The sequence below is a fragment of the Oryzias latipes genome, chromosome 15, assembly GCF_053564925.1.
Source record: "Oryzias latipes strain Hd-rR chromosome 15, Olatipes_Hd-rR_3.1".
Lineage (NCBI taxonomy): Eukaryota > Metazoa > Chordata > Actinopteri > Beloniformes > Adrianichthyidae > Oryzias > Oryzias latipes.
The window spans coordinates 26,359,650-26,418,581 of NC_136251.1; the positions used below are offsets into that span (position 1 = coordinate 26,359,650).

A 58,932-nucleotide genomic window follows, 5' to 3' on the forward strand; every position below is an offset into this window, starting at 1 on the left:
GGGGAGGAGGAGGGGACCGCCCACCCCACCAGCCAGGCACAGAGAGGGCCCCCCTACAGGGGCCCCCCCAATGCCCAGAGGCACAAGCGAACCCAGTGTCCGGCCCCCAGGCCACAAGACAGGAGCGCTTAGCCGTACCAGGCGGCAGCCATGGGGGCCACCGGGCGCCGGACACCGAGACAAAGGCCAGGGACGAAGCCAGGGCCCCCGGAACCCAAGAGCCGGCCACCACCCGACCGGCGCCCCGTCCCCGCAAGCCAGCCCAGGCCCGCGACCTTAGCAACCCAGGGATCGCCACGCACCCACAGCCACAGCCACCCCCCTAAAACCCTACGCACTACCACCCCCCCCGCCATAATATCTGACCCCCCCTCCCCAACCCTCTCAGTGCCCTCCCCTCTCTGTGATGGGGAGGGAAAGCCCCAGAGGGTCCCAGCGAGCCAGCCCCCAGGTCGGTCCTACCCATGCACTCACACACACATACTCACAATCATCTGGTTCCATCTGTGCAATTTCCAAAGAATTGAATCATCAGTGAAGATCCCCTTATAAGCAAACACTCCACCAGACACCAGAAATGGGTTTGTTCATTTTTTATCCATGTTCACCATTCGGTATCTGTTTGGACAAGCTATGATCAAGTAATCAAAGCATCAAAAATTCCATTTCTTTCTACCTCCAGACTTTACCAGATGGTAACTGTGGGATGTAACTACTTTTTTTCACACGTGCTGAGATAAAAGTTTAAATAAATAACAACAGAAACAGAATCAGACCCATGTAAGGACAAGAAGCAAATTAAAATGTGTTATTTAAACTAAAAAAAAAAACTCACCTCTTTGCAGTTGAATGTCACTTTTTATTTCACAAGTCTAGTCATAGAAAGAAAGAAAGAGCCCAACATTTATTTCTGCAGTCATCATTTTCCTTCATTAAGATCAGAGTTATTTTGTTTTACAGCTCAAAAAGCTCAGACATGGAAGAAAATAAACCAGATCCATAAATTAATTAACATGAAGGTACCCTTCTTAAGGGACATGTAACAAAGCTAATGTCAAAAACTCCCCAGATTTCTATATGGTTGGGATTTGCTAATGAAAATCCTGCTTTTTTTTTTTTTTGCAGAATCACAGCTGGTTGGTAAAGCTCTTTCAAACTTCTCAGATCAACCCACAGTGTTTTATATCAGAATAATATATAAATAATAACAAAGCATAATTTAACTCTCTGATTTTGACTTCTTATAGCTACATAACTGATAATGCAGTATTAAGTAAAACTGGAACTTTAAATAATTTGGTATATCAATTTATCCAACCATCACTAACAAAGTGCATAGTTTCATTTAAATCTAAAGTTACCTGTCCTTACTTTAAGACTTTGAAATTTCAGCCAACACACTGAAACCATCCACTAAAGAAGAATTACCAGCAGAGGCACTTTGGAAATATTCAAAACTAGTATTGAAAGAAAATGCAAAAAAGCTTAAACTGAAATTTTGTGATGAATCTCTTACGGTCCTAGCTCTTTATTGATTTGCTTTTTTAATTTTGGAGTCACAGGGTTCCAGTTAAGCAGAAGTGATGATGGAAAATCTCTACCAAACCACCTGTGCGAAGCAGTGAAAGGTGATTTACTGTGGCAACCCCTGATGGGATGTGCCAAAAGGTGAAAAGCAAAAACTACTATGGTAACGTAACCCACAAGGTGATGTTCTCGCATGTGAATGCCACATAAGAAGTTAATTGTTCCAATTAAATTGGAAATATTTTAAAAATGGGATATTATTTGAAGAGCTGCAAAACAAATCATGAACCTGTCAAAATTCTATAGAACAAAAATATTTACTTTGAAGCCAAATAAAATGACAGTTTTAGCATCTTTATCAAGACATATACTTCTTTAATTTGGAATAATAAAAATATTCCCTTTCTACTTTCCATTCGGTTTCCCAAAACATTCCAATAGTTAACCAGCTCTTAGCTTATTAAGCTATGCCAACTTTTCTCATCACATGTTGTTGTTCTGTAAGCCTGTTCATAAACAGCCATAACTCTCCAGTATTCTGGTTGGTTGCCATAATCATCTTTTCTGTTGCAGAAATATATCACAGCTTCCTGTTTCTTGCCAGGGAGACCTTGGAGTTGGTCTTGCGGTTCAAAGCGCTGCAGATAAAGTCACCGGCCTCCATCACTTTATCAAGATTCACACCCTGTAGAAACATCATTCAAATGTATGTTGATTTTGTCTTTGCAAGGTGCAGAAAAAGGAAATCCTGTTTCGAAAATATTTAAACGTGAAAGATTTGTTCCAGTTATGCTGAATTTAAAGTCATGTTTTGTGTGAAATAAAGATTAAGAGTAGCAGGTTGAGTGTAAACAGAGCAACATAAGACAGTGGTGATTTAATTCATTGATTTCAAGCAATTTTCAAGAATAAAATCAAAGGAAAAAGACAACAAAAATAGACAGAAATATCAAATCTATAAGGATATTGTTTTAATAATTAGTTAGAAAGTAAAAAAAAAAAAATATTATGTTGTCTTCCTGAAATTATAATAGTACTTATTCATTCAGTACACTTACATGACACATTGAACCCATTAAATAGGATTGTCAAGTATATTTGGGGGATAGAGTTTGATTAATTGGTTTAAAGAAAGTGTGAAGAAACAAACTTGTATAATCCCACCTCTAATATTTACTTTTTAATACCAACTGCAGAAAATTTCACACTGTATAGACATCGATGTAGATTTACATAGACAACCTGTGAACCAATGTGCATTGACGATGCTTCACCAGCAGGGGTAGGAATAGTTAATTGTCCAAGCTCAAGCTTTTTTGAATCCTCTTAGATTATACAAACAAACACCTTTAGAGCAGGATGTCTGCAGAGCCATCCCTCTACTAAAATAAACCCCAATAGTCTGTACCAATTTAGATTTTATGGGATCCTATATGTCCAGACTTAAAAATACAGCAGATGGATACATACGTACTGTTTCTATGCCCATGCCATGGAGCATGTAGACAACATCCTCTGTGGAAACATTCCCAGATGAACCTTCTGCATAGGGGCAACCGCCAAGGCCTGCTACTGCAGAATCCACCACCGAGACCCCCATCTGCAACGGCCAACAACAGGAACAAACTTCACCTCGGGGAGAGTACAGGAACAATGAACCTTGTTCCTTTTGGATTGTTCTGTCTGGAGCACCTTGCCAGACCTGTGGTTGGGATTTACAGCTGTTCCAGAAATCTGTGGGCTTTGCAGCTGAAGATGAGTGGGAATGTCCCACAGTGTGGCTTAGTCATCCCCTCTGTCAGCTTAAACCTCCACTGTACAATTATGTCCTTGTTCCTACGAGAAGAGCATTTAAATGCTGAAAGGAACATTTCACGTGTTTCTGATTTTTCTCCTTATTACTTTTATTTTTACAGTCTCTGGCTACAGGAATTTGCTTTCTGGCCACACGGATGAGCTGTTTTTTTTCCCGTTGACAAACTTATTGTTGCAACTTTGGCTCACAAGGGTGTTCAAGAAGGATCCTTGTCCTGCAGAAATGTTTTTTTGCAAATGATTTTTATATTTCTTATGTTAAAAGGTTGTTCAAATAAATGCAAAAGTTACACAATTGTTATTTTATTTCATTTTGAGTCCATGATTTAATTTTCTGTCAAAAGCTGCATTTTTTTCCTGTTTTACATAAAACTTCAATGATGTTTAATAATCACTAGAGGCCAGTTATTTTTTAGGAGGCAAAGCATGCTCAATTGCCTGTCAAATTAAGTGGACTTAAGAATTTTGGATTTTTGCTTCCATATTTTGAAATGCTGACCAAAAAAAAAAAAAAAACTCAAACATTTGTTTTGTTTTTGAATGTAATTTATATAAAGTTTTACAACAAGTACAGCATGTTTTCTTCTAAAAACAATCTGAAACCAGACCTTCAGTTTCCACACATTATGAATGTCTAGGTGAAATTCATAATGCTCAGACATTCATAAACATTATGAATGTCTGAGGATGTTTTCCACATGTCCTCAGGATTATCATGAGAATTTTAAAGTTGTTCTCCAGGTTCCATGGTTGAGCCAGATGTCAGAGGATCCTACAGTGAATCAAAATTAACACACTGATCCACTCAATGGCCTGGGGTTATGAGCTACTTCCACCCTGTGGAGCAGGACCAGGCAGGCTAAATTAAAAAAACCCTCTATAGCTCTTTTGGAACAATAATACTAATTGGTTTCTTTTTCTCCAGACAAGAACCTACTTCTTTCAGGGACTGTCTGAGAGAGCTGTAATTGCTGTTTGTGTTGGCAAAGGAACAGGAGGAGGTGTATGCTACTCTAGTGTGCCGCGCACAAGATTTCCTGACCTTGGTGAAAGCCAGAGCGGGAAATTGTACGGAGCATTTTATTTTTTTTATATATATAAACACAAAGTTGTAATCTAGTGTGTCAGTCCTCCTGCTTGCAGCTGCTATCTCCACGTTTTCAGCATGCACTCACTGTTCAGCAGCATCCCCTGTAGCTCTGGTTACTAATCATGCAGGAGTTGGTGGTCAGGAGCTTGAGCTAGCCCATGCCCAGTTAGGTTCACATTGTCCAGAAACCAGATGTGTTAAAAAACCATATTGAATGAGCTGCGGCTGTATAAAAACACAGCATTCCAGGGTAAAGACACGGTCAATTTTGAAGCCGGCACGATTTTAGGATCAGCTTGTTGACATTCTACACTCTGACTGGATCAGGTTCGAGATGGACATGTTCCGATTATGGATTTCCATGTGCGTCACAAAGGAGTATTCAGATGAGTGTATTAAGCAGTAAAGTTTCACCTACTACAGGACAGAGAGACTGAAAGGAACAGATTCAGACACTGCTGACACATATATCACTTCATTCCAGGAAGACGTAAATAATGTTGCAGTGAGAGAGCAAACCCCACACAAGGGAGGGGCTTTAAAGAGAACTGTCTAACCAAATAAACAGAATGAAAATAATTTTGGGAATGTAAAAAACAAAATTATACATAACTTTAGAAATATTAGGTTGTATATATCTCAAAAATGTTCGGTCTACAGATGATGATAAATCTGTATCCACAGTTTGTTCCTAAAAATTTGTTTTTGTCTTTGAAAGTTTAGTAAAATTTCAGATTAATTAAAAAACACTATTTTTTATATTTTACTTTTAGAAGATTTTTTTTTTTGTTTTTGATATTTTTGGATTTAAACACGATCCAATCACAGGAGTACTATAGTGGTGCTATCTAACTGCTAATGTGCTCTTTTGATGGTTGTTCATCATTAAGAATAGTATCTTTTAGTTTAAAGTTACTGAAGCTGATTGTTTGAAAGAAAAAAAAGATTTATTTTGTGAATAAAAACATTAAATTGATATTTTAGTTCTTAAGACTACTACAACACTTTCTCTAAACTTGAAGAAGCTTATTAGACCTCTAAATACTAAAAATGTAACTTTAATAGTGTCAACTTTTACTGTAATTCACCTAATTTCAAAACTTTAACAAGCTTTTTCTTTATTATAACGCAAGGTTATGCCTATTAGAAGGCACTGACAATGTGAAAAACATAATAATGAAATATGTAGCTGTATAGTTAGGGTCAAAAGACACAAACCTGCAGAAAAATGCAGGTATGAGTAAAAAAAATCCCCATTGCCAAACCACTGAAATCTAAGTACATACATTGCCATTGTGTGACCTGCCACAGTAGGTTCCCGACAAAGTCCCCCCTCCCTCGCACCTATTGAAGAAAAAATAAGGAATGTCTTTATTGAGAACAAAAGAGTTGATTCAGGCCTGACAGCACCGGGGGAATTCATTTCTCTCACAGTTGGTGGTGTGGAGTTCTGGCACACCATAATGAAAAAGTTTGATAAAATCTCTCATTTCCGTCTTGTTTATGGGTGAGCAAATAGTAAGCTAAATATCCCTTGCTGCTATTATTTGCAGTGGTTGTGGGAATCATTCAGAATATGATCCAAATCAGCAGATCACCATGTTTCTCTCATTTATATCACCGTGCAACATCAAAGAGAGCGTTAAATATTTTCTTACCATCTTTAAGTCATCTTTTTTCAGCACAGAATCATAAATCAGACAACTACTTGAGAAATTGTGTAATATTTTCTTTCATATAATCAACTTTAGGGATTTTTTTAAAAGTGAGAATCTGTGAGAAACATCATACCACCAAAGTTTAGAGGCACGTTCAGAGGCTGCAGCTCCATTCATCTCATGCTCAGCGTTGAGCAAACAAGGGGATCGTTTTCCACGGGCCTTTAAGCACAGCATTGTCAGAAAATTCAACAGCCAAGCGACAGACGAGTCAGGAGCCCCCCCAGGGCCTTCTATCCACCTCACTCTCAGTTGCATTGTCCAACAGACACTGAATAGGTGATCCTTTGTGCTGACCTACTCTCTGCTGACCCCCACCCCCACCCCCCAATGAGCTTCCTCCTGTTCAGCAACAATGTGCCGCGGAGAACTCATATCTGCGTTCCCTCTACTTTATGCCTGCATGCATGTCAGGTTTACAGTCATTGCTGGCAAAGTGGCAAAAAACATCCCAATTATGGAGTTTCGACAGAACTTTGCAAATCAATTTTAATTTTATGAGCTGTCTAGAAGCTCAGCAAGTTGTGGTCAAGACATGACAGGATGTGAGCCGAGATCAGAGGCCCGCTGGAAATATCTGATGTTAATTAGGATGCAAGTTTTTTGAGTCAACTGGCTTTGTGAGTATCCTTAGATCATGTTACTTAATGCCCCTCTGGCTCACCATTTATCCATAATTGGCCTGTGGTTCTTCAATAGGACATTCATATTTATTATAAAAAGATGGATGCATTCGTGAAAGCAAAGAAACCACAAACTTCTTACCAAGCTTTTGCAAAATCAGAGAAGGATCAAGGTGATGATTCATTGTTGTCTTGTATCGTCCCCAAAGCTAACCCAAAAGTGATTTTTTTTCTAACTAACTTATGTAACTGTCTCCAGACCTAAACATGTGACATCACTCTAAGAGAAATTAAGTCTGTTTTCTATCCTTCCAGAACTCTCAAGACTTCCTTTTTTCCCCTTGAATACTCAGAAATTAGAATTTTCAAATGTCTACTATGTTTCTTCACCAGCCTTATGGCGAGCTCCTGTATTTGTAAAGATGCACGTTTCACAAATGAGTGGTTTTGTTATTTTTCTGATTTTGGTTTTCCAAGAGTGGAAAGGTTCCCCAGCACTGGAGAAGTCTTTGAACTTTTCCTTAACATGTCAGGAATTTCAGACAGAATTCTCAAAGGTGATGAAACCAAGTATTATTAAGACCATGACAAGGTCTTCCTTTTTTTTAAATTTAATTATGTTACCGACATTTCAGTCCTACAGAAAAAAAAACTCACAGTGTTAAGGAGATGTTTGTCTTACAAATCTAGTGTAAGCAACCATTGTGGTACAATTACTACCTTAGCGTATCGTCTGTAAAAAGAAAATTAACTCATATCAGGCCTCCAGTTGTCCTAACTAATTTTTAGCAATTCATTTAATAAACATAACTTAACTAAAGCCACCTGCATCAACTAAGGCAGACTGAGCAGTCATTAACTCCCCCCATCTTTTGATCTATTTTTAAAGCGTTTTTTAAAATATGATTAAAAAATAAAAACCTGTGTCGTTTTCGAGGACATTGTTTCTGCAGAGTGGCAATAGTTCATTAGAAATTTCCCTCTGAGTTGAGGGCGGAACTGTTGCTGCGGGGTAAGCCCATCTCCATTTCCCATCATCCCTCTGTTTACACTCTCTTCCGCTAGCTTACAGCCCCTTAACCCAACATAACGTTACCCGTGCAACAAAAATGGCAAGCAATATTGGAGCTATGCAGCCGTTTCTATATATGTATGTTCTCCATCATGAGAAGAATGTCACAAGAACATGTTGAAACACCATTTTCATTGGAGTGGGTCTTTAAAACCATTAAAAAAAGATTGAAAACACTGCATTTTAGTTTTGCACATTTTATTTCTGGCAATTTTCTTTTATTTTGGAAAGAAAGATGCAGACCTAAAAGGTTTTTTGCCTAATTTAAAAAAAAAAATCCAATATCTGCTAGTGTATTCAATTGATGAAAACTGAAGTCCAGTCTTAATTTAGAAGTAAGAGTGCAGAAAAGAGGAGTATGTTAACTTTTACATGTTTGATTGCTGACTGCCTGAGTAAGCTTTCTGGACTGCTTTTGTGCTTTGGTAAAAATCCAAAAGCACTAATGTGTATAAATGTCTTCTTTTGGTTTAAAACAGAAACGGCGGCTTATAAAATCAAATGATAGAACATTTTTAGTCTCCAGTTTTTTTTCTATCACATTTCTTTAATGTCAGCTAATAGGAGGTTAAAACTCATCCCTCACCCCACATGACAAAGTGAAAGACAAGTGCATAAACATACTTTTGTGTGGCCCACAGGGGGCTCCTTCTTCTTTATGCTTTCCACACAGATATCATCCACAGATTGTTTTTAAATTCTTGTTTCCATTAGCTGGTTAGCAGCAGCGGCAGCAGCAATCTGTCTTATCTGACATATAGTGAGCAGTTTATACGACACAAATATACTTTCTGTCTAAAAGAAGAAGAAAAAAATAACAGTCACCACCTGGATTTAACTAAACAAATGGATTCGAGCCTCCAAGTGGAAAAGTGCCCGAGTGATGAATATGTTTCAGATGGAAACAACTCATTTAGCACCCAGTGGCTCCTCATTCATTAAACAACCCCGTTGGTAGACAGTTTGTGGGAAAGATGCTGCTCTGTTTTGGGACCGTCACATTCGTATAAAAATGAGTACAGTTAAGGGAGAGTAAATTTGAGATTTTAAGAACGGTAGAAAACACATTCATTTTTTAAGAGCTTAGCGTCTAAAAAAAGTAACAGTGTTAACAGAGTTTACTTTCATAATTGGTTACGTTTAGCTAGATATTTGCACAAACGTATAGTAAACAGGTATAGTAAACAGAATGCTGGTTAAAGATGTTTTTACTTTTAGGAGAGTCTCAAGACAAATCTACCAAAAGAAGATTTGATTTGATAGGAGCCATAAACATAAAACTATTGACTCCAGATTAATATTGTTACTAATTAATTTTGTTAACTGTGATGAGAGCATCTGTGCAAGAAGAGCACTAATGTGGGTGACCTACATTAGTGCCTCTGTTGTTTAAGTACAAACTGACCAGTGACATGTTAGGAAAAAAAGATGTCTGCTGACTGCTGGAATAAACTAGAAAAGCAGATTTTTCCTTCCTGGTGTTACAACAATATTGCAGAATTTTAGGATACATTGAACTAAAACTGAGTTTGTCCGTACAGATGGCTGACAAAGAATTCAGCCGCCACCACTCTTCTATAACTGATTACAGCTCAGGTATGAGGGTCAAACTGTTCCATCATCAATGCAAAATTAGCCATAAATCACTGAAAAAGATCATTGATTGACTGAAATGTAATGATGTTTCAGTGAGTCAAATGATGTTGTTTTTGTTTCTGCAATCAAATAATCACAGATTTTTGAATATGCTTCTAAAAAAATTGTTATTGCCATCAAAGTGCCCACTTTTTAGCTATTTTCGTCTCATATACTAAAAAATTTCAAATTTCTTTAGTAGAACAGGTTTTTCTGGGATATCTTGTCAAAAATTCTTTAAAAAATCTTACCTGTAGAGCTGTGAGGATGTTAGCAAGTGCCTGTCCATATGTGTCATGGCAGTGAACTGCAAGAGCACTGATGGGAACTTCCTGCGTTACTCTCTGCAGCATCTGCAACATGGAACCTGGTGTTCCAACACCGATAGTGTCCGCTAGTGAAATCTCATAACATCCAATTCCATATAACATACTTGCCACCTACAGAAACAAAAATAGACAAACATTAGAGTGTAAAACGAACATGCACTATGAGACAGATGTGGGTAACGGAGCCAAAAACTCTATTTTAGTGAACGTTTTACTTAATATTACTCGATCAGAAAAATAAGAAAACGTTAAGAACAAAAAGGTAAGTAGCGAAAACTTACTTTAAAACTGATGATGAAAATGTTAAAATATTAATTCAATATTAAAAAATGATGCTGTTGCCAAAAAAAAAACAACAACAACAAAATAACTACAAAAAAATAAAAAGAGAGAATATTTAATGCATTGCACCTCTGTAACAGTGTGTAAAATTTCTCTTGGAAGTACAGTTTCTTAAGAAGTTACTCAAATGAATTTAAAGCCCGCCATCCACATTTGAATCTCATAACATTTTGTTTGTTCAATAAATACAATATGCATCTGGTTATTTTGCATTTCTAAAAAGGAATGTAGTGACTTTAGGAACAAAAGAATTCTGTACAAAAATGTCAACATATATTCTCAAAAAAAGATTATTATTTTGTCTTATACATTGTTATCATGAATTTGAAATAAAAAAGTTTTTTTTAGTTTGACATTTTACCTCAGCAACCTTTGCAGGCTCAATGCGACCTTCATAAGGGCATCCAAGAGCACAAGAAACATACCTGAAACCAGAACAAGTTTATTAGAGTTAGAATTTTTTTTTATCTTTCAGCACAAAATGTACATTCATTCCATGAACAAAAAAGCAAAAAAAGCTTTTTCTTTAATAAGACATTCCAATAAATCTTATTGAACAAATGTACACAGGACAGCCAAAGAAATAAACCATTCGATGGGCTCACTAATTCTTTTAAATAAATGTTCGTGAAACTTAGAACCACCAACACTCAAATTACCAATTAGCTGCTGCTCCTGTCATTCAAAGAAAGACAATACTATATTGACAAACAGCCAGAATGACTTATTGAGCTATACAAGCGAAAAGCTGCTGTATTTTCCTCATGGGATCTCAACCCTGAAACAATACTTGGTAATTATTTAACAACAAAAGGCCTTCATCGTGCTTTTGAATAGCATTGTGCTTCAGCGGTTATTCTTTCTTTTCTTAAATTAGACAGGTGAGGCTGAACAGAAAATCAGAAAGTGATTAGACTGATTGCTTAATGTACATTCAAAAGAACACGTAGGAAACACTAACCCACGGACTGGAATTTGTTGCTCTTTGGCAGCCTTAATGACTTCCTTAAACTTCAGCATGCTGTCATCAATGGAACAGTTAATGTTCTTTCTGCTGAAGGTTTCTGACGCAGACCCAAACACAGCCACTTCAGTGGCACCAGCTGCAACCTTCAAGTAAAAAAAAAGGAGGAATGAAAAAGCTTATGTAAATGTGCAGGAGGGGTATTTAAATAATTCCTAAGGCTGATGCAACAGGGAAAGAATTTAGAGATGATACCTGACAAGCCTGAGTAAATGTGTTATTTTTTAAATATAATTAGGTATTGTACACATCATCAGTAAAAGAGCACAGAAAACTCACAGCATCCTGGAAGCCTTGCATATTAGGTGTCAAAACAGGGTACTGAACATGTGGGGCTCTCTGGATTCCTCTGAGGACATCACTGTGATCTGACATCTATAAACAGGTAGAAAAACAGATGATGCATTAAAATAAGCTAAATACATCACAGGAGTGTGTTTTGGGACATCATTGACAAATGTTCCTACTTTCTATAAGAAGCAGGAAATCCATCTCATAAGCAAAACATTTTTGTATAATTTTGTCTTTTTTTCAAGTGAATTTGGTCTTTTCCATATGAGAGTACTATAAACAAGAGAATGAAATGTACTTTGCAAACCCTTTGATGGGTCCAGCTTCCATAAATCACTCTGCACTCCTCCATGCACCATTTGTTACCTGCGGCACCCACTTTGAAGAGACGAAGCTGGTGGCCTCGATCACAGAAAGGCCTGTTCCTGAGAGCATGTCTATCAATTGGATTTTTACTTTTGTCGGAACAACTTCCTGAGGCAAAAATAAAACAAAAAAAGTAGATTTGTGTAAGAATGGGAAAGCAGGTAGGCTACAACAAAGTCGGGGTTTTTTTCTCTTAACATTTTTGGATAAAATTTCATCTTAAAAAATGCAAATACAATTGCAGCGTACCTTTTCGTTTTGAAGTCCATCTCTAGGCCCAACTTCTACAATTTTTACAAATTCTGGATACTTGGTCTATTAGGAACAGAAAAGACACTTTATTGGGAGATGCTTTGGAACTCAAGAGTGCAGTCAGCATGCAAAATCCCTGAGGGCATGCGACCTCAGACATCCATGACTTAGTATCTGACAACCTGAGAGCCAAAGCCTATCATGTCATGTAACTGCAAACTTGGAGATGTGTCATGCAGAAAACATCATCAGGGTAACTCCACTTAAACCACAGAGAATGTTCGGGTTATCAGCTTTTTCATTTTTAAGGAAAACACTCAATGGATGTGAGCGAGAAACACATTGCCACTTTACAGACTCTGTTGTTATTTTTGTTGATTAAAACCTTAGAGTGGGGTCTCTGTGGGCTGCAACCTCTCCTGACAAACTGCAAACAGAACTGGATTTCCTGGAGAATGTGTTGCTGGAATTTTAACACAACTGTTTTTGAGACAAAGACAAGAACCTGACACTCACAACACATACTAAACCACATTTAATTGTGTTCAAAATTGTGTACTAAACCTGAAAGTTCTGTAAAAAAATTGTGTCTATTGTGCATTTTGCAAACTTTATGTCTGCACCTCATTGATAGCTATCACACACTCCTGTGAGAAAACAACTTTTCTCTGAATAAATTCTCTGTATTATTGGTTTGTATTTTATTCAGACAAATGAAGATTAAAGATGTTTATCCAAACCTAACTGCAATTTTTATTTAAAACAAAGCACAATTTTTTAATACATTTTATATAAGCAGTTGAAATTTACCAAGGTAAGTGAAATTTTTGACAACAAAAAAGAAAACACCAACACATTTGGGTGCATTGGTTAATGCGTGGCTTTTCCAACTACAATGTAGATAAACTAAAGTTAGGTGATTCAAGTTTTAAGTGAATAGTGGTAAAATTACAAACAGTGATGTTTATTTCTTTCTCTCTTGACAATTTAAGTTGTTACTTTTATTTGCTGATTTTTATACTTGAATAAACGTTTTTTAAAATTACCTTCACAAGCTCAGGGAAACACATTTCTGTTTGTGAATTCCACATCTAATCAGATCTTTTTACTATGAAGTATTAGAGTTCATTATAATCTCACGATACGGTTTGATTTTGCTTTTGTTTTTTGAATTGAACACAGAAGACAATGTAACAATGGATAACTTCTATCAAGTTATCCAAGACTGTTAGCAGTCAAATTATATTAAAAAAAAGGATAATTACTTAAACTACAGATCAGTTGCAGCTATAGTAATAACATCTTTAACAGTGATTGTTTAATCAAATCTCTATGTTTCTTTAAAAAGCACCTATGTGACTGCACCTTGGTCTGAATTTGAACTAAAATGGCAATCAGGACATGAGGGGTTGTCTGTATGCAGCCTTCCCATCAGAAGCCAGTCATGTGGCCTAGCATGTGTTCAGGATTAAAAACAAAAGAAAACAACACCCACCTTCTCTTCCTGTAGCCAGCCTCTTAGCCAGGGGTAGTCCTTGATGAGTTGCTCATAGCTCAGGCAGTGCTTTACTGCGGTGGGGAAGTTACCCATCCAAATCGCTGCAGTTTAGCCGGCTGCACAATCCTGTGACAACGACCAGCTTAGATGTGCTAGAATGCTAATGCAGGCCTTTAGTTGAACCTCCTCGCTGCATTAGGAGGTAGTATGTGGACGGCTGCCGATGATGGACGATGACTCAGCAGCTGCCATGGCAACCACATCTCTAGCAGATGGGTGTTTGGAAGAACGGGAGGGGTTGGAAGCATTTCTCTTTTAGGATTAAAAGAGGCTAGAACTGAAAAGAAATTGACTTAATCATGACTGAAATAAAGAAATGTGTCAATGTGATAGGCGTTTCAATACATTAGGAAACATTTGGCTGATAAACATTTAGTTAAATAATCAGTATACAGCCAAAAAAGAATAGAAATGAAGCCCAGAAAATTACAAAAAATAAAAAAAGCAAAGATTTTAGGGAAATAGTCTGCTTGGATTGAGCTCCTGTGACTTAAAGGGTTCGAGGGCTTCCAATGCCAGACATGCCACTGTTGCCAATGTCAACTCCACAGTGTAATAAAATCCCTTGTTAAGGCAGGGCAACATTCACCAAAGAAAAAGTCATTCTGAACCCAGATGTTAACAATAGAGAGGCTTAATGAAGTGCTTGCATTCAACCATCTCACCACAGTAAACTGCTCTGTGATGAGAGACCCCTGCCTCTCTCTCAGGGGAGGGGATTCAAATGATCAGCCTGGAAAAAAGACTTTTTTGTTGAGGGAATTCAAGCTTGATGTTTATCGGATGCCGCTCTTTAAATGTTTAAATCCCTTTTTTTGGGGTGGAGTGTTGATAATTATTTGTGTTTTTTAATGTGCACATAAGCTATCAATTCTTTTTAAATTCAGAAATGCTTTAAAGACAATCATTAAAAAAAAAAGCAAAAAAAGCATCATTTACATGCTCCTTTTAGAAAGAATATTGGAAGATGAGCTGAGGTTAGAGCTGATCACTTATAAGCAACAGTTTTGTTTTCATGCAGAGAAAGAGAGCAACAGATGCAATATTTTGTTTGATAATGATTCTAGAGAACAGAAAAGGTCAGAAATAGCTGCATTGTATCTTTTTAGATCCAGACAAAAGTCTATGACAGGATACAGAGACAGGACCTCTGGTTTGGATGAGGAAGTATGAAATGACAGAGCAGTACATTGGAGTTGTGCAGGACATGTATGAGAGCTGTTAGAGAGTGATGATGACATGGTCTGGATAAGAGACAAAATCTCTTTAAGTCCAAATGAACTTTTTTAAAAACCTTCTTGCCATGGAACCATCCTGGATGACTGAGAGTCTCCATAGACAAGTAACAGAGAAGTTCAAGGTGGAGGTGCACCAAGGATCTGCTTTGAGCTCCTTCTTGTTTGCTGTGCTGATGGACAGACTGACAGATGAGGTTAGACAGGTTTCTCTACAGAGCGCGATGTTTGCAGATGACACTGTTATCTGTAGTGAAAGCATGGAGCAGGTGGAGGACCAGGCTGCAGAATCCTGGTGCTCGAGACCAACCACCCTTTTTTGTTCCCAGCTCTCCCTGCGCCTGTATCAGGTGTGCTCGGTCAATCAGAATGAGGAGCCACCTGAGTCAGCTAATCAGCAGAAAGAAATGTAGGGAGAGCTGGAAAAAATGTTGGAAGGTAGATCTTGAGGACCAGGATTTGGCAGCCCTAATCTGGAAAAATGAAGGTTTGCTCTGGAAAGAAGTGGAATGTAGATCCGTTGCAACAAGACAAAGAGTGTGTTTGTACATTTGAGGAACTTAAGTGGAAAATAATAAGAAGGTTGAAATGGGTGCAGGAAGGTTTGATGAACGGAAAAGGTGTGGAAGACTGGTTAGAGCAGACATGTTGTTGGTATAGAGATGGCAGGCAGAGCGGGAGTTAGTAGAGATGAAAATGTTGAGGTTCTCTTTGGGAGTGACCAGGATGGATTGGACTGAATTCATCAGAGGAACAGCTCATGGTAGAGGTTTTGAAAATTAATGCATGGAAGCAGATCTGAAATGGTTTGGGCACATTTAGAGGAGGGACAGTGATGTAAGCTACCAGGAGAGAATGTAATCAGAAAGATGATGAGAAGGGTTGCTCTGTGGCATCAGAGTCAAATTTCTAATGAACTACTGCTGCTCTGCATAAAGTACGTCTTATGACATAACCAAAATTAAAAGACCACTGGAAACGCTTTGAAAATAGATAAAAAATGGTCAGAGTGGGATTTTAACTGCTTACCAATTCAATAAAAATTAATAGAAGACGGAAAAGTGTAATGCACAAACGAATACCTAAAGAACCTGAAAGGAAAAAGAGTGTCCTCCCTCTATATGAGGATTCAAAAGACTTATAGGATGAATGTTTCAATATAAGTGTTGCATATGGACAGGGCAGGCTATTTTCTCAATTAGACTGAGAAAGAAACAGATGTGAAAAAAAAGGACTTTATGGAGTACAGATTTCGGCATGGCATGAAAGAGATTTTAAGCGTCCAGATATATGGCAAAAATGAAGGGTAAGAAAGAAAACAGGAACCAGATTAAATCAATTTTCATTCTTCATCCGTCTTCAATTTCTCTGATGGAACTAAGTGAACTGTAACAACACAAGAGGCCTGTGGGGTGCTGCAGAGAATTGCTCGGTATTATCACCATGAGAGAAACAACTGGTGTCCAAAAGGAGGATGAAAGAACGGTTTGAAGGATTTCAGTCCCACAGCAAACGGAGCATTTAATCATATATAACTGACACACCTGCAGATATCACGCTTCTTAGACAAGAAGAGAAATTATGCACCTGGTAACATTTATTATTTAACACATAAAGGCTTCATTTTTATACAACTAAATCATTGGTCACAAGACAGAGTTTCTAAATCTTTTTTGTTTATCAAGTGTACCCCACTCTGTAAAAACAGAAGTTTATCACATAGTGTGTTCAGGAAAACTGGAGCAGCTCTCCACATCACCCCTTGGAGACAGCATGTGTGTTAAAGATTATCCTTCCTGTTATTACACCACTGAGGACTCGATGACTTTCTGTCACTAAAGCCACTGATCGATGATTTTCTCTTGTCTAAACACATGAATAGACCCGACCACTACTGAGCATCCTTTTTTACTACATACCAAAGGAGAACATAAATTCTGAAGTGAATCTGCGGGACTCATCTGGTCACATCCATAAACAAAGCTGGACAGAGAGTGTGATTTAAAGCAAGACAAGCCTCATGTTGCCAGTGTCATTTTAACTCCACTTGGTAACTGATTTAGTTAAGCAGATGTTTCCTGTGCAGGAAATTACACTGGTATCACAGAACCCTATGGTTCAACTTTAACCCCATGACGCCTATTGATGCAGATATGTATCAAACCCCTTTGGCTCCAAAATTATCTTAATGTTGCATCAATTTGAAAGCAAAAGCTTTGGTCAAATATTAAGAAATTCACTTGTAGAGCTGTTAATTTTCTTTACAACCCACCCGTTCTTGGCAGATAAATTCTTTCAAAACTAGAATTTACATTGCAGCATTTTTCAGCCTGATATAGCAAATGTAAGTATATGTCAATAAATGTTAAAATAGCTAAATCAAGGCATGAAAGACAGTAAAGTTGATGAAAAAATAAGAGCAAAAAAATAAATACAATTAGAAAGATAATTACTACAAATGTTTTAATTGAGTTTGCATTCAATTAGTTTGTCAAAAGTGAAGTTTTTCAACAAGCGAAAGGTATTTGTGTTTTCTACACGGTATCAGTTTGACATTTGTTGTTTTTTATACCAAATGTACAATATGAAGACGCTCTTTGAGGAGCAGACAGTAAGTCCTCAACAGTCTTAGCTTCATTTGTCTTTCAGTTTTATCTTTACATTTGAGATGTTTGGGCTTTTTATCTGCACTGCTTTCTTTTTGTGCTTCTCTTTGTTCATAATTGTACCCAGATAGACTCTTCAGTGTACCTCCCCTGCTTTTACATCAAGTGCTGGTTTAAAAAGCTCGGGGATTCAACAGACCGGCATGACTAAAGGATAGACATAGCTTTGGAAACTGTTTGAATGTCTGATTTGATTTGCATTTTACCCTCCGAGCTCTTTTTTAAATGTTATGCCCTCTTTGATGTAAATTGTGGAGTGCACGGTCAACAACTGGGACACAACTAACCTGCGTCAAATGAAGATCAGGCTTTGCTAGAAAATTACGCAAGAAGCTTTTATGACTTGACAAAACCACAGTAGGGCTATAAACAAGCCTAATGCATTATGGGTTGTCACGAAAAATATGTTGTATCTGGCAAAAATAAAGAAGTGAGAAAGTAATAACTCTGTGTAAATCTGTTTTATGGAGTAAAACAAAGCAAAATAGAAATCTGACAGTTATGTTCTCTGTTTATTAGGTTGGACGAGAAAGACACTTTTTCAGACTTTTTACTAAAAAGGCATTGTCTTTAAAGATAGACACTGCATGACTCTACAGGTGCCAGGTCAAATGTTAATCGGAAGTGACGGTTTGGCTTCTAAACAGTAACCTTGAGAACCCCAAAGGGTGTCTTCTCCAGCTTGGGAAGCTAACGTGCACATGTGAATAACAAGCAAACATCAGTGTTTCTGCTGCCCTCTGTGAGGACACATTCCTGCTGCTGCCTTGTCATACCAAACAACATGTAAAAATGTGACCCATATGGTCTCCCTTTCAAGAAGGACTGATTGAGCTGTATGGAAGTCATAGCCCACCCACAGAATCAGAATAAAGAGAACCATATGCGAGGAGATGAATTAGGTAAACTGCACAACATTTTTATTAGATTTGAGTTTCACTTGCCTCGTCAATGGACTGCAAGGTGACACTTGAAAAATAAACTTCTAGCCAAGGAAAGATAATAATCCCTTGTTAACACAGGAAAAGTTTGATAAAACAGAGAATTTCTAAACTAAATGGACAGTAACAGATATTTTTGTGAACTGATCGGAATAGAATTCATTTGAACTTTGATTCCCTGCATAGACTAGATGAGTGAACAGTTCTGAAACAAAAAAATTAGGAGTAAATGAGAGTGAACCTATGATTGAATGAATACAATTTCCATATTTTCTAAGAGAATAAATCAGCAGAAACAGGAAATTACACGAAACATAGAAGAGTAGTTAAACGTCATATAAAATGCAGTTTTTATATGGTTTTATAATACTTTTTTATTGCCCAAAGCCATCACTAAATGTAAAAATAAGGTCTGACACATGACAAAAATATCTCAATTTTTCTAATAAATCACTAAATCCCCCCAGAAAGTCATTCTTTTTTTACTTAATCTGTGCTTTTCATATCATTCAGGGCCCATTTACATGGCTCCCAGTGCTAAAACCATATCTGCTGGTGGTCTGACAAGAATAGTGTTCTTCTTTATCTGTGTTTTGTATTTGTTTTGAACTATTTGTCAATGCTCTTCCTGCTGTTGACAGTTGGGATTACATTAAAAAGTCAAGAACCATTAAGCATTTTGAGACCATTGACAGACAGATGGGCTCAGTCTGCTTTGAGTTTCGGGATGAGCCCTCCTTAATGAAGACAACGTCTCATTTGCTGAATGAAAACACGTCTAATCTTATCCGTCATGTAAGTAGAAAAACAGATTTGCAATAGAATAGCACAAAAAAATTAATTAGTTTGAAACTCATCTAGACTGTAGGTAACTATATTTATGTAGTGCTTGAGTTTGCTGTATTAATAAAAGGGAAAAGAAGATGCATGCCTTGCTTCGCTTAAATCTCTTCACAAGAAGTAAACACTGGACGTTTCCAGCTTTTTTTAAAAGGTTTTCCCTTTTTGTGCTGATCAGACCCTTCTGATGCACTCCAGGTTGCTTTAAACCACAGACGTCTCCCTGGAGAAGGGACCGTACGTTCATTTATCTTGGATATGGCAATCGTGACCCTTTCATTTTGCACAGTCAGGAGGTAGCTGTCACAACAGTTGCACGCTTCTGGTGAACCTAAATAGAGGCTCATTCAGAGCAGCTCCTACAGTTCTGACAAAGAAGAAATGTAGCTGAATTGGAAAGTATCCGTAATATTAAACAGTAGATGGGTTTGTTAAGTGCTACGAGTAATCATGCCAAGCAGCAGACCGCAGGAATGCAAATCGCCCCTACAGCCAGGAGTTAGGTTAGCAGGTGGCCTCCTCTATTCCCTCAGTGTCAACACTCCTATAAGACAGAGTCCACATAACATCTGGGCAGGCCAGCCACTGCTTTTAATTAAGTGAAATACAGTCACTCTATGTTCCGCCATGTCACAGAAAAAAAACGTTAAAAAAGGCAGAAAACGTGCAACAGTACGTATCTTATGTTTGGTGAAGGTCAACACAGTTGTGTAAATAGTTATTAATCCTTAACCTAATCCCTACATTTCAAATCTCCCAGCAATCACAGTACCTCTCTGAAATTTGCACAATCTTCAGCACTTTTCTGGAAATGTATCCCTAACGAAACAGAATTGGGACTAATTTCAGGTTTTCTTTTGGACATTTTTGTTACAGTATGTACTTTGTCCAATGGGGGAAATTTAACTTTAAGAATGTACATTCCATAAACTCTCATGAATGGAAGCAACTCTTTGTGTCAAACATGGAGACAATGTCTGTTTTCCCTGTACAATAACATCACTGCTGCCCCGGAGCATATCAACAGTTTATGTTGCACTCGCTAAACATTTATAAAAGTTAGAGCATCGTCCGGCCTCAAAAATGCAAAACATCCGCACGCCACTAAAACACAAAAGGACAAGAGTAATTTATGGAGTCTGAAGAAGTTTCTGTTTAAACAGCTTGAAAAATGCAAATTTAAGTAAAAGCAAGCCAGCAGATAAGAGCTTTAAAATAGTACATTTATTAAAGTAAACAAAACACTACAAAACAAAACAAAAAATTAATAGAACAAAAAGGCCATTTTGACAAGGTACACTCAGAAGAAACAGCATTTGTACACAATGTGAATACAGAATTTCGATATTTAACAATATATATGAAGTAGAACTGGCAAACTTACCAAAGAAAAACTAATTTTTCTTATGAATAAAACCAAAAAACATAATCAATAATAGACAGCAGCTTGAAAAGAGCTTGTTTGGTTTACGAAACGCAACTTGAATTGATCTTTTCTGTGAATCTAAAACATTCCCAACAACCTCTTTAAATAAAAACCTTACACTACTTTCAAAAATTAAATTTGCAAATCCCCAACAAGTGAAGCACTCAGTATGACTCCAGTGAACTGTTTACTAAATTGCCATGCAGATAAAGGTATATGCCAACGGACACAGATGTTGGTCAGAGTCCTAATTCTTAAATATTACATTTTTCAGTGCTATTTAAAAAAAAGGAAAATAAATTACGTAACAAAACTTTATATACATAATACTGTACATCACATCCTACAGATGTGTTTTCCATCTGATCCAATATCAGTCTGCTTTAATTAATCTTTTACAGCTAATTGCATCCACACGATCTGACTACCATGTTTCTGTACTTTTTCAAGATAACATTAGAGCTATCATCAAAGTAAAGGACAGAAATAGCATTGAGTTTTGTTGGGGCGCAGCATGGCTTTGGCACATTTTCAGGAAACATTAAATGGACCTATGAGTGAGAGCAAACATAAAGTTGATTTAAACCAGAAGAAAGAGCAATAAAATTCAAATAGATTTAAATTAGCAAAGAAATCTTGAGGTCATTTTAGGATTTTGCTGTGATGCTTTTAAGAAAACTCACCAGCGTTTGCACGATTGCATGATTTGTTGCGTTCATGTGCGCGTTGAGAGGAAAGGAGCATTCGCCATCACAGTAAAAAGCAGCATAGCCCTCTGGAGCAATAATCCAATCCTTGAAAAACAGAAACAACAGTCTTTTTTTTTTTCTTGCACATAAATATGTGCTGTAGTTTTAAAAAACAACGGTGAAAGGTGCCTTACCTGCCAGCCCAGGTCTCGAAAGCTAACATAAAGCTCGTGCTTCTTACAGGCTTGCTTCTGTTCGCTGGTGTTATAATCTAAAAGAGAATGATATTTAAACCAAAATAATATGACTCATACAAATTCTGTAGCACGCTCACAAGCACAGAGTCTTTGACAATCAATTTTTGGTGAATGAGACTGATTGATAAGTGTTTGAAATAACTGCATTGTTAAGAACTTTGTGACATGTATTAATTTGAAAGCCTCAATATGCTTTTTAGAATATTACCATACCAAATTAAAAAAGAAAAAGAAAGCTTTTTTCTGTTGACTTTTAAAAAAAGTACATTAATTTAAGCCATATTAAAATGTTGATAAAGTTAAAAGTAATATGAATATTGTGAATACATTTTAATTTTTAGGATGACACCAAAGAAAAGAAAAAAAAAACCCAACCAGATTTTTGTTTTTCTTGGTGCTTCAACCACCATACTAAATATGTTTGGACACAAAGATATGCATTATAAGTGGACACACCTCCAGTTTTTGTCGGCTTTGCCGATTCTTGCCGATTGTTAGATTTATTGCGATTCTGGTTCTTTTTTTTCCCACCCGCGGCTCTGACAGAGCGCAGCAACACTCCGCTGGCCTTGAAAAAGGCGACCAGGAACGGTTGTTTGGACTGAGGGCCGTTTCTGCCGATGATTCCAGCAGTTTTTATGTTGATACTTCGTCCTTTAAGAAAACAGACATGTACTTATCCTTAAAATCATCTTTTAAAGGTAAATGAAGCACTAACATTAGTTTGTCTTGTTATGGATCTGTTTACAACTTTTTCCTAATTTTTCTAAAAATCTTACTTTAAATTGTTTATGCATCAAAATAAAAATATAAGAGAGAGAGAAAAACTAAACATCACTTGCCATCTAGAGTCTCCACGCAGAGCTGCAGGCCCAGATTCTGCTGAGGGTTCATCACCCAGTGGTTGCTAGTTGCTGTGATGTCAAACACCAGCCAGCCTCCGTCAGACGCCTGGATGTTTTTTGAGTCAAGCAAGAATGTGTCTGCATCTCTAGTGATTCAAAAAATAAATAAATAAAATATTTAGTTACAAATAGCTAACTGAACAGATGCGAACTGTAAATTATTACTTTGTTTAAACTTTTTTGATCCCAAAAGTTTAAACACAAAGTAGTTTAACCAACTTAATTTAGCCTTGTTTCATAAAAAAACAATAAAAGGGCTTCAAGCAAAAATACTAAAAAGAACTATTTTTTGTTTTGGATGTGGACAAAAAAAAACCAAGTACAAAATAAAAGGTTTTGTAGCTTTTGTCATACAATCTGTAACTTAAACAATCCTCAAGAGTTCATGGTCAAAAGAGTGCCAAGGTTGTGTCTTTTTTATGGACAAAACATTTCATGAGTTATGAATTATGTATATCTGTTTTGTGTGTATTTTTAGAGTAATCTTGACACAAGGTATCAATCCGAAATTACCGCTCTACAATTTGCATTGCCTTCCTTTCAAGTGGCAGAGTGGATAAGGCAGCAGCTGTTAGGTTTTTGTGGTTACACGGTACCAGTTGGAGACAATTGAGGTTTCCAGCGTGGCCCCAGCAGCTCAGAGGTTGTTCATGTGTCTATTCTAAACGTAATAAACCTCCAGATTCCTTTTTATGGGGGATATACTGTACAATTTGATACTTTAAAAGCAACAGTTAGAGCCTTATTTTGTTTGAAATAAAGTCTATTAATCCTTTAACCATATTCAAAAAGAGAATTATTTATTTCAACTATAATATGGTGACAAGAAGCACTCCACTGAAAGAGTAAGTTTGAATTTGAAGAGCAATCGGGTTAAAAGTTTAAAACTTTAAAAGTTATGGTACCCTGCTATGTATTAAAACTAAATCCATCATAAGTAGCAACAAGTAATAACTACTGAACAAATCAACAAAAAATGCAAAATTGTAACTTTTTTTCATTAAAATACGTTTTTGAAAATAAATACCTTGTGCTTATGTGGTAATTTCATTAAGAAAATCTATTTTCCCATCATTAATTAATATTGGGTGTAAGAAGATAAAACTAAGATGTTGCAAACAAAAGGCTTTACCATGCGTCCCCATAACAAATACTTTCCTAAAACTTTGAAAGGTTTTCTAAATAACTGATGAAAATCTAGTCTCAACTAAAACCCAAACAACATATTTTAATTCCAAATCCATGATGAGGTCATATATATGCCAAGAGAACTTCATGGGATGAAGAAAGATAAATTGTCATTTACAGCTTTAAACGGCTTGTTTCTGTTTGTGAACATTAATTCCGATGGACTGTTCTTGCTGAAAACATGTGTGAAAACATGAACTGCTCGCTCTCCCTCTTTACGATGGCAGAGTCCATTGACTCAGACCTCTTCAAAGCCCAAGGGGGTCATATCTTCCCTTCAATCAACCACACACATTTTGGCAGGCAAATGTGGGCCCACTTATAAGTACACCCTTGTGTATTCAGCTATGTCGTGCCTTTAAACTTCCTGAATATTGTTAGGACAGGCAGGTGGTGGGCATAAGAGTTATCACGGAAACACCCAAAGGAACTCTTTTCCCCCCTAATATGGGCCCTGATGGCTTCAGCTGGGACACAACCAGCTTGGCAAGCAACACAAAACGAGTGATAACTGATGGACTCTCCAAGCCACACAAGTGGCCAAGTTGCTAATGGAGTCCTCTTTATCCGAGGACTATATTTGTAAAGCAGGCATGGTGCTAGTGAAGGACAGCAGAGTTTCAGATAGAAGGATGTTTATTGGAAGTGGAAAGTTTTTACAATGAGAAGACAATGACTGATGGGCTATTTGTCTTGTGAAAGACATAGAAAAACAGGAATTTTGATAACATGTTTGTGTTCTTTTTTATCTGATTTGCAATTTCCTCTTGAGATCTTTAGGGTTTCAGATAAGTAAGAAAATATGTAAGTCCTTTCCAGGGTTCTAAAGAATCACATGAACACTCTCAAAGTGCTTTAAACCCCTGAACTGATTTGTTCAATGTGGTGATTTCTGATCCAGATATAAACTTTACTGCAAAATAAACTTTTTTTTATCACCCACACATGGGAACTGGCACTTTTTCATTAGTTACTAAAGGTGCTTTTTAAAGATATGCATTACTTTTTTTGTGTCTGTGTAAATTCTGATTCTTTTAGGTATATAACATCAAACTAGTATGTAAAATAGCAGTCAACTGGACCTGGCTTATCTTTTATTATAAAAGACCCTATGGTGGCTGAGACCTGCCATCGCAGCAAAAAAAGAAAAGAAGCTCTGCAAACACAAAAGAAAGTTTGCAAATAAACGAAACAACCTCAAATAAAAATAAATGATCTTGCAAATAAAAAAAACCCTGCTGTAAACAAAAAATCCAAAACGGAAGTGGATGGGTTTTTGGCTATGCATCGTTGTGAGAAGGAGAAAAAAGAACTAGAGTATGTATGAATTGGTTAACAAATAAGAAAATAAGTGAAGATGTTAGTGTTTAATGTCACTATGTGTACTTTTTAGTGTAGCCCCAGGTTTAAAGGTTTAAAGGTTTATTTAAAGGTTTATTGTGAGCTTGGCTAAGATACCCAGAGTGCAGAAAGACATTAATGAGAGGAGAATCGAGGTCTGTAGCTTTACTCCAATATGCAGCAAAACACAGTTACATGTACAGCTCATTAGTGTGGTTGTTGATATTTTTATCATTAAAAATCATACTAACGATAATCTAAGGCGTGGATGACAATAGTTGCTTGGCAAACTATTTGCAGCATTTTTTCTGCAAGATTATTTCCTTTTGTTTGAAAAAACTTTTTTTTTGCACAGTTACTTTTTTTACTGCAATGGTGGGTTTTGGCCACTGTAAAGATCTTGCTTTTTTTTGTCTCTATTTAATGAAATCTTTGAGAAAAGCACACATAAATTGGAAAAATCCAATATAGTAGATGTGTTTCACCAGCTTTAATGCATTTGTGATCTCACCAAAGCAGCCTCTTTCACCCGCATTGTAAGACTGTATTTTTAAGGTAATAAATCATACAAAAGATGTTTTAATTGCATTTGACCTTGCTGGGTTGTGGCTATGCAGTGGTTGCGATAAATCTAGAAAAAGTGGGCCTTTATTCTGTTGTGCTACAGTTGCATTTGCTTCCAGCGATTCAACATGACCTTGCTCAGGGTGACTGCTCATACCTGTCTTCACTGTGACTGTTTATGGTACGTTTTATTTGTATTTTGGGGTCCCCACAGAGATGTAATTACATCTGCAGTGTCAAAATGAGGTCCAATCGGAACATGTTACTCTTTACACTCTTAAGTAGAAAACCATTGACAGATCGATGGATTTGATGGGTTTCATACTTACTTGTTTTGATACTCCTTGATGACTTGATATATTGTGACCTTCAGGGTAATGTTCTCATAGCGTGCGTGACTGCGGTCCTTATATATCCGAAATTCTGCTGCAGTTACCGCTTCTCCATCAGGGATCTGAGTCAGGTCAAAGCGGAACTCCTTAAAGTGTCTTCTTTGTTGAGAAAAATCTTTATCTTTCTCCACTGTGAAAGAAAACATTTGATATTTCTTATTTTATGACCGCCTAATCCCAATAGAAAATTTGAGCTCGCACCCTGAATTTTCTTTTTGTGCGGAAAAAGTCTGTATAAATGTCCACAGAAAGAATAATTTATCACATCTTCTTTTACATTCGGGTTCCAATCCAAACATTTTGACTCCCAACAAAAGCACTTTCCAGTTCATTTAATCAGTCAGCTGAATACAGGTAGCCATTCCCAGACAGGCCCTCTACTGTGTGCCTTACTGCATTCTCCTGCCATGATGAATGGGCTGTCAGTTAAAAAAACAGGCTGATTTCAATTAAAGACACTTTCGTCTGCTCCTTAAGTGAGAGAAAGGACCAGACAGGATTCTTCAGCGTCATGTGAGCATCTACTCTGACCTCCATGCTGACCTCGTACCGACCTCTGCCAGGATCCCTGGAGTGTTCACTGATCCTAAACATTCAAAACCAAATTTTTGTTTTAATGAAATTAGTCATTTGAGATCTTTTTTGTTGTTGTTGTTTTCTCTTGAAGGGTTTACTTCCTAAAACAAGCCTTTAATGACCACATAAAGGACTGTGAGGATTCAGCGGATGTTCTGATATCAGTAGCGATATGACACACTGTGTTTCTCTGGTACTTCACCGAAGGAGAGCGCCTGTGGTTACTTAGCACAAACAGGTCAGGGGTCAGGCCTGACTTTTACCCAGTCACTGTGTCCCATTATATTAGCCACAGGCTGTAATCTGAAGCAGGAGTGCCACTGAGAGTAGAGACCTTTCAAGTAAAGATTCAATCATAATAATGACTTCACTCCCTGCCAATATATTCCTTAGATTCTGTTTACTCCATGAGGACACCAACAGCGTCTTCAAATGATTGATTTTTTTGAGTTTTTGACTGAAATTATGATCGGTTACGTATGAAACTGAACGAAAGGCCATATAGACTTTTCTAGAACAGTTGAGGTCAGCCACTCTGAGTGCACTGTAATAAAGAAAGAACCCCATTGAGCAGCTCACTGACAGTCACCAGAATGAGAGCAGACCTTTCACGGCTGACAGTGTACATGCCCTCGGTGTAAGTGGAAACAGATGGGCTCAGACCAAGGTGAGTGATTATCTTTTCAAGGAAAGCAACACAAATTCAGCTTCACATGTTTTCCTTCTGCAGCACCAAACCCTGTCTTACAGAATTATCATATGTAACAGGTTCCTCACAGTATAAATGTTATGTTACTGAATCTAAGCCTGTTATGTGCTGATTTTTAACAGATTAACAGGATTTTTTTTTAAAATGACAAGTGCTGTAGGAAACAAAGATGGAGCTGTCTCCGAGTTGAAAAGCCACAAATCCCAGCATCCATCAATATCACTTCCCTTTTAACAACAACAGGAAATAATTGAGGGCAATTTTCTCAAGGTCAGTCATCTGATAAGCTGCTGTGAACTACCGGGTTAAGGGTTGCAGCTACTGAGCAAACGAAACCGCTACACAGATGTTTTAGCTGAGACAAACTGATAATGTTGGTCTGGATTATTTTAAATGTTAAGATATTTCACCCTGAATGCAAAAACTATTTTTCAACATCATGGCAGAGGAACTTAGGTATTTTTTTAAAGTCTGCTGTGTCAGTTGAGCTTGTTTTAAAGTGTTAATTTATTATGACAGCGTGACTGGGGAATTAAAGAATTGAATCAATAAGGTTCAGGGTATAAATATCTCTCTATAAAAATGTCACATTATATCTAAAAGACTGCTCTTTCCAAAGAGTTAATTCGGTCAGAAAATGTTTCCAATTGCTTGATGGAACAGAAATAAAGTGGAGGGAAGGCAAATTATTTAATTCATATCAAAATAATTCACACACAAGATGGCATGCAGTTTATGTCATTTTGATTGAGCGTACCCCCTTAATGACTTACCCAAATTGACAAAACTCATGACCATGTCGGCGTCATTCAGAAAGTTGGTGTCATGCGCCGTGCGCAAGGATGGACTGTGTCCCAGGAGGGGAGCCGCGCGGTGGGGATGTGTCACACGGGAGTAGGCGGCATGCTGGGCATTGTAGTAACTTTTCTTGGAGTGCCCCTGAGCCTTGGCACTGAAACTCTTTCCTACGCCCTGGGGCAATCCCCCTTCCTCCTCCTCGACGGCCATGGCGTTGTACAGGTCGAGCATGAAGAGCGGCGCAGAGGATGCCTGCTTCCCGGGAGAGAAGGGCCTCGGACGGTGCGGCAATCCCAGGATTGAGAGGATCTCTCTCTGGATCTCCCGGCGCTCGTGATTGCGCAACCTCCTGTAAATAAAGCTGGAGTGCACATGGTTGTCACTTAAACCGCAGTGCGCGCAGGAGAGGAAACTCAAACAACTCCACGCCAGTCCGATGAGGTTCAGAGATGTTAGCGCTGTCATCTTGACCTGGAGCTATCTGGGAGATGTGGAGGTAAACTACATTGCACTATGTGAAAAAAACAGATTTACAAGTCCTCCAATAGCAAATCATAGAGTTTCCATTGGTCTTCACAACATGAAGATGCTTTGTTTTCAGCAGTCTGACAGATGTGTTTAAAAATCGACGCTCCTCTTCTGTGCGTAATGTTCCCTCGGAGGCAGGATATTTCCTGGGTCCATCCAGAGTGCGCGGCTCACGCAAGTATTTATGAAGCTGTGACCCACGTCCCTCACCTTACTCTTCTGTAAAAAAAAAAAAAAAAAAAAAAGCAGGAAGATACGCCCAGGATGTCGAGGGATAACTTGGAGTTTTTAAGTGGAAAGAAACGCAAAGAAGTGCGTCAAAAACGACGAAAGAAAAACAGACGAGTCACATCCAAAGTGTTTCTTCTTCTTTTTTTCACAAAATGTGTATTTGGGTAAAATGCATTTGGGTCCAACCCACAACTAACTTTAGTTTCTGCATCCCTCCTCTGGCGGCCGCAGTGAAACTTCAGGCCAGTCCCATGATAAATGCGGCGGCTCACTAGTGTAAAAGGAGACACTTGAAATCTGAGAGGCCGGCTTAACGAGTCAAAGAATAACGAGAGGCTTTGAATCACCTCAACTTATTATGGAACTCAGTGTGTTATTAGGAGAAAGCTCCAGCGGCATCACACTGAGTGTCCAGTTCTTCCCCCCTTTACCATTCTCACAGTATTTAGACTTAAATGTGATGACCCTCAGCAAAACTGTACTATCCTTGAAGTTTATTTTATTGAAGTATACTTGAGTATAAGTATCACAAGTATACTACAGACCATGTACATGTAAGTATACTACTGAATACTTCTTCAGACTAAATTTGAACATTTTAAGTTTACAATGTAGTATATAATAAGTGAACTTCAAGTATACTGCCTCACTTTTAGAAAAGACTAGGTATAATAGTACAATTAAATGGAATACCTTTTGCTAAGGGGAGATTAGAAAATTAAACAGATAAAGTCTTAATACGTTATTTAAAGTAAACTTTGATAACTGAGATGAAGGTAAGTACATTAAATAAATCAACATTTGAAAGAAATAAAAAAATAAACTGTGCCATGTATAGAAGTTTTTGCTTGTAAGAGGTTCTTTAGTTAAAACAAAGAGAATAAAATAAAGAAGAATTTGAACCCAGATTAGGTTAAACAATTTACACAACCCTGAAAAAACTCCCCTCAGACTCTATACCATCAATATTTACTTTGCTGTGGACAGCCAAATATAAAAAGCACAATTAGGTATAGGCTATATAAAATATTTTGAGGAGTTTTAAGTTAATATTTAATACTGCTGTCCTCTTTCCCATACTGTTGTTTTCCTGTGATTGTGATGAGTGAAACTATCACACACAAACACATTTGTGCTGTTTTCCTATCATTCTGGTTTCCATTGCAGCCACAGACTTTCAAAACTTAACTAACCTATACCTTGACTTAACCTGCAACCACACCTTTTTACATTGAAGTAGAAAACTTACTGACAGCAGAATTGCAACTATAAGGCTACTTGGCCTTTCAGATGGAACTTAGAGTCTTTTTTAGATGTTACTCGATGGCGCCCTCTGGTGTACAACTGCAAAGATGACTTCTTTCAAATCTTTCCAGTAGACAACTAAACTGTGTTGGTGTGGTCGGGTTTTTTTTCTGTCATTGACATAAAAATCAAACTCATCTATTTATTTTAACCCTTGTGCTATCTTAGATGACCCCTCCTTACATTATCGTGTTCTCCCTACCATGACAAAGGTGGATCCATGGACACCAGTGAGGTTCACAAATCATTGAAGAAAAAAGGTTCAGCGCACTGTCTAGTGGGTCTAAATGACCCAACTCCCAATGTTAAAGTGCCTAGGATAGCACAAGGGTTACTAACTAAAACACTAACATGTTACGAGGCAGCAATTGTGCTGCCTAAAACACTTGAGTTTATATTGTCAAGTTTCAGGTACATTAATGAAAAATAAAAAACAATCACAAATCAATGAGATATTTTAATTCTATTTAAAAAAACATACAAATGTCACAAAATGTAAAAAAAGTGTGTGTAAGTTTTCCTAATTGAGAAATACACATGCCATGACTTATAAATAACAATAAGATACCAGCTAAAGTAATAGAAAGAACATGTAGCGCACACAAATACATTAGATCTCACCATAATCATATATGGTACATTTTCAATTTAACCTCTGAATAATTAAAAATACTACATGTGAATGCTTAATTGTACTAAGGGGGCTATTTTTGTATTTCAGAAAGGTATTTTGCTTAACAAATGGGGTTCCTGCACCTCATAATTTCCGAAAGTAAAATCAAATTCACAGTATTTCCTTACAACCATTACTCTTGACATAAATTATGGCAGAGCTTCGTAGCAAATAAAAGGTTACTATTTTAACAAGATGGCAAGCACCACAATTGCGCATTGTCTTAACAACAACAACATGCAATAAATCAACATAAAGGATCAGTCAAGGAAAGTGTACCAGCCACACTGAGATCAAGGTGATCAGATGAGAGGTATTCAATGGGGTCACTTGTTTTTTTTTCTTATATTCAAATCTCAAATGTGTAAAGAGAAATTGGAGTTATGACACAAAAATCATGACCAGAGAAGCTGTGATGTCGACTGAGATCACACGCGTCAGAAGAGGTACGCTTCGTTTTCGTAACACAGAAAATTAACTGTAAACAGGAGATCTTCCTGAGAATGGCTGTTCCACGTCAGCGTCAGATTTGCATCTGCTGTGATTCTGCGCTGGGTCAATAGTTTGGGCCTTTGCTGTAAGGACCCCTCCTCATCATTCCCCCATAGCAGAGGGATGGGTCACAGACACCCGGTTGACCGGGAACTCCAGGACTGCCGCTTTTGCCCTCTGCTCCACTTTGACCGGGAAGTCCAGGGTTACCTGGAGGGCCCGGTTTGCCGTGTCCCTGGGGACCAGTTGGACCTATGAGGATCAAATCAATATAATTTAACGTAAGTAACTAACAACAATAGCCACCTAAGATTTACTAAAGAGTAACTCTGAATAAACAGGAAATGAAAGAAAATGAGTGGAACTCCCAGATAGGCAAACAGAAGAATAATTTAATTATCTTGAATTATCTAGGATATTTTTACTTTAGTTAGAGCTTTTTGTTTTAATTGAAAACAGTAAGTCTTGATAAAAATAAAGTCCCAAATAAAGTCTGGAAAACATAACTTTTAAAGAAAATTGGTCTCAGTCAAAACAAAAAACAGATTTTTGAGGAGGGAGTTTTGCAAAGTAGCAAGGATAGCTTTGTTTTATAGTTATTATTACCTGGTGGTCCCGGTGGTCCTTGGTCTCCAACTGTGACTCGACCAGGACTTCCCTTCTCACCTTTTAAACCTACCTCCCCTGAAAAACACAAGTCAGAAATTTAGTGTTTTCCAGTAGTTCAAATGACAAACGACTTTGGCCTTACCTTTAGGTCCATCAATCCCAGAATGCCCTGGCTGACCAACACGACCCGGCTGACCTCTAGGACCACTGAGTCCTGGGAAACCCCTGTGTCCCTGGGGCCCAGCTGGTCCTGGTGGACCAGGAGATCCCGGCTGGCTGTGACATCTGGCGCAGCTACTCTGCTGGCTGCTCATCCGCAGCAACAAAGGCAGCTCAGCTGAGTGGATTGATGATGGAAAGTATTAAGAGGGTGTAGTAGTGCAGACACAGCTCAACCGCCAGGGTACTGCTACTCACTCTGGAGAATATCCATGCAGATTTGTCGAATGTGATTGTCTGACAGTCCACTCGCCTGTAACACAACGACATGAATGAATAGTACTCACCAAAAGTCGTACACGAAACCCTTTTCTTTGCACAAAATGCATCAAACTTACAAATCTGCCTTCAGGGCCAGGTGGACCAGGAGGTCCGCCATCCCCCTGTAGACCACGGGGGCCAGGTGGACCTGACTGTCCTGGTTGTCCAGGTCGCCCCATTTGACCTTCTGGTCCTCTTTGTCCAGAATCACCTGCTGTCCCTTTCTAGGAAGAATATTCTTTATGTTAAATATGTAAAATGCTATAATGACCAGTTCTTTTTATTTATTATAACAAACCTCTCCTTTTAGTCCCATTGGACCAGGTGATCCCTGTTAACCAAAACAAGGAACAGTCAGTCTAATTTACATTTAGTTCTCAAAAGCAAGGAATCTTGAATTAGTGTTACCTCTGACACTAAATCAATTGAAATATTAGGTTGGTCACTAGGTGGCAGTATTTTAAAAGATATTTAACTTTGACACTGATCATATTTTGGATTTCTTCTTTTACGAAGCCCCACCCAGGACAAACAGTAGATCTGAGCAGATGACTCACAAAATAAATTATGAACCCTCTGAACAAAAGCAACCTGATTATTACTTTTTTTAAGATTATATCTTCTTCTCTTCAAAACCCAAAACGTTTTTTAAATTAATGTTACTTTAACATTTTTTATCACAAAGTTAGTAATGGTAAGTCACTACTAAGTTTGTGGGAACAGTAAGTTTTCTGAGGTTTTTATATTGATAATAATGTGTTTATGCATTGTTTTCTCTTATATTTGTTTTCATTTTTTCCGTTTTTAATAATTTTAACAACTATACAACTACTATAAATGCACTTTTATCTGGCAACCTAATTTTAATTCCCTTTTTATTGACAGAATAATGCACTTTTTATGTATTATTTAATATTTTTAGTCATAGGTTTTACTAAAGCTGTTTTAACGTATAAAGGCTGCACAAACCAGGAAGAATTTTTTGAATTTCACTGTACTTGACAATTACAACAGAGATCGACAATATTTGCAGTACAGCCACAAGTTACTACATATACATGAATAAAAAATATATTACAAATGAGAGAAATTGATAAGTCTAAATATATTTTTAACAATTGAGTTCATGTCTCCTGAGGAGACAATAAAACAAATTTTCTTTGTTAAAAAGAAAAAGCACAAGGAGCAATGAAGTACATAGAGTAACCTCCCTTAAATCCTCTTTTTTTTGTGAGGTTTTGCCAGTAGGAAACACATTAAGGGTATTTTTTTAAGAGTGTTCCAGTGTTTGAGCACACAGCTGTACAAATCACAACATTAATCCCCATCTAAATCAGGTATTATGACTCACAAGACTCATGAAGAACCACAGAGCTACACAGTGAAGTCAAAACTGAGACTATAGTCTCATGATGTCAGAGATCCCCCAACGCAGGAGACAGATTCATGGACTGGAGGAGCATAATCTAATGACTACAAGAAAAACTGGAAAACCTCAACTTGCTGTGAACGAAAGGATACGAATGAGCGGATCTAGTTGTAAGCAACAGGTTTGATGTTGATTAAAGACTCACTCTTATGAAATTATGATTTTTGTGTTTTTAACATGTTCTTGTGGCATTTTTCTAATGGTGGAGGACGTGTATTAAGAAGAATTTAGCGCAAAATAGCATTTCTGAGTATTTCTTTATTCAAATAGTTCTTATTCAGGTGTAGACAAAAACTGCAGTTAGAAAAAAGTTGTATTTGTGACGTAGAAAATATGCTGGGTGAACCATAGCTCCCTGCTCCCAGCTCTCAGCAACAGATGGGGTCTTTAACTAACTAGCTCAGCTGATTGCCATGTCATGATAGTTTTCCTTTATTTACTTTTTTTAACCTGGGTTTCCAGAGGCTAAATTCTATATTTTGTTCTTTATCTCACTTTAAAATAATTGTTTGTTAGACCTTATGTAGAATTTCCTACTTTATATTTCTTTCTTTTATTTAAATGGACAATTTAAATAAAAGGCAAGGCAAGTTTATTTGTATAGCACAATTCGTACACAAAGTAATTCAAGGTGCTTCACAAAACAGAAAAATGCATTAAAATCACAATACATCATAGAAATAATCAACATAAAATTTACTTTAAAAGAAAAGGAAAAAAAAAAAAAAAAAAAAAAAAAAAAAAACAATAAGCTTTTCAAAAAGATTTCTGCATGCTGACAGTATTTGACTATCCATCTGGCTTATTTTAAATTATCAAATTCTATTCATGTTAGATCATTTTGTTTTAATTTTGGGCTTTGCTACCATAAATTAGGAAGCAAAAAATAAGAAGTGAGCAGACATGAGTGTAATAAAATTACATCTGTCTTATTAATAAAAGGGCTCATGTAGACGATATTTCATTTCACTTATTTAAGTGTTTTGTTGATTTATAGCATGCTATTAAAATGTACTCAAATGAAACTGCAACTTTACGTTGTTATTCAATGAATCAATGTCTGTTCCTTTTTATTAAAACAAAAGTTGTTGTTTGTACATGTTTTGTTGGTTTAAATCAGGGGCCTGCGACCTGAGGCTCTGGAGTCTCATGAGTTTCATCATTATAGTGGATCCTCGGCTTTGAATAAAAATTATAATAATTTCAGTAATAATAGATTTATGAGTTAAGTTTTGTCATTTACTTTTAGATTTTACATGAGTTAAAATTAACTGAATTTTCTTTTCACTGGTGATATTACACTGCTTGTTCTGCTGTCAAAGAAATATAGAAAAATAAAACTGTCATAATTTAATTATTGTGAATATTTATAAGCTACATTTTATAAGTGAAAGGTCACAACAGTATATATAGTGTTTTATTTTTCTTTGTCAATAACTAAATGGCTCTCTTAGCATTACAGGTTCCAGACCCCTGATTTAAAAAGAATTAGTTTAACTGATGCATTTGAGTAAAACATTTTTTAAATTGTTTTTCCAGGTGAAATCATCATAAAAAATAAAAATGATCTGACCTGGAGCCCTGGTCGGCCCTGTTGCCCTTGTTCTCCTTTTCCTCCCTGGTGAGGTAATCATTGGGTTAACATACTGAATGAAACAGTCTTAATTTGGTTTTAAGGTGACATGCATTGTTTTTATTTAAACATTAAGCAATTCACCAATAGTTTAGATTTAGTTTCACGATTATTGGCAACAAACAACATTTTCAGCAAAGTTTTGCTTTTTGCATAAAACCATCAGCTCAGTTGTTGACATTTAAAAAACACATTTGCTTTTCTAAAATTATTGTTTTTATCCTTTTTGAAAATAAAATGTGCAAATTAAATTGGACAATAAATAATGTGGAGAATATTGTGGTAAAGATTGGGGAAATCTACAGATCATGACTGGAAACTTCTACTGAAAATAAGACATACTTGTCATGTGGGACAAATTCCAAAAAGCAGGAAGTGTCTTAGAACAAACTGACAGAAGGTTGAGGAGCATCTTAAAGCCAATGTGGTTAGTTTGGACCCTCATTTATCTTAAGGCAATAAAAAGGCCCCTCAACTGCAAACATTGTGTTTGAGGTTAGTTTTGCAAACTAAAACAGAAAATGCAAAGTTGTTCAAAAGAATCTTCACTGTGTTGCATGAGCTGAAATGCTTGAAACGACACTGATACTGCTACAATAGTCTTACCATTTCTCCTCTTTCACCTGGATTCCCCCTTTGACCCTGACGAAAATAAAAACACACATTGTCAGTTTATGGACAATTTGGATGAAAAGCCCAAGAGTTCCTCTTCATTAGATTAGATAAACAGATTAAACAGACTACAGAAAAGCCCATTAAATTACATTATGACGATAATAAAAAAAAAGAAATACCTTGCTTCCCTTGAGGCCTGGCATGCCTGGGTGACCCGGCTGGCCTGGTCTTCCTGGATCCCCGGCAATTCCCTTCAAATCAGCACCAGTGTCAAAAGGCAAAAATTATCCTCATTCCATTCATTTAATATCAGATAATTAAGTTACATGCTGTAGTTTTCCTTTTTTCATTTACCGGAAGGCCAGGTGTGCCTTTTATTCCTGGACTTGCACTTTCACCTTTATTTCCCTTAAAAAAAGACACAAATGTGTTTCTTTTACTCAAGTATTCAGGGAAACTTCACAACTTTTTGTGTGTCAAATATCTGTTTGACTACTGAAAGATTATAGAAATAGAATGTAAAAGAGGCCATCTGGGTTTAAAATAAAAAAAGTAGCTGATTTTTGTTAAACTGCACCAAACCAACTTTGAGATTCAGTGTCTTCATGACACGAAAAGCTTCAGATGAATGCATAAAAATTTGAATGGCAATGCTGATATGTTCAGCAAAACATGTGGGAATCCCCCCTACTCCATTTTCAGCACTAAGGGTGGATCGGGAGGGGGATTGAACAACCCAATGGTTCCCGGGTGCAGCTGTGCCTGTAGATCACTGCTCCCTAATGGGAATGCTCAAAAAAGAAAGCACATTTTGGATTTGTGACGGCTAACAGGACTTTTACCCAACATCTCAGAACAATCTGTAGCCATCTGCGGTGTCTCCAAATCATTTCTGATACAGATGTAGAAGTTTGTGAAGAAGGACCCTGATGAAGACTTAAAACAGTCATAAACGAATACCTTTGGTCCAGTTGGTCCTCTCAAACCAGGTGTGCCGGGTAAACCCGTTTCACCCTGTGTGATGGCAAAGATTATTTCCATTCATCTTTGGGCACTTTGACAAACTAGAAATATTAATAGCAGATATTCAATCCTACAGGCGGTCCAGAAGATCCTTTGAAGCCCTTTGGTCCAGGTTCACCAATGTCCCCCTCGAATGAGAATCACATCAGTCAAACAGTCACACTGTATGGCTCCAAAGTATTCTGCAATTGTTCTGCATGAATAAAAGCAAACATCTCACCTTTTGTCCATCCAGACCTGCAACTCCTGACAATCCAGGCAATCCCTGGATTTTAAAAATAATGAAATTCAAGTCACGTTAAATTGTTTTCAAAATCATTGAGTTACAATTGGTCACAGAAATTTGTGGAGTCACAGAAACTCTTTGCCAAAAAATTGCCAGATACATTTAGGACATATATTGCTGTCCTGCTCAAAAAAATTGACTTAAGCTGTGAGTATTTGTAGGTTAATTTCGGCTGTTTGCTGAAAATTCAAAATTCAAAAAACAAATACTGGTTACAATTTAAATTCTTCAAACAAAGGAATAAAAATTTTCTGGTAAACACATAAAAAGGTTTAAAAAATCACTAACATGTATGACAAGGGAAACATTGAATTTATTTGTGTTTAAGTTATGGTTTTCCTTTGTTTCATTTATTTAGTTTTGTTTTAAACAAACACAGATTTTATCTGGCACGATGTTAAAAGATGTCCTAAAGCTGCTGGCCTTCACTCAAGAGCAGCTTCTTCTTTCAACTTAAAAAGGAGCAGAGCTGCTTCAGTCTCTTTGCAAATCTCTTGTTCTTGTGGGGGGGAAATAGCTCACAGGCCTCTGGAGGAACTGACTCATCTTTAGTAAACCCATCACAAACTTTTGGACACCACCTTAAATAATGATCAGTGGGAAGGCTGCCCGGTTGAAGCAGTTTCCTACTAAGAATTATCTGTGGGAGTACAAGAGCATTTCCCTGCACGGCTTTCTCCGCTTTAGATCATAAATGTAGCCTAGGACTGTTGCATAAAAAGGTTTTCCCCCGGATGGACTACAGGGGAAATACCCCAACTTGCAAGCTCTGCAATTAGTGCACAACAACTGTGATGCAGTTGAAACTCTACAAATGCATCTCTTTGTAATAGATTCAACAAACTACGGCTTTCTTATTTTACCAAAGCAGGGAACATATTTCGGACAGGAAAATGTATAAGCACCTTTTTTTAATTAGAAGTGCGTTTCAATTTCAACATACCTATACAATTTTGCTATTGAATTTGTTCATTTAAAAAGTTACATTGAATGTAATGTGCAATAACAACTCACAGGTCGTCCTCCCCGTCCATCAGAACCAGGAATGCCGCTAACTCCTGTTTCACCCTAAAAACAATTTAAAGTCAAACATATTTCAAGTTATAAAATGAACTTTCCGAAAAGCACGTTGAATTCTTTACAATGTCGCTTCCGTAAAGCATTTAAAACATTTCTAATGTTTACTGTGCTTGTCAGATGGGACTGTGAAAGTCAACAGAGACACTAATGTTTTCAGTTTCCATGGTTGTCAGGCATCAACAGCAAAACTTTTCAGAACAGTTAATTCCTCAAAGAATGAGTGCACTTATGCAGCTACTCCATGCCTTCAATGTTCATTAATTCATGTTAGTTGTAGTTTGCACCACGAAAATACTGTTGAAAACAAGCTGACCTTCTGACCATCTCTCCCTGGAATTCCATCCTTTCCGTCTCTCCCAGGTACCCCCTGAAATCACAGAATCCTAATATTCACATCCCAATTAAGCCAAATTTGATTTGGATTTATTCAAAACTGATTGGAACCTACAGGCTTTCCAGGAAAACCTGGTGAACCAGGAGATCCTGCACTTCCCTTTTCTCCCTGGAAAAAACACAGTTTAAACACATTCCGCAGCTGAATTGACGCCAGTGTTTGGGATAATCTTCAGGATTACCATTTGACCATCCTTTCCAGGTAATCCTGTAATTCCTGCTGATCCTTTTGAGCCCTATGAAAAGTGAAAAAAAGAAGTGTAGGGTAACTATTGATGTCATTTAAACAAGATGACATTTTGAAATTTTCAAGCCTGTCAAGCTTCAAACGAGCTCATTTAAAACACTGGTGAGTAATCAAATCCAGTTTAACATTTTTGCATCATCGTATTTATATTTCTGCACAGTCAACAACATACAGTTAGTGTTCTAATTAGCTTCTTATGTTAGAGGGGGCTCTGATGACTGTGTCTTCCCTTTAAAGTCCCACTCCCACTCGTCTTTTGATCTGTTTTAAAAGTGCTCCCAGTGATCTTTTAATTAAAAATTTGTTGTTTTTAGTCAAAATAAAATAAATCTGTCTTTTTTATAAAACATAGTTTCTGCAGAGCGGCAGGAGTTTATTAGAGCCAGAAACCAGCTCAGACGAGGAAAGCAAAAGTGTACATGGATCTAGCTGTGTTTAAGAGATGGCTTCAGGATGGAGTGGAGCAGGGAGCTTGTGGGTCATCGTTGTAGCGTCTCCGCAACAGCTACAAGCTTTTTCAAACTTAATTTTTTTGGCTTCTTCTGGTTTACAATTATTTGAACCAATAAATACTCAGAATGTAATTTAAGCTTAATTTCTTTTATACATGTCCTCCATCATCAGAAAAAAGCTACAAGTACATGTTAAAAACACTAAAATCATCAGAGTGGGTGTTTAGGGGGGGAGCGCAGGTGTGTCTTGTGGTAAGTGCATCATGAAGTATTTGTAAAGTAAAAGTAAGTTGCAAACACTTGTGACGTTAGAGTGATGCAGTTATACTTGCACCGTTCTTTAGTTGTCAGTAAGGCGTATATACTGGCTCCTCACTGACCGTGCACAAAGGCTGCATGCATGGGGTGTGCGGCTTATACGTAAGTGCCTGGTGGACGCCCGCAAGATGAACACTACGCTCTGGTAGTTTAAGTTCCTAAATTTTAACAGTTTCCTTGGAGTGCACACTCATCACTTGAACAGCACTACTAACTACAAGGGCCTTGAAAAAAAAGAATAATTCATACAACAACTATACTTCACCCTCACTTTATGCAGCATGCCCATAGAAAACATGTGCATAAACATTTGGGCTCTATGGGCTCACTGAGCGGTCTATGACTTGTGTGATATAGCAGTTTTAAAGAATCTCACATTGGGTTTAAAGGTAACTAAGCTTTCCAAACTCTGACTCATGTTCTCTGAGAAACCAGTTTGTCTTTGTTCCAGTGTTTGGTTTCTAAGATATTTTTTCATATGAGAAACACTAAATAACATGGATTTCATGCTGATACCTATTTTAATGTTTTATAATGTCTGACCTATAAATGCTAAGTAGTCATTTTTTTCTGCAATGATTTAAAATGAGCTGCAACAGACTGGCGACCTGTCCAGGGCGTCCCCTACCTTCGCCCATAAGTGGCCGGGATAGAATCCGGCAGCCCCATGACCCCGAAAGGGATAAACGATAAAAGAAGATGAATGAATGAATGAATTTAAAATGAAGATGCAACTCTAAAATCAGAAAATGTTAATTAATATTATTTTTATTTTCATTTACTGTCCTGTGGCCCTCATGGTCTCCCAGTAAAAATCTTCCATCCCTCAGTATAGAACCTGTGTTTTGTTTCTCTCTCCCAAAGGATTTGACTTTATATTCTTAACACATGGCCTTCCAGGTGATTGATGTAACCATGTTTGAATCTGAAGCTGATGCTTTTAGCAGGAACTTCCTGAAAATCCCAATCTTATCCCATAAAACCTCAATAGCTAAATGTGTTTTTGTACTTCAATACCATCACCCTGTTTTTGAAAAGTCTCCTTTAGAAATGCAGAAATTGCACCGACCTTTCAGAAATTAACTTGAATCTAGAACATTACTGAACTAAATCTAACTGTAAAAAAGGTAGAAATGAATTCATCTGGACCTTCTCTCCTGGCTGTCCGGGCAGTCCTGGCAATCCAGATGAACCTCTTTCACCCTGAAATAACAGACTTGCGTTAAAATGTACTCAATCAAATCCAAAGTGTTAAGGCATCTCATCTGCCACAAATATGGTTTTTGATCCTTCCTACCGTAACACCTCGCGCCCCTTGTTCACCTTTATATCCATCTGTTCCACGTGGCCCCTGAACAAACAAATCCCCCAAAATCATCTTTAAATTGCCTGAATTTGGTAATGATTATTTAAGTAAACATGGTGCATCAGTTGTTTTTTGCTTTACCTGTATTCCTGGTGAACCTGGCAGCCCTGGGCTTCCTCTAGCGCCAGGGATACCCTTCAAATTTAACCAAAGAGACACACAGCTGATTAAACAATTGATTCTCCTGGACTGTGTGCATGCTCTTGAAAAGATTCAAGGCTGTGGGCGGGTTCTTCCTCTGAGGTTTTAATCATGCAGCAGAACATGTGGTTTGCTTTGGAATAGTTTTCATCTCAAGGAATCACTAGAGTCCTGCCAATGTTACTATAATAGGGAATGTTTTTTATTTACTCCTTGGAAAAGTCCCTACATAGGCATTTTCCTCCTTATATATATATATATATATATATATATATATATATATATATATATATATATATATATATATATATATATATATATAAAACTTACATGATCAAACAGGATCAAATGGACAAGTTAACTTGATGGATGGATAGATGGATTTTTCCATTCCATTCTTGGTGCCAATGATGTACAGTGTGTTTGTATTATGAACTCTGAAGTACTCACAGGCTTACCATCAGCGCCAGCAGGTCCAGGCTGGCCAGGCATACCAGCGCTACCTCGTTCACCCTAAAGAAAGATTCAATTAGTGACTCAGTCCCATCTGACTTTAATAATTACTTGTTTGCTGCAAACAAAAAGCAGCACTGTTCATCTCTGCAAAGCAGCAAAGGTCAGAACATGGTTCCTATAAATGTGGATTTAATTTATCTATAAACTATGCTGAGTGAACTATTCTATCTAGTATACAATGTGCTTGTGGGGCCATATGGAACATCTGCAAGCCAGCAATGCTCCAAGCATTTTAAGATCTATTGTGAAGAATTCGTACAACCTTGTTAACAAAACATGGTCAAAATCATGTAGGTTTCCTTTGTTACTACTTCCCCCCCCCCCCCCCCCCCCTTTTTGATTTTCAAGCCAATTTCTTTGTGAGTTCTTTGTGTAAATACTTTTATTACCAGGGTTGTTGTTCTGCAGTAGATCCACTGTGTGATTAATAAAGACTAACATGGAGGTTTTATTTCCTTGGTAGGTAAGTTTCCATTTTAGCTTATGTTTGTTCAATGTTGTGGCCTGGTTTGGCCGCGTCCAAAACTAACTTACATTTGCAAACCACAGTTTACATGATTACATACACATAAAATGTTTTACTGTCAACTTGATTTGATTTTTTGAGAAAAAGAAGCACAGAAACTGTTGAAAAAGAACGAAGTCCATCTAAAACAGGAGAAACATGATTTTACAGGCAGTGAGGACAGTCACATTTGACCATTTTGTAGAGCACCCCATGTTTTTACCATATATTCCTGTACATCTATGCTTTTGAAAGTCTTTCCAACATAAAAAAAGATGTTTCAACTGCTTCTTAAAACAGAAGTATTGTGTGACTTTATGAAACTTTGAGTGTTAACAATTTTCCATCACATTTCTATTACCTACTAGAATTTTTTTTCCTTCTAACATATATTGGAATGGCTGGAACTGTTTTATTTTAATCAATGTCCCACTATAAATTTTCAATTTTACTTTGATTTTGAACATTTCTGAAAAAAGACCTAGTGGGAAATGTAGCAAGACTGGATATGTTTTTGTTTTTTTCATGGCATTATTAGCACAAATATTCTTATTGGAAATTAGATAAGCTACATGGTATCATAAAGTTTAAAAAAAAAAAACACTGGAAAACTTACCTTCATCCCTGGAGGTCCAGATGGTCCAGGAGGACAAACACAGGGTTCTCGAGTTGGCTCTACGTAATCTGGAATATCAATGCACTGTGAAGATGTTTAAAAAAAAGACACAACTTGATGTTACAGTAAAACAAAGGTTGTAAATAGTGTGGATGGTATTTCTTATTTTAATATTGTCTAATCTTTGACTAGAAGAAACAAACTTATGTATCCATGTTCCAAATCCTTAAAAACATACAGAACAAAAATGTTGTTTTATCCCCAAAAAAAAAAGAAATTGCGTTTTTGTTATTTTTTTATGCTCAACTTTCAAGGACCTTGTTTTTTTTAAATAAATACTGTATTTTTTCTTATTATTTGAGAACAGTGCATTCGAGACAGAGTGTTCACATTTAGTTCATGAGTTTCCTTGATGATTTTCACTTACCTTTAGCACAAAAAGGTGGCAAAAGGTGCAGTCAGTTTAAGAGGTAGACCACAGTAAGTGGACTTGAAGTTGAGCATCTGGATTTAAAACTTTCTTTCTTAAAGAAAGTAGATTTTAAGTCCGGATGTCATCGCTCAACTTCAAGGCAACGTCACTTGCATGATTGAGAACCTTCATAATACACTGAAAGTGGACTACACCTAGGTGGTGACATCATGGAGTTCTATCCTATCGTGATCTTATGCTGTGTGTATCTTTAACCCCCCATGTCCTAAAACGGCCTCATCACTCACCATAAATGTTCCCAATTGTGTTATTGGGATCAGGTCTTTTTTGTTGCTTTTTTTATTGTTTTGTTTTGTTTTTTGTTGGTTGCTTGGTTGCTAATTATAGTACAGTAAAGGAAGTAAAGTCAACCTTTTTTAAATCTTCCACTAAGTGTAAAATGTTCACTTTTGGATTTAAAAAAAAAAACAATTCAAATCCAAAAAAAATTTGAAAAATGCTTAACAATAAAATGGTTGTTTTCTTTTTTTTTTGGTAAACTATGCTTTTGTGTCTTTGATCAGTCCTTTAGGGAGTACTGGAAAAAACGTTTAAAATAATGCATCACGGAAATCTGTCAACAATTCATTTGTTTATTTGTATATTTACTTATTTTGTTTATACAAAATGCATTTCAAACAATACAACTATAATCACGTAACTACAAATGAAGCATTAATACACTCTTTTTTTTTTAAAAGGGCCTATTTTTGTTGGTTGCTCTAGGCATAAACTGTAGTGCATCACATCCCTGCCTCACCTTGCCATGGCAACTTAAAATGATACTTTTTAACAAAAAAATGAATTTCCTACTGTCGTGAAATGGCCTGACCTTCTCTTTCTGTGGTCTCTCCTGGAGTCCCTCCTCCTTCCTTAGGCTCTCTGCGTGTGTCACGGGTGTTCTGATTTTGTGTTAATTATGTTTGGGTCTATTTAAACTATGACTGTTCTTGGTTCTGGGCCAGAGCATCTCCTTTCTATGCTCCAGTTTACGTTTGTGTATTTGGCATTAAAGCCCTCTCATTTTTGGAAACTGGTTCCGAGTCTTCCTTCCTGCTATTGGGTTTTCTCCCCTGACACCCCCCGTCACACTTACATGTATTGGTAAAAATTGCATTCTCTCAGATTGTAATAATTCCAAAACTGTGAAAATAGTGAACTCAGTCACTTGTTTGATGTGATGCCAGTTTTTAAAGCCTTAATGCCCTTTGCTTTTTATGAAGTAAAAATCTATAGTTACATTTTTTGTTAATCCTAAAAGTAAGCACCATTATGCCCCATGTATGGGAAGGTGAGGTGTTAACTGATTGAGATGCTTGGCTGCACTTATGAAGCACTGTCTTTAAAAGGGAAACAGATGTGGTTGGATAAAGCAAAAAGCAGGAGAAAAGAAAAGATTTCTTGAGCTAAAGGAAAAAGTGCAGAGGCAAGAAGACATGTTTACTTACAACTCCTGGTATTTCGCAAGCGTTCTCTCTTCTGTTCTGCTCAGGGTCACAGTAGATTCTGAGTTTTTGAATTTCAAACTGGAACAAAGTTTCAAAATATCATCAGAAAAACAGCAGCATGAGACTTAAACAATTACATTTGGATGTAAGTTAGTTAACTGCTGGAGCTGCTGGAGCTTATTATAATAATCGACCTTTTAAAGTAAATACCCAATTTTGCATGGATGTACAGTACTTTAGGATCCCCTCTTTCAGAAGAGATTGCACAAGAGAAGAGACCCGAGCTTGGGGTGAGAGGGGCCTTTTTTATATATGATATACATATAATAGTATTGAGGTACCCCTAAAGTTTAAAAACTGCATTTTGTGCAAGAACAGCCCACATTTTAGCGACTGGGAGTACAGAATTAATATTTTTGTAACAATTAAATGTATGGCTGCCATTTTTACAAATGGCTGCCATTATAGACCTTTCTTCTCGTGCTATTTCGAAAGAGTGGATCCTAAGGTACATTGTGCAAAATTTAGGGCTTGTACCAATATCAACCGAACTGAAATATCTGTTTGGTTGAAATGTCAACCTAGCTGGCTCTGCTAAATGGGCAACATTTAAGATCAGCAACGTCATGCTTTTTGACAGAAATCTCATGAAACTGCACACATTTGGATGAAATTTATTTTAAAATGTTAATTTTGATAATGTCAACTGTAAATCTCCCTCCAGCTTTAATGGCAAATAAAGAAGGTTGTAACTGGAACACTCCTCATAAAGATCACCCAAAATTACAAACATATTTTGACATTTCATGATATTGTTGACTTTTATGTTACAAATAAATATACTTGTAGTTAAGGGTTTTGTTTATATACCAGAGGGTATTTCGGTCATTTTTTTCCACTGATCTGTGCGTTTCTGCCAACTCTGTGTAATGACTTCCATATGGATCCAAAGAGACAAGCCAAGTGTTGTTTTGCCATAAACAGTGTTACATCACATGGTTTAATAAACAATTTGGCTAGAAAAAAGTAATTCTTCCTTCTATAAAACCATAACTATGTGTGCATTAAGTGTTCTACTGTATTTGGAGTGATGTTTTTGCTCCAATATGCAGAAAACCTCTCCCTTTATCATAGGTTTGTCAATTTGACAAATGCAAATGCAGCATTTTTGTCACAGATTCTTTCAGTTGAAAACAAATAAACCAGCCATTAATAAGCCTTGTGGATAAAAGTGTTCTTCTCTGCCAAAATGTAATATACACAGTTAAACGCGTCTCTGAGGAGCAGCTATAAACTGTGTGGTATTGTTTGATGTACTTTAAATCATGGATCTGGGACCAACTAACATGTTTTTAATGAGTTTGGGGTTGTTGATGCTGATAGACTTACGGGCACTGTTGTTTCCTTTCGAACATATTTTCCTACTTGGGTTTTTCCATTGATAAAAATGCCAATAGAGGGCTCTAGTGGCAGTGTTTCAATTTCCAGATTGTCCACATAAAGAGTGACATCCTCTTCGGTGACCAACAGTTTCATCTGGTGCCATTTCTCATCAAAGAGCATCTGTTGTTTAAAAGAAAAGTCAGTATTAGTACTCTTGCTTATTAAACTGATAAAACCACCTAAACTGCATTTCTAGGAGAAAAACAACACATACAAATCAGATTGGTGTACCATTTATGTTTTGAAGGCATTGTTTACTTTATTGGGGAAATTATGGCACAATAATTCTTAGTTGAGTTTTTGTGTTTCTGTTGTGTTTTTTCTAAAGATCTTCAAAAAAATATTCAAATAAAGCTATACATTAAAAATATATCAGTTTTAGGTTATTTGCAAGTTGGTTGGTAGAGAAGCCAATAAAATTAAACTCTAATCAATGGGAGGTCATTATGCCATTTTTCTTTGTTCCACATTTTGCAATTCGTGTTTTCTTAGCCCCAAGAAACAATTTGATGACCTAATCTGACACAGTAACTGCCTTGAGGCAAAATGTGATACAAAGCAACTGGGCCCAAAAAAATGGCGACTTAATCAGCCTTTCCAGTGCAAAATAGTACAGTTGCAGAACAAGTCTCATTAAAATGTACTGTCCAAGAAAGGAAGCTTTTTCTTTGACATTTATGGAGTGCATAAACCATGACTGCAAAACATTTTTTAAGTTTTACGACTCAACAACTAATTCCCTCCCATTGCTGTTAGTGGTTAAGGATTGTGGTGTACTTTCAAGGCCAGACATCAATATTGCATAATGTTTTGTCCTGTCAGTTCCACTGGGGGGCTCTATGAGTTTAAAAAGTTTGGTCTGCATAAATAATCCAATAATATACAACAATTAATTAAAGTTAACATCAACACAGACAGGAGCTTTTTATAGGAATGTCGCATGACTTTTTTCTTATAAGATCGTGTCTCTTTTGTCCAATTATTCTATAAAAATGTGTTTCAGTCGAATTCACAAGCAGTTCAAGGGAACTGTAAATTCTAATCACTACCAAGATATTGATTTCAATTTGCTGGTTTTAAAATAAGAACCAACATTTCTATGGTTTTGTTCTTCAGATCTAGAGCTTGATTCCTGTTTTTTTTTGGCTAAACTAAAAAATTAGATGTGGTGTTGAAATATTGATATTCCGACACCAAACTCGATGAATCAAGGTGACTTGTGTTCATTTTTTGGTGATTTAGTGGTAACTTACCCTTGCTGTTTGTTTTGAAAATGTGACGGTTTGAGTCTCAGTTGGTGCCCTGCTGGTTGTGGTGAACATGACAGTACGATCCACACCATTCAGCGTCACTGCCATCTGAGGTTTACCATCAAGTGTCTGTATCCTCCACAGATCCCACTCCTCCACGGCTACTGATCCTTTGTACTTGAGTGTGGCAACAAAGACGTACGATGGAGGCAAACCATCGGGGAACAGAGACCTGAAAAATGTCAAAAGCTGGTCTACCAATAAAATTCACTTATATTTATTCAAAATTTAAGTATATTGAAGATTACCTTGTAGCTTCACTTAAGTCAACTGGGGTTGTGACTTCAAAAGCATTAGTGCCATAAAATGTTCCTCGTGTCCTCTTGGCCTTTTTGGCCAAATTTAAATATAATAGCAGATCAAAGCCTTTCTCCTCCCGAGAATTTACAGGAATTCTGGCTGGACAAACTGTCTCTGTAACAGACAAACACATTGATTTGCAGTAGGTAGAGCTAAAGAGAAAAGAAGGAAATCAAGCGAGAAGGAGCTGCTTACCTTCACACAGTTTTTGCCGTATGATCTGTATAATCCGTGAAATAGCTTTGTAGTCTTTTACAGAAAAAACGTACGTTGAAGATGGCTTGTTAGCAATGTCCCTCAGTTCAGCCTCCTCTGTTTGTGGACCGACACCAATGGCAAACAGAATCACTCCATTATTCCTTGCTGCCTCTGCTACTTTGAGGACTTCATCTTGAGACTTGCCATCTGTGAGGACCACAGCAATTCTAGAAACACCCTGTGGGCCTCTTTCAGAAAGCCCAAATAGTTTGTCTGTTGCAAACTTTATTGCGATCCCTGTCCTTGTGTTTCCTCCCCTATATTCAATTGACTCCATGGCTGTGATGAGGTCTCTGTTTGTAGAGTACTTCCCCAGAGGTATCTCTAAAATGGGGTCATCACTGTACTGGACTACTCCAACCTGGGTAAATTTCTGTCCAATGTTGAAGCTTGTTGTTATGTTGACAAGCCATCGCTTTACTAACTCAAAATTGACATCTTGGACACTCCATGATCCGTCAAGAATGAAGACTAAATCACACGGCGCTGTCCGGCAACCTGGAAACAGAAAAGAACATCTGAAATTTGTCGAATTATGGATGAAATGTGTTATTGACATAAGTCAGTTTGAATGCATTTTATTGTTTTTATGAACATTAGAGAAGAAAAAAAGCACACGGATTCTTACTTCTTAAGTCTTCGTCTTGAGCCATGCTAAACAAATGAAGAAGCATGAGACACGTGCATTTTAAGACATTACGTATAGGTGTCACTCTGTAACCCATCATGCTGTGGTATGGATTCCCAGCTGTCCACCTAAAGTGAGACGGGGAAAAAAAGCCAAAAATTGCATGAAAAAAAGTAAAATGGCTGCATGAATGGGACACAGGATTCTTCTGCCTTGCACTGACAGGAATAAGTTATTTTTGCTCACTTTAGTAGATAAAAACACTTAAAATATATGGTGAAAGGGAGCGAGCAGTGTTTTAGCTTACATGATCAAAAATTGTTTTTATTTTATCACGTATCAATATGGTAAAGGTAAAACCATTGACTGTGTAAGAGACCTAGATTTAGTGACTCCTCCCCCCTGGCTTTCAAATCAAGATGCTATTACTCAGTCATTATATTTGTCTGAACAACCATTATTGTTAGGCTACCTGTTTTTATCATGTTCTTGCTAATCATATTTTTTTTTGAATTTTTATTTATTTATTGGAAGATATTCAAGTTATACACCGACCAATCAGATTCCTCAATAAAGGTATCCTGCTGGCCCTCACGTCGAACTTTCAAAACGTTTGATTGACAGATTATCCAAGAATGCTTTAAGTGGTATGGGCTTCCAGCAACCCCAGCACTGATTGGTGAGAGGGGTTACCAAAGAAATGTTGAGCAGATTGGACCAATCACTGCTTACTGATGTCGTGTGACAACTAAAAGGTTAATGCGTTGGTGTCCATATCGCAAATGACGACTGGATTCATTTTATTTCATTGGAGCCGGAAGTAAGTCATTTTCTATTGGTGACGTCACACTCGCTCGGTCCAGTTGTCTTATACAGTCAATCGTTAAAACATAAAGTCAAAAAGATTCAAACATTGACATTTTTAAGTATCATGTACAGATCCTGGCTGAGTTTTTTAATGGTGATCCTAAGAAATCCAACTGAACAAGTATTTTAATTTCTTAATTGCATTTTATGGAACTTAACCAAGGACCGGATTTAGTGCCAACAAAAAATATCGTTAAAATGAAAAAAAACTTAAAACTTACGCCAGACTGGCTAATAGTGTTTCAATATATGATCAAAAAATATCTAAATGTTAAAAAGAAGGGTGATGAATTTATAGTTTAGGTTAGACACATTAATGTGAAATGCTAAGAACAGAAGTTAGGATCACTGAGGATAAATACATTAAAGTTTAAAACAACGTCTGCACAGCGGTTTCAAATTTTGCATTAAAACATTGTAAAACCTTGTAAACAATGAAGTTACAATAATTAGGGTAAATTGGCATTCATTTAGTTTAACTGTCAATTGAAGACCATTTTTGCTATTTCTTTAGCTTCGATTCTGTGATTCTCTGGAAATCCATACAAAGAACTAAACACCACTGTCTTTGCAAATTACAGTCCTTTTTTGGTTGTTGATGTTGCAGAAGGCTGTGAGACGCATTAGTCCAAATTAGTCCAGATCTGGGGAATGAATCTGGCGCAGCGTAATTTGATTCAAATCTTTGTGCCAAACAAACGCCCCCATTGCAATCATGCGGCTGACCACACAAAAAGAAATCTGATAAAGACGATTACTCCGAACAACTTTGTAATGACTTACAAGGACGGATGGATCCAATTTGCGCCAGCGAAACATCCCACACACAATGGTGGAGGCTTTCACATTTGGATTTCTTTTAATCTGTTTTGCATTTAATTCATTTTTTAAATAATATGAGATGGGACATCAGTTGCAAATCCCACCTTGTTTGTTTGTATTAGCTTCCTACCTCTCCTCACTTCCTTACTACATCAAGAGATTCCCCAGAAAAATTATAATTCAATTGCTTACACCAATATTGCTCCCACAACCCATCATCTTTTCAACTCCCCCTCAGAATCCTCCACTACCATCATCATAGACTTTAATTTTCCTTTATAGACTCCTTCCCCACATTCTCAAATGACAGTCAGCTTTACTTAATACTCAACTCACAGCAGCTCTGGCCACATTAACCTTAAAAGCAGAGCCCTCTGTTTCCTGTTGAATTATCAGCTGTTTCCTTAGATTTCTGCCTGCTCTTGGCTTAAATACAAAAGGCCTTCCCAAAACAGCCTCACTCTTACATGTTTTCTCCCTCATGGATAAAACCAATTGTAATACCTTTCTTTCCACTAGAACACAAAGTGTTTTTTAACATGTGCCTGCCATGTGCCGCTGAATAACACAGCTGTGTCACAAGGTGTGCCATTCTTGGTGTAAGATTATTTGTCTTCCAGTCAGAATGTTTCAAAATGTTGGCAAGTCTGAACATGAGGGGGATCCAACATTTTGGAGCAGTCTTTCTCAAAAACGTAAGTAATTAGTTTCCAATTTTCTTTAATACTTTTGCAGCTCCTCTGCTTTTTAAGGTCATCCATCAAATACCTCATATTTTCATGTTTGTTTATTTTATCAATGGGCAACACAAAGTGCAAAACACATGTAAGTATTTTGGCTGACACCGTTTAAAATTTTCTCTTTAAATGTCCAATGAAATTCATGTATATTGTATGTACATGGTTTTTCCATTTAAAACTGCCTTCTTATGATAAAGTGTCTATTTTTGAGCAAATTGTTCAAATTTTACTATAATAAATGTTTCAAGTTCAAAATTTCTTTGTTTTTCACCAGAGTTTCAACCCCCAAAACCTTAACTGTACTTTTTTTAATGGTTTGTTTTCTCTTGAGAACATTCCGATCCTCCAAAGTCATGAAATCTTAGACTATGATAATCCTAAAACCCCACAGGGGAAGAGGGATTAACTTGTTGTAGCATTCACTTTAAAACGTTTGAGTGTCTTTGCTGTGGTGTATAGAAGAAGCAACAACACAACTTCTTGGATGGTATAGATCTTTGGGCTCTACCAACGGATTTTTGCAGAATACCAGACAGCGGTGGATGCAGTTTATTTTCTTTTTTAGAAACCTGGCTCTGACCAGTTTCTCTACAAAAATTTGCTTTGTAAACAAAGCAAGTTATCTTAAATCAGGAAATGTTTTATCTGGCAAGGGGTATAGGTTCAACAAAAATGACAAACGTTAATAAAGCACACATATATGAATACTAGTGAGGCAATCATTCACTTACCCATGATTTGGTTCAAACCTCAATTTTTTGTCACAATTTCGTTTCGGTTCTATATACAGTTTGTGTTTTACAAAACAGCAACAAAAAAAGAAAAATTCAGAAAAATTATTATTTTTAATTTGCTAATAAGCAAATAACAATGAACATTAACCATTCAGTTGGCTTGTACAAAATTAAGGCATTGATAAAACAGACCATACAGATCTTAGCTTATTGGCAGACTTGTTATGACTGTCATTAGTAGATTTAGAGGCAATGTTTGTTAGTCATGTGTATAATGAAATTTAGTTATTGATAAAGAATAAAGTAGGTTTAGGGGCGGCTGTGGTGCACCGGTAGGGCAGTCGACCCATGATCGTAAGGTTGCAGGTTCAATTCCCACCCTGCACGCCCATGAGTCGAAGTGTCCTTGGGCAAGACACTGAATCCCACCTTGCCTCTGGTGGTAGGCAGGTGCCTCTGTGTAAGTGTGTGAATGGGTCTGTGACTGTAAAAGCGCTTTGTCCTTGTAGGTAGAAAAGCACTATACAAGTATGCACCACTTACCATTTAAATAGCTAATACAATTAAATCACATCAAATACAAACAGATTTTTTGTGTAAAAATGCTTAACCTGACTAGACTGTTGAGCATTTCGGGGAATGTCTGTGAAAGGTCACACATAAAAGTCAGTGTATAGGACTTAAACTTGGTTTTCAAAGTACTTTAATGCAACTAAACTGGGGTCAGACATTTTGACATGACTGAATTTTTCCACCATGTTCACTCCGCATGAAAGTAGTACAGTCGGAGGGGGGGTTAAGTTTTTGTAGAAATGTAAGCCCTTTTCCCCAGAATTTTCCCCCACTAGAGAGCTGGAGGAGGTTGTTGGAAAACCCCCTCACTGGCACCATCCAGCTGCAGGGATGCGTTTCCTCTCCACTGACTTTCTCCAAACTAGTATTTCTGCACTTCTCCTTGAGCCACATGGAATTAATTTATGGCATCAGACAGTGAAATTCCAGCAGAGAACATTAACCAGAAACATGAAGTCCCCTTGAAAGAAATTAGTCTTCATTAAATAATTCAGATGCTACTTTTCTGTTGCTGTCTTTCAAATGAAACATCCAAAAAGCAAAAATATTTACAGATGTGTCTCATGATCATGCATAGCTACAGTCATCCCTGAATTTATAGGTCAGCACTGATTTGTTGTTTAGGCAGTTGTTGGTTACTGACTGTCAGAAGAGTAATGGTGGACCATTCATTCAATCTGAAAAAGATGGAAAAGGCCCCACATATGACTTCCACATGACATTCTTTTTGTTTTGTAGGTTGAAACACTGAGCCTTTTCAGATTTATGTGAGATTTAGCTTAGTAGCAAGGGAGTTCCAGCTGCAGATGTTGCTCAGGAAGCCGGTGAACAAATGATTTCTCACATTTCCCAAGATAAAACTGCTGTTGAGTCATCAATCAGATATAATAAATGCTCTAGACAAAAATAGACTTGAAAATGCTTTTTATCTCAAATGAACCCTTTTAAATCGCTAAACACAAAAAAATAGATTATAAAATTCCTATTTTTGTAACAAGCAGCTTCATTATTATTGAACTCCAAAAGTTAAATATATCGACTTGGCAAGATAAAACTGTTCCCATCCAGAAACAACAACTGCTGATCAACACTCGTAGCGCTTGCCAAGATTTTGGGAGAGTTGTTGCAGCCAAATTCTTTTAGCCTCAATGCAAAGCCAACTGCTGCATTGTTCTCCCCAGAAACCTGTCCAGTTAAATAATGTTTTATAATGCATTTTCTCTGTGGGATATATATTTTTTTTCCCAAAGTCTTTTCAGCCAGCAAGTTTTCCATCACATGAGTTCTAAAGTTTCCTCAAATGTCTCAAAAATCATTGGTCTTGACTTTATGTCTGTGAAACACCTGTAGCCACCTGTGTGTGTAAAATTGAAAATGAATTACTGTGAGCCAGCATGATTGTAGAGACAGTATGGTAAAAATGTATTATTTTTACAAAAAAATGTGAGTCAAAGTTCAGGAAACATTGGAAAAAAAAGTATTTATCATCTTGCTAAGTATTTCTTTTCTTGCAATGGACTTTATCAAGTTGGATGTGCGAAAATATTACTAAGAGTTTGTATTTCAGAAATGTGTCTCAATTAAGCATATTTGCACTGCACAACTTACTGAACCAGCAAAAATGCCTTTCAGTTCAATACCTGCATTGACAGTGACAACTACTGTCAGCCCAGAGGGATCAACAAATACCCATAAAGCCACTTTCTCTTTTCAAAGCAATATCACAAGTATTTTTTAAGCAAACAAACATGTCAGTTGTTGAAATGTAACAAGATTTTTGAAGGTAATACAAAATATTTACCAGTGCGTGTCCAAGCCTTTGCAGCAATTCCCATTGATCCTTTCATTGAAAGCAACACAGCCTTGGGTTTGGAAACTGGGGAGTAGTGTGCATGTTTCTCAGCTGAATGAAAGTCTGCCCTTGTCTCTCTCTGTGTTTCAACTGCTTCTGTCCTTATTCCTCTCCACCCACACACCCCTAACCCTTTCGCTTTTTTTTTGGCCCTCAGCCACACTGTTACAATGGGTGGAAAGAGCAGCAGATAAGGGGAGCGTGGAAATGGTTAAACAGTCAGTCCATCTCTGAGTCCAAAAGGAAAATAATTATCATGACCAAAACTTTTTTCGTGGTCTTCTGGGATTTGGATCATGACTGGGTTGATCGGGGGCAAAGCAAAGAACATGGAGTTTTTTGGATGAGGGACAGACACATGATCAGCAGATAACTTTCTCCATACTAGGGTGCACAACTGTACTACTTTACGGTGCATTCACCAGCATTGAGAGTGCTGAGCTGTGAGCTACTCCTGGATAAATTGCATTGTGACATTCAGAGAAACAGCAGCTTGTGTTTTGCAGAAGAAGGTGTGAGGAGCTACTGTGGTGCTATTTCTGCACAGACAGCTGGAAATCATTAGAAATGCAGAGCTGCAGCTGCTATCTGTGGAGTTGGCTAAATTCAGCTTTATCCTCTCTAACAAGTTTTATCATGTTTCTACTAAGCGGCTGCCAGTAATGCATTTTCTAACAACAGTCAGGGAATATGGACGTATGATAAGAATATATATAAAAGCAACAGAAAGAATGTTTTGAAAAGTGCATAAATCTGTGAGTTCATGCCTTCCGAAAAATGTAGAATAACATTGTGTAATAATGTTTGAGTCTAAATGCTTTTTGTTTATTTGTTTTTTTGCAAAAAGCAGGAAATCTATGTTTATTTGACACTAAATCTAATGCTGTTGGAAAGCTTGTTTTTCTACCTTCAAAATCATGCCACATTTGTTATTATGCAAATTAGGGCACAGGACTCATTTAACACCAAAGGGCAAATTTCATATAACAGAGAATGTGAGTTAAGCCTAAAAGTTGGGATGCCAGGTAGACAAAACCCCCCAAAAAACCCTCTCCTCACCCTGTCACCACTTCAGTTGTCTTCTGCAGATTTGCAGCCATGGTTAGTATCGCAGACAGCTCTCAGTCCAGACTATGCAGAACAAATGGCGCCCAGCCAGTCTCCGATCTCATAGAGCTGCACGGATCTCAGTTTTTTCTACTATGTAACAATCACAATAATTTAATAGGAACAATTTCATTTACACTTCTACTGCAAAAGGCTTTCATCAACATCTCCACTAACTGAACCCCCTTATTTCAGTAGACAGGATGACATGACATGTACATGTTTATTCATTATCAAAAAGGATGCCACAGTCAAGTCTATACAGAAATAGGATTCCTCAAACATCAAATTTCTACTAAAGAATACAGGTGGAGTTTTGATGAATGAATCCATAGCAATAAAGGCAGTCCACTTATTCTTAGAGCTGTATTGATTTTCTGGTGAACTTGAGCCTGAGCATACCGTGGTGAGACAAACAGGCAAATACTTGGCTAGCTTGCTGTACCATCAAGACTTGAATTCATTTTCTGTGTTAGCACACAGTTATTCCAAGCAAAAGAGGCCAGGGAAACCACAAAGCAGGAAACTTTGTTATTTTAGTGCCACAAGAAGCCAAGACATTTTTGGGTTTTCTTGTGTGGATGTGGTTGGGAGTCTATTTAAAATATAATGTTACAAGAAATTGGCACAATTGATGACCAGTTTAATAAGCTTAACGGGTCACTATGCTAAATACAATAAAGACAATCAGAGTCTTTCTTCTTGTTAGAGATGGGAACTTTAAAAATTTTAGCATGTTGATAACTGAAAAAACACACAATTCTTTTAATATTTTCAGTTGTCATATTTTGAAAATCTATCTCAAAGGATTCCACTTACAAGAAAATTATTGTTAAAAGGCAGTAAAACCTGCAAATGCGAATTATAAACCAAAACTTTGAAATGTTAGACTAATCTGTGACATAAAGTAATTTTAGTCTAATGATGAATGAACCATTGTTGTGTCCTTTCTCTGTGCCTGTTCTCTCCGTGCAGGTTTTCTACAGGCCCTCTGGTTTCCTCCCATAGTTGAAAAATAGGAATTGTAGGACAGTTGGTCACTGAAAATTATTCTTGGGTGAGAATGTGAGTGTGTGCAGTTGTGTGGCTCTACAATGAACTGGTAACCCGTCCAGGGTGTACCCCACCTTCGCCCAACAGTGGCTGGGATAGGCTCCAGCAACCCAACCCTGATAGGGATTGAGTGGGTTTATAAGATGAAAGGATGGATGGATTTTTGCTGCAAAAATTAGCATTTCTGTATATTAAACTTTGGTTGTGTCTGATAGGCTACAATTTTTCTCAGCACACCCATTTGTTTTAAAAGTATATTAAAAGTATGTCATGACAGGATACTGTAGGCCAGTTTCATTAAATTGATTAAATCTTGAAAACCTTAAGCCTCAAAAACTCCCACAGCCAGCATTTTCATCCTAAATAGTTTTAGATAGCTTTTGTTTACCACATTCAGATGGATGTTAGTAACATTTATATTGCAAATGTATAAGACCTATCAGAAAACAACATTAAACGTATTTGAATTCATAGTGGTCCCACAAAGAACTTTGTTTAACTCTCTTCATACTTTACTGCTGGTGCGATTTAGTTCCATACTGGTTTTAATGGCAGGCCCTCCACCATTTTGCTTGAGAAACAAACAGTTCCTGCTGGTCAAAGGGAAAGAATAAATTGAGTGCATCACTATGAACATTTCCACACCATAAATCTTTTTTCCATGATTAACTTTTCATGATCAATGAGTACTTTTAATCTTTACTTCCTCTTGAAGTGTTTCTCTACTAAACAGTACTGACCCGTCTTTGTAATGATGTCCCATCATGCTTGTTGCTGGGATCATCAATAAGTCTCCCTTTATCTAGATTTGGCTCACAGTGGATCTGGCTTGTTTTGTTACCACATGACTAAAGGGGTATGTTTGGATTTCAGGTTGGATGAAAGCACCCAAAAAACCAAAAAACAACTTTTATTTAATGAGATAATCAGTGCTATTCAGCCTTATCACCACAATCTGTCAGCTGTTATGTGGCTAAATGAAGCTGAGTGAATCTGAGGGGTTGAAAAAACCGTATTTGGAGTACAGTTCTCAAGTTTTATTTTGACAAGGTTTCATTCTTGCCTTTACAATACAGAACTCTAGATTAATCTGAGGGAAAAAGCTTTACAGTTTCACAAATTATAAAAGCAGACGTCTGTAACATGTCTGTATAAACTTGCCTTTTTCTGGCTCTATGATAAAGATAGGAGTACCTCAAAATGTAAAAATCCATCACGTTGAGTCTTAAAAAGAAGGAACATGTTATACATATATTGGTAAATTAGTGAAATGGGGAAAAAAAGAACCAGTAGAGTTTCTTTCTGCCAATTGGTTAAGTGGGATTTTTTTTTTTCAGAGGCATTCATTAAAACCTTAAATTGAGCATTACTAAAACTTCTTTCATTTTTACTCCAAAGCCAACAACACATATGACTTATTCCCTGTTGTTTTAAAAGCTGTTTTGGTAGATGAAAACATAAAACCTCTAATAACTTTAGAGTTTGTGGCATCACTTTGATCTTGGCCAAATTGCCCAACATGCTGGGAGATTATAATTAGCTTGTCTGTGTTAAGTCATCAATATTGTCGCCACTTCTTTGTGTACCACAGATATAAATTATGAACATGTCTGAAACAAGTCTTAGGGTCTGGTAAATCCAAGATAGTCTCAAAGTTGTAATATTTTCCATGACAAAAATAACAAACGTAATGGAATAAAGCAGAGCAGTGTGGGATAAATAATGCACCAGCCAATTAAAAGAGAGGAGAAAGAAGATCCACAGGATAAGTGATGTCCCTAAATGAAGGCCAGGACATTGTCTTTTTTTCATAAATGGGTTTCCCATGAGAATATGGAAAAAAAAACAACATGTTTTTCTTATTGAATTATTGTTTCATGGTATTGGTTGGAAAAATCTGCTGCTGCATACAATGATGATATCTCAGTAAAATGAAATATCAGACTCAAATGAAGTTCCTGAAGTGGTAACTGGTTAGGACTTAGATAACTTGTACTTCTCATTTAACAGTGATTCTCATTTACCATAGAACAAATGAAAACGATGGGGCAGCAATTATACAGTACTGCCTAAACCTTTGCCACAAGAGGCAACTAAGACTTCCGGGTCTGCCTTGCCCAAAGACAGTACAACACAACTGGAATAACAAGGAATCAAACCCTATGGTTTTATAAACGACTGCTGTACCTCCAAGGCACAGCCGTTCAAACATTTTTGA

The 58,932-nt window shown here is 37.1% G+C and overlaps 3 protein-coding genes across 9 annotated transcripts; all 3 read right to left on the reverse strand.

The window, feature by feature from the left end:
• Positions 1 to 838: 838 nt before the first annotated feature.
• On the reverse strand, positions 839 to 13,861 carry hmgcll1 (3-hydroxymethyl-3-methylglutaryl-CoA lyase like 1). Of its 6 annotated transcripts, none has more exons than XM_023963596.2 (9): positions 13,580 to 13,855; positions 12,082 to 12,147; positions 11,833 to 11,940; positions 11,455 to 11,550; positions 11,113 to 11,261; positions 10,513 to 10,576; positions 9,732 to 9,920; positions 2,998 to 3,127; positions 839 to 2,212 (listed from the first exon to the last, which is right to left on the reverse strand). In XM_023963596.2, exons 1-9 carry the CDS (start codon positions 13,673 to 13,675, stop codon positions 2,199 to 2,201), a joined length of 912 nt encoding a protein of 303 aa, XP_023819364.1. In that variant the 5' UTR covers positions 13,676 to 13,855; the 3' UTR covers positions 839 to 2,198. The 6 variants fall into 6 exon arrangements, 2 of the variants coding, with proteins under 2 accessions (XP_023819364.1, XP_023819363.1); XM_023963595.2 differs by having other exon boundaries at positions 3,002 to 3,127; positions 13,580 to 13,849; XR_013647966.1 differs by having other exon boundaries at positions 2,188 to 2,212; positions 3,002 to 5,776; positions 13,580 to 13,861.
• Positions 13,862 to 20,526: 6,665 nt separating this feature from the next.
• On the reverse strand, positions 20,527 to 29,745 carry bmp5 (bone morphogenetic protein 5). Its single transcript, XM_004077423.5, has 7 exons — positions 28,145 to 29,745; positions 26,024 to 26,216; positions 22,539 to 22,687; positions 22,153 to 22,350; positions 21,634 to 21,710; positions 21,434 to 21,544; positions 20,527 to 21,301 (listed from the first exon to the last, which is right to left on the reverse strand). The coding sequence occupies exons 1-7, from the start codon at positions 28,632 to 28,634 to the stop codon at positions 21,152 to 21,154; spliced, it is 1,368 nt and encodes a 455-aa protein (XP_004077471.1). The 5' UTR covers positions 28,635 to 29,745; the 3' UTR covers positions 20,527 to 21,151.
• Positions 29,746 to 30,677: 932 nt separating this feature from the next.
• col21a1 (collagen, type XXI, alpha 1) lies at positions 30,678 to 54,664 on the reverse strand. Of its 2 annotated transcripts, none has more exons than XR_013647922.1 (29): positions 54,504 to 54,664; positions 48,967 to 49,094; positions 48,276 to 48,836; positions 48,029 to 48,194; positions 47,724 to 47,952; positions 46,417 to 46,590; positions 45,028 to 45,105; positions 43,108 to 43,191; positions 41,921 to 41,983; positions 41,411 to 41,464; positions 41,261 to 41,314; positions 41,113 to 41,166; positions 39,129 to 39,182; positions 39,002 to 39,055; positions 38,867 to 38,920; positions 38,488 to 38,541; positions 37,408 to 37,452; positions 37,262 to 37,315; positions 37,125 to 37,178; positions 36,519 to 36,572; positions 36,344 to 36,415; positions 36,156 to 36,191; positions 35,490 to 35,534; positions 32,786 to 32,818; positions 32,565 to 32,707; positions 32,425 to 32,479; positions 32,150 to 32,344; positions 32,005 to 32,082; positions 30,678 to 31,650 (listed from the first exon to the last, which is right to left on the reverse strand). XR_013647922.1 is itself a non-coding variant. In XM_023963379.2 (29 exons), the coding sequence occupies exons 2-29, from the start codon at positions 49,064 to 49,066 to the stop codon at positions 31,463 to 31,465; spliced, it is 2,889 nt and encodes a 962-aa protein (XP_023819147.1). In that variant the 5' UTR covers positions 49,067 to 49,094; positions 54,504 to 54,664; the 3' UTR covers positions 30,678 to 31,462. The 2 variants fall into 2 exon arrangements, 1 of the variants encoding a protein (XP_023819147.1); XM_023963379.2 differs by having other exon boundaries at positions 32,565 to 32,711.
• Positions 54,665 to 58,932: the final 4,268 nt, after the last annotated feature.

Excerpts from the sequence above, each read along its gene's own strand:
- hmgcll1 (XM_023963595.2), bottom strand. The coding sequence starts at position 13,675 with ATGGGTAACTTCCCCACCGCAGTAAAGCACTGCCTGAGCTATGAGCAA. Across the intron at positions 10,577-11,112 it reads CAACAAATTCCAGTCCGTGG|GTATGTTTCTTGTGCTCTTG; the intron begins GTTAGTGTTTCC and ends TTCTGGTTTCAG. Across the intron at positions 2,213-3,001 it reads ATGGCATGGGCATAGAAACA|GGTGTGAATCTTGATAAAGT; the intron begins GTACGTATGTAT and ends ATGTTTCTACAG.
- bmp5 (XM_004077423.5), bottom strand. The coding sequence starts at position 28,634 with ATGACAGCGCTAACATCTCTGAACCTCATCGGACTGGCGTGGAGTTGT. Across the intron at positions 21,545-21,633 it reads TTCGAGACCTGGGCTGGCAG|GATTGGATTATTGCTCCAGA; the intron begins GTAAGGCACCTT and ends CTGTTTTTCAAG. Across the intron at positions 21,302-21,433 it reads ATGCAATCGTGCAAACGCTG|GTCCATTTAATGTTTCCTGA; the intron begins GTGAGTTTTCTT and ends TCTCACTCATAG.
- col21a1 (XM_023963379.2), bottom strand. The coding sequence starts at position 49,066 with ATGATGGGTTACAGAGTGACACCTATACGTAATGTCTTAAAATGCACG. Across the intron at positions 41,315-41,410 it reads CAGGTTCACCAGGAATACAG|GGGCCACGTGGAACAGATGG; the intron begins GTAAAGCAAAAA and ends TTGTTTGTTCAG. Across the intron at positions 38,542-38,866 it reads CAGGGAGAGATGGTCAGAAG|GGTGAAACAGGAGTTAGCGG; the intron begins GTCAGCTTGTTT and ends AATTGTTTTTAG.